Source organism: Primulina tabacum, chromosome 5 (assembly GCF_025594145.1).
Source record: "Primulina tabacum isolate GXHZ01 chromosome 5, ASM2559414v2, whole genome shotgun sequence".
Taxonomy (NCBI): Eukaryota; Viridiplantae; Streptophyta; class Magnoliopsida; order Lamiales; family Gesneriaceae; genus Primulina; species Primulina tabacum.
Genome location: NC_134554.1, coordinates 31,627,991 through 31,700,079, shown reverse-complemented (window position 1 = coordinate 31,700,079; position 72,089 = coordinate 31,627,991). Strand labels below are relative to the sequence as shown.

Here is a 72,089-nt window from a genome sequence, read left to right as displayed (position 1 = left end):
ACGTGCATAACTGAACTGGAAATCACTGTAAAAATATTTGCTCCTTGGAGCCTGTACTGAAATATCTGGTAAAATTTTCTGTTGAGATTATGTTTTACGCCTGTGGCCACTGCACTAAGCTGAACTGATCGGTAACTGGCTACCGGGGAGGCTGAAACTGAACTGAGCTGGCCGGTCACTGGCGACCGGGTGGTACCATACTGAACTGATCGGTCACTGGCGACCGTATAAAATAACACTCCCACATAGTGAATGAACCACAAGCCATATCGCATAAATCTCAAAAATAATCATTTTCTATTTAATGCACGTAAAATAATTAACTGGCATAATGAAAATTCCTGTAATTTTACCAACTGGATTGGATTGGATCGTTCCCAGGCTCGCTGCAACCTAACTGTGCCATGAAAAATATGCAATAGCTTACACATGACCAACTATGCAATTTACGTTCAAAAGATGCGACTATGACGCCTAATGACTTCGCATTTAATCATGACTCCGAGCCAACCTGAACCGACACTGAACCGACGTATAGTCATGATTAAAATACGCTGAAAAATCATAAAATAATGTTCCTAAAATGATAGGGTCGAAATCTAGGTGGAATGGAGGCCAAAACACGAAACACTCTTTCGAGAGTCAATTTGGCACATTGCACCGTAAATTCTCGTACGACCTCAAAAATGATCCGAATCACGAACGGTCAAAAACATGACCTTCCCAACTCAATGAGGCACTGTCCAGTCCAAGGCCATGGGCTAAAAGCCAACCAAGAACTCAAACGAGCCTTCTAAATGACACAGAAACTTGCTGTAATTTCCAGCAGCTGCGCAACTACAAGACTTGCGTTGGTTTCGAGACTATAGGCCATTAGGGGCGTGAACCACCGACCAGAGACTCTTACCAACATCCCAAGGAATGATTTGAATCATGGCTAAGGGCCCTAGGCCAGCCAAAATCCGCATCATACCTAAACTCAACCGAAGGGTCCAACCGAGAGCAACGTGCATGCGTGTGTAGTGTTTATGCTATGATCGATGTCTTGCGTCATTCCAGTGGCCATTTGATTGACCATGACACGATCTAGACATCTAGGAGCATGATATGAACCGTGGCTAAGGGCCATAGGCCAACCAAGATCCATACCAAGCAACAATAGAAACGAAACCATATGCTGAAAAATGGAAGGGGCCGAATGGGGAAAGGGGCTGTTTTGACGTTTTGATTAAAAACCGAGGGGCCATGGACCAAGCCACCAAAAGGGAAACTTAGTCACGTCTTAGACATGCTAGGGAAGTGATCCAACCATGGCTATAGGCCCTTGGGGCAGCCAAGATCAGATCCTTCCTCCATGACAACAAACTGAATTTTTCGAACAACATTTCTGCACCTATGGGGACTTGCTGTCATTCTGAATTTCCAGCAAGCATGGGGCTGGTTTGAATGGACCAACATGATCCTAATGCATCCTACTACATGTATACAAGCCGCCTTGGGAGCCTGGAGTCGATCCAATACCTGAAACTCACAAACCAAAAGAAATCGTGAAGCTTGCCAAGGAAATCGAAAATTCTGCATGTGTGGTTTCAAAATGTTTTGACATGGATCTCGATTTTTACTTGAATAAACATGATCATGTACTGAAAAATAAATGATAATATGACTTGATTGAGGTTTGAAAGAAATCTAGACATGCCTGGTTTCGTTTCGAAAGAAAACGAACGAAACGACGACGACGCGGCACGGAGGAGGTGGAGCGCTTCTCTTTTCTACCTTACCTTGCTCTCGATTTTTCTCTCTTCTTTTTGGCTAGGTACCTCACGATTTTTTCTACTGAAAATGAGTGTGAATTCACTCTGAATTTTCGAAAAGGAGAGGGGGGGGGAAAATGGTTATGAGGGGTGAGGAGAAGGGTGCACAATATAAGGAAGAATCAAGACCAAGTCCACTCCCCTTTGAATTTTAAATTTTGAATTGATATCAAATGAGTTGGTGGATGCTTCTAGGAGGTAGTGGCCAAAATTTCTCTTGATTATAGACTAGGATATGTCCATTTATTTAATTAAATTGTGCTCCCAAAAATCCTAGAATTATCCTACTAATTACATGCAAAGAATTGGTCAAAGTTGATGAGTTGGAAAATGAATCTTCTAGCACTAAGGGTGGCCGAAAAATGCATAATAAAATAAAGGGGAATGTTGATTATCTAGTCAACTAATAATCCTTGAAAGCCTTACTAATCCTTTAAATAATTTAGTGAGCTAACCCCTTAATTTAATAACTTAAATGAGTTCATTTCTTAATCACCTCAAATAATTAAATTAAATCCTCAAACCTCCCTTTCTAACTTAAATGAACTTGGTTGCTAGCTAAATTAACTTCTGGAAATATTTCTCGAATCTTAAATTCTATCTCAAAACTCCAACTCCGGTCCGGCCTCACTGAAATAACTGAAATACTAAAAATCAAACTACTGAACTGAAATAATAAAATAATTAACTTCAAATAAATGCATTTAAAATAATCATGCAATGAAGTCAATTAAATTTAAAAATCTAGAATTATGCATGGCTTATACGTCTACTGATTTACGGGTTCTACAATCCTTCCCCCCTTAAAATAAATTTCGTCCTCGAAATTTGAACTCACCGAATAACTCAGGGTATCGACTTCTCATCTCCGGCTCAGACTCCCACGTAGCTTCCTCCTCTGAATGGTTGAGCCATTTGACTTTGACTCGCTTAACCAACTTGTTCCGAAGTTTCTTCTCCTGTCTGTCTAGGATCTGCACGGGTCTCTCCTCATAAGATAAGTTCGGAGTAAGCTGCAACGGCTCGAAATTCAGCACATGCGAAGGATTTGCCATATACTTCCTCAGCATGGAGACGTGAAAGACATTGTGTACTCCGGCCAGATTTGGCGGAAGAGCCACACGATAAGCAAGCGTCCCAACTCTGTCAAGGATCTCAAACGGTCCAATGAATCTCGGACTGAGCTTCCCTTTCTTGCCAAATCTCATGACACCCTTCATAGGTGCCACTTTCACGAAGACATGATCGCCCACTGCAAACTCTAAGTCTCTCCTCCGCTGATCGGCATAACTCTTCTGTCGGCTCTGAGCAGTCCTCATTCTATCACGGATCTTGACTACTACATCTGCTGCCTACTGAACAATCTCTGGACCCAACTCTGCTCTTTCTTCTACTTCATCCCAATGAACAGGAGATCTACACTTGCGGCCATACAGCGCCTCATACGGAGCCATACCTATAGACGACTGGAAACTGTTGTTATAGGTGAACTCTACCAATGGTAAGTTCGACTCCCAACTCCCAGAGAAATCAATGACGCAAGCACGGAGAAGATCCTCTAAGATCTGAATAACTCGCTCCGACTGTCCATCTGTCTGCGGATGGAAAGCTGTGTTAAACAGCAACTTCGTACCCATAGTCGAATGCAAACTCTTCTAAAACGAGGAAGTGAATCTGGGATCTCTGTCGGATACGATAGTAACTGGAATACCATGGAGTCGGACTATCTCTCGGATATACAGCTCTGCATACTGAACCATGGTGAAAGTCGTCTTAATAGGCAAGAAGTGCGCTGATTTGGTAAGACGATCTACAATCACCCAGATAGCATTCGATCCTCTGGCTGACCTCGGCAATCCGGTCACAAAGTCCATGGTAATGTTCTCCCACTTCCACTCGGGAATAGGAAGAGGCTTGAGCAAACCTGCTGGTCTCTGATGCTCGGCCTTCACTAACTGGCAAGTCAGGCACTCGGATACAAAACGCCTGATGTCCTTCTTCATTCCTGGCCACCAATACAATAGCTGCAGATCTTTGTACATCTTCGTACTCCCAGGGTGAATGGAGTACGGGGACGTATGGGCCTCTGATAAGATGTCTGCTCGGATAGAATCACTGCTAGGAACCCATATCCTATCTCGGTATCTCACAATACCGTTGCTGACTGAATACAAAACACTGCCCTTGGCTTCATCTCTTTTCTTCCACTGTGCCAACTCCTCATCTGCTGCCTGACCGCTGCGAATACGGTCAATAAGAGAGGACTGGATAGTCAAGGTAGATAAACGAGGAACTCTACCTCGAGGATAAGTCTCAAGATCAAACCTCTGCATCTCAATCTGAAGAGGTTTCTGCATCGTCAAATGAGCCATCACTGCGACTTTCCTGCTCAAAGCATCCGCAACTACATTAGCTTTACCCGGGTGGTAGCTAATGTTACAATCGTAGTCTTTCACAAGCTCCAACCAACGCCTCTGACGCATGTTCAGCTCCTTCTGCGTAAAGAAATACTTGAGGCTCTTATGGTCGGTATAGATCTGGCACTTCTCTCCATACAGATAGTGCCTCCAAATCTTCAAAGCAAAAACTACGGCCGCTAACTCCAGATCATGGGTAGGGTAATTCTTCTCGTGGATTTTCAGCTGTCGAGAAGCATACGCTATCATTCTCCCATGCTGCATCAAAACTGCACCAAAACCAAGCTTCGAAGCATCGGTATAAAGGACAAACTCACCAGATCCTGACGGTACAGCCAAAACAGGTGCTGAGATAAGAGCTTGCTTCAAAGTATCGAAGCTCTTCTGACACTCCTCGCTCCACACAAACTTTACATTTTTCTTGTTCAGTGCTGTGAGTGGAACGACGATGGATGAGAATCCCTGAATGAACTTCCTGTAATATCCTGCTAGCCCAAGAAAACTGCGGATCTCTGATGCATTCTGAGGCACAACCTAATCTCTGACTGCTGCAACTTTCGCCGGGTCTACCTCAATGCCACTGCTAGAAACAATGTGGCCCAAGAACGCCACCTTCTCTAACCAGAATTCGCACTTACTGAACTTTGCGAATAGTTTATGTTTCTGCAATGTCTGCAACACTGTGGTCAGATGCCTGCTGTGCTCCTCCCGACTCTTGGAGTAGACGAGAATGTCATCTATGAACACTATCAAAAACTGGTCGAGGTACGGCTGAAATACGCGATTCATTAGATCCATGAAGATCGCTGGCGCATTCGTCAGACCAAACGGCATCACTAGGAACTCGTAGTGGCCATAACGAGTCCTGAAAGCTGTCTTCGAGACATCAGCATCTCTCACCCTCAACTAGTGATAACCGGAACGCAGATCTATCTTGGAGAAAATCGAAGCTCCCTGCAACTGGTCAAACAGATCCTCAATCCTCGGCAGTGGGTATTTATTCTTCACTGTAACCCTGTTCAACTCCCTGTAGTCAATGCAAAGCCTCATCGAGCCATCCTTCTTTTTCACGAATAAGACTGGCGCGCCCCATGGAGAAAAGCTCGGGCGAATGAACTCCTTGTCGAGAAGTTCCTGGATCTGCTTCTTAAGCTCTGCCATCTCTGTCGGTGCTAGTCGGTACGGCGCTTTGGATATCGGAGCCGTACCTGGCATAAGCTCAATGGAAAACTCCACCTCTCTCTCGGGTGGCATACCAGAGACGTCTTCGGGAAAAACGTCTAAGAAATCTCTGACAATCGGAACATCTGAGGCTGACTGGCTGGGTTCCTCGGGGACAGATAAAAAGGTCGCTAGAAATGCCCGACACCCTCTATGCATGAGTTTCCTAGCCTGAACATAAGGAATAATGCGCGGTAAAGGAAAGTACCTGTCCGGCTCAAATAAGAACTGCTCCATTCCAGGCGGTCGGACAAGAACAGATCTCCGCTGGAAGTCTATCAACACTCTGTTCCTCAATAGCCAGTCCATCCCTAGGATGATGTCAAATTCCGGCATCGGTAGCACAATCAGATCCGCATAAACAAGATTACCGTGCAACTCAAGGTCTATATTTCGGATAACATTGGTGGCTGCCATCTCCTCGCCTGACGGCAACGCTACTGAAAAGGCTGTATCTAGCCCAATGGTCTGGATCTTGAGAAAGTTTGCAAAGACCTCCGAAATAAATGAGTGAGTGGCCCCTGAATCTATCAAGGCCTTGGTAGCGGAACCAGATATAAAAATTCTCCCTGAAAGATCGGAACTCTAAGTTGAATCCCACTACAAGATCTAAACTTATAGACATGCAAAGGTCAAGGTTCCTCTAGCTTAATTTCCTCTGAAATAAATCTGAGTAGAGCATGCAATCCTATAACAGTTCTAAGTTCAAAATCTAAATCCCGATTCCCAAAACACGGAAATTCAAATAATAGCTTAAATTTTAAAGGTACCTGTCAACAACATAGTCTCCGGGTTGGTTTCCGCGGCATGGAGAGCAAAAACTCTGCCTTGGGTAGGCAGATTCCTCTGAGGGCACTGCAGCAACATGTGGTCTGTACTGCCACACTTAAAACACTTTCCTGAGCCAGCCATACATGCTCCAGGATGGCGACGTGAGCACCTGGGACAGACTGGGTGCTCCTGAGTCCTCGGGGCTGGGCGTCCTCGCTGCTGCTGCTGCTGCTGCTGGCCTCGGTTCCTGGGCGGTCCATGAAAAGGCCTCTTATTCTGCTGCTGATGCTGATGAGGAGGAGGGCGGTGCGGTGCCTGGACTGGGCGCTTGCCCTGGCGATCCCTCTCGATATCCCGCAGATCCTGCTCTGCGGCTAAGGCCTTGGAGACGGCAACCTCATAAGTAGCAGGGTCAGATACCCTAACATCCCGGCGCAAGATCGGCCGTAAGCCCACCAGGAAGTGCATCAGCTTGGCTCTGGCATCATTCGCTATCAGGGGCACAAATTGACAGCCCCTCTCGAACTTACGGATAAACTCCGTAACCGACATATCCCCCTGTCTCAGGCTCATGAACTCGGTGGTCAGCCTGGTGCGAACCTCCTCAGCAAAATACTTGGAGTAGAAAACCTCCGTAAAGCGGGTCCAAGAAAGTGTAGCCAATGTCAGGGCTACCGAAGCTCCTTCCCACCATAAGCGGGCGTCTCCAGTGAACAGGTAGGTGGCACACCGGATTCGGTCTGCGTCTCCTAGCTCCATGAACTCGAAGATAACCTCGAGGGATTTGATCCATCCCTCGGCAACCATGGGGTCAGATGCCCCAGAGAATTCCTTCGGGCGCATCTTCATGAATCGCTCATACACAGCCTCGGGCCCTGTCGGCCTGGCTGCGGCTGCGGCATTGCCCCCCGCAAACTGTGCGAAGAACTGTGCCATCCCAGCTAACATCTGGGCACTCATGTCCGGTGGGGGCGGTGGAGGAGGTGGTAGGTCTCCCTCCGGTCTACGTTCCTCCCTGTCCTCTCGGCGAGGCTCCTCCTCTCTGTTGCGCTCTAAAATGCGTCTAGGGGGCATACTGTTCCAACATAACCCATACGTAACTAACATGCATAATTCCATACTTTATTTTAAATGAACACTGAAGTACTGAAAATCTGGAAGCATGCTGACAAAATAATTCATGCTTTAACTGAAATACTGAACAAAATGCTGAACTGAAAAACTTACAGACCAAAGGCGTGGCTTCGTGAGCTTCTCGCAGTCAGTAGTAGTGAAACCCTATACAGAACCACCGCTCTGATACCAACTGTGAAGGGGCCTAAAACTCCTTTCTTGAAAATTTGCGGAAAATTAAAAATTTTCTTTTTAAAAGAACTTAAATGGCCTCATTCATAAAATCACTGGTGAATCAAGTTCAATATTTCAAAATATTGCAGCGGAAGAAAATTAAAGTTTTGCCAACAACAACGATTTAAAAATATCCAACGACTGATAAAATTGTTTGCGGAAAAAAAATAACAACTGCTGCTCTGAGGTCCTCGGATGCCACTACTGCCGACCCAAGCTGGCTCACTGGTCCCCGCCCTCGGCCCTGGCCTCATCAGTACCTACAACAATCAAGTCTAGTGAGCCTAAAGACTCAGCATGCATAAATCGCATCTAACGAGTAAAAATCTGAATTTAAAATATGCATGAGTTAACATATCCTGTCCTGAGGCATACTGAAAATAATCTGTACTGAGCAATTATAATACGTGCATAACTGAACTGGAAATCACTGTAAAAATATTTGCTCCTTGGAGCCTGTACTGAAATATCTGGTAAAATTTTCTGTTGAGATTATGTTTTACGCCTGTGGCAACTGCACTAAGCTGAACTGATCGGTAACTGGCTACCAAGGAGGCTGAAACTGAACTGAGCTGGCCGGTCACTGGCGACCGGGTGGTACCATACTGAACTGATCGGTCACTGGCGACCGTATAAAATAACACTCCCACATAGTGAATGAACCACAAGCCATATCGCATAAATCTAAAAAATAATCATTTTCTATTTAATGCACGTAAAATAATTAACTGGCATAATGAAAATTCCTGTAATTTTACCAACTGGATTGGATTGGATCGTTCCCAGGCTCGCTGCAACCTAACTGTGCCATGAAAAATATGCAATAGCTTACACATGACCAACTATGCAATTTACGTTCAAAAGATGCGACTATGACGCCTAATGACTTCGCATTTAATCATGACTCCGAGCCAACCTGAACCGACACTGAACCGACGTATAGTCATGATTAAAATACGCTGAAAAATCATAAAATAATGTTCCTAAAATGATAGGGTCGAAATCTAGGTGGAATGGAGGCCAAAACACGAAACGCTCTTTCGAGAGTCAATTTGGCACATTGCACCGTAAATTCTCGTACGACCTCAAAAATGATCCGAATCACGAACGGTCAAAAACATGACCTTTCCAACTCAATGAGGCACTGTCCAGTCCAAGGCCATGGGCTAAAAGCCAACCAAGAACTCAAACAAGCCTTCTAAACGACACAGAAGCTTGCTGTAATTTCCAGCAGCTGCGCAACTACAAGACTTGCGTTGGTTTCGAGACTATAGGCCATTAGGGGCGTGAACCACCGACCAGAGACTCTTACCAACATCCCAAGGAATGATTTGAACCATGGCTAAGGGCCCTAGTCTAGCCACAATCCGCATCATACAAAAACTCAACCGAAGGGTCCAACCGAGAGCAACGTGCATGCGTGTGTAGTGTTTATGCTATGATCGATGTCTTGCGTCATTCCAGTGGCCATTTGATTGACCATGACACGATCTAGACATCTAGGAGCATGATATGAACCATGGCTAAGGGCCATAGGCCAACCAAGATCCATACCAAGCAACAAAAGAAACGAAACCATATGCTGAAAAATGGAAGGGGCCGAATGGGGAAAGGGGCTGTTTTGACGTTTTGATTAAAAACCGAGGGGCCATGGACCAAGCCACCAAAAGGGCAACTTAGTCACGTCTTAGACATGCTAGGGAAGTGATCCAACCATGGCTATAGGCCCTTGGGGCAGCCAAGATCAGATCCTTCCTCCATGACATTAAACTGAATTTTTCGAACAACATTTCTGCACCTATGGGGACTTGCTGTCATTCTGAATTTCCAGCAAGCATGGGGCTGGTTTGAATGGACCAACATGGTCCTAATGCATCCTACTACATGTATACAAGCCGCCTTGGGAGCCTGGAGTCGATCCAATACCTGAAACTCACAAACCAAAAGAAATCGTGAAGCTTGCCAAGGAAATCGAAAATTCTGCATGTGTGGTTTCAAAATGTTTTGACATGGATCTCGATTTTTACTTGAATAAACATGATCATGTACTGAAAAATAAATGATAATATGACTTGATTGAGGTTTGAAAGAAATCTAGACATGCCTGGTTTCGTTTCGAAAGAAAACGAACGAAACGAGGACGACGCGGCACGGAGGAGGTGGAGCGCTTCTCTTTTCTACCTTACCTTGCTCTCGATTTTTCTCTCTTCTTTTTGGCTAGGTACCTCACGATTTTTTCTACTGAAAATGAGTGTGAATTCACTCTGAATTTTCGAAAAGGAGAGGGGGGAAAAATGGTTATGATGGGTGAGGAGAAGGGTGCACAATATAAGGAAGAATCAAGACCAAGTCCACTCCCCTTTGAATTTTAAATTTTGAATTGATATCAAATGAGTTGGTGGATGCTTCTAGGAGGTAGTGGCCGAAATTTCTCTTGATTCTAGACTAGGATATGTCCATTTATTTAATTAAATTGTGCTCCCAAAAATCCTAGAATTATCCTACTAATTACATGCAAAGAATTGGTCAAAGTTGATGAGTTGGAAAATGAATCTTCTAGCACTAAGGGTGGCCGAAAAATGCATAATAAAATAAAGGGGAATGTTGATTATCTAGTCAACTAATAATCCTTGAAAGCCTTACTAATCCTTTAAATAATTTAGTGAGCTAACCCCTTAATTTAATAACTTAAATGAGTTCATTTCTTAATCACCTCAAATAATTAAATTAAATCCTCAAACATCCCTTTCTAACTTAAATGAACTTGGTTGCTAGCTAAATTAACTTCTGGAAATATTTCTCGAATCTTAAATTCTATCTCAAAACTCCAACTCCGGTCCGGCCTCACTGAAATAACTGAAATGCTAAAAATCAAACTACTGAACTGAAATAATAAAATAATTAACTTCAAATAAATGCATTTAAAATAATCATGCAATGAAGTCAATTAAATTTAAAAATCTAAAATTATGCATGGCTTATACGTCTACTGATTTACGGGTTCTACAAAAACGATCTCTATAACTTAAAATTGAAAGATATTCCATTAAATGTTCATTCAAAGGCAGACACCATATGAGATATGGATGGGTAAGCCACCCAAATATTCTTGTCTTAGAATATGGGGGTGCTCTGCTTATGTGAAGCAGGTAGTGGGAGATAAATTGGATTGTCGATCCATTTTATGTTACTTTGTGGGATATCCAAGGAATTCAGTTGGATATCATTTCTATCATCCCCAAGGAACAAATGTTTTTGTTTCTAGGAATGCAACCTTTTTGGAAAAGGAATTTCTATTAGATAGAAAAGGCGAGATGATAGAACTCGAAGAGGTTCGAGAGACACCCACAGTTGTAGAACCCACACCCGAGGAGCCAAGAGAGGAGATACATGCTCCTAGAAGATCCGAGAGAGTCTCGAAACCACCTATGAGGTATGGTCTGCTTCTTGAAGAGGGCCATGATGAGCCTAACCTTGAATGTGATCCAAGGACCTTCAAGGAAGCCTTATCTGATGCCGATTCATCCAAGTGGCTTGAAGCGATGGAATCTGAGAAGAATTCCTTGCATTCGAACCAAGTGTGGAATCTCGTGGATCCACTTGAGGGAATTGTTCCTATTGGGTGTAAATGGATTTACAAGAGGAAACTTGGGGGCGGATGGGAAGGTATTGACCTTCAAGGCGCGATTGGTGGCAAAAAGATATACTCAAAGACAAGGAGTTGACTTTGAGGAAACCTTTTCTCCAGTTGCAATGTTCAAATCCATAAGGATATTGCTAGCCATAGCTGCATGGTATGACTATGAGATATGACAGATGGATGTCAAGACAGCCTTTCTTAATGGGGATATTAAGAAAGAGATTTACATGTCCCAACCTGAAGGGTTTACATCTGTCGGAAGTGAACATATGGTATGCAAACTTCAGAGATCTATTTATGGTCTAAAGCAGGCATCTAGGAGTTGGAACCTTAGATTCGATAGTACAATCAAAGAGTTTAGTTTTACTAAGAATCCTGAGGAACCATGTGTATATGAGAAGGTCAGTGGGAGTGTTGTGACATTCCTGGTGCTGTATGTTGATGACATTCTACTCATTGGGAATGATGTAGGAATGTTGCAATCAACTAAGATATGGTTAGCGAGTAAGTTCTCGATGCAGAACTTGGGTGAAGCATCTTTTGTATTGGGAATACAGATCTATAGAGATAGATCAAAAATTTGCTTGGTCTCACCCAGTCCACATACATTGATACCATCGTGAAGCGGTTCTCGATGGATGAGTCCAAGAAAGGACATCTACCAATGTGTCATGGCGTGTCCTATCCAAGTCTATGTCTTCCAAGACTGATGCAGAGATAGTGGCGATGGCAAGCATTCCTTATGCATCTGCGATTGGTAGCATCATGTGTGGGATGATATCTATACGTCCTGACGTGGCTTTCGCACTAAGTGTAGTGAGTAGATATCAATCGAACCCTGGTCTTCCACATTGAAAAGCTGTGAAAGACATCCTCAAGTATTTGAGAAGGACCAATAAGTTGTTCTTGGACCAGGGGGTGGAGAACTGAAATTGGAAGGCTATACCGACTCTAGCTTCCAAAGCGATATCGATGACTCGAAGTCAACCGTTGGGTTCGTATTCATGCTCAATGGTGCTGCTGTCTCTTGGAAGAGTTCCAAGTATGACAAAACTGCGGATTCAAGCACAGAGGCCGATTACATTGCTGCATCAGATGCAGCAAAAGAGGCTGTTTGGATAAGGAATTTCGTCCAAGAGTTGGACGTCATTCCTAATGGAGTTGCTCCTGTCCCGGTGTTGTGTGACAACACGGGAGCTATAGCTCAAGCAAAGGAGCCAAGGTCTCGTCAGAAATCCAAACACGTATTGAGAAAGTACCACATCCTCTAAGAGTTTGTGGAAAGAGGAGAAGTGTCGATTGACAAAGTCGGCTCCGCGGATTATGTTGTTGATCCACTAGCTAAGCCTTTGCCTAGACCATTATTCGAGATGCATCGCGAATCAATGGGTTTGAAGCATTTGGGTAGTTGGCTCTAGTGCAAGTGGGAGATTGTTAGAGTAAGTGTTTTTCGAGCCAAGTGTTGGCCGAGTGTTCACAATGAAACTCTATGTATAAGCAATCTTTATTTTAATAATATTTGAAATTATTATTTTGGCACATCTTTATCTGTATACCCATGCTAGTTGCATAGAAAAAGCCCTTGAATATACAAATAGTAGAAAGAATATGAGATGCTCATATGATGAGTATCATGAAACTCATATTTGGAATACTGTATATTCTAAACAGTTTCTAGTCGATTCAGCCGCCGCTAAGAAGGATATAGGCCGCTCGAGTTCGAGACTAGTATCTGCGATGTGAGTTCCATGTTTCATTGGTAGGGGACATTGTGATGTCCGAGCATGCAGATAGGTGCTCCTTGTAGACTGCACTGAACAACCCTCCATAAAGGACTTTCCAAGTGGTTCTCACTTATCGAGTGGAAACGTCCTAGTTTATGGTTGTACACCATTAGTCCTTATGACCCGGGACAACATTGAGACTCTATGTACTAGAATTACACTTTGACTTGTTTGCCGACTCTCATGAGGTCATCAGGTGGCAAGGTTGGGTGTTCTGTCGAAGCATATAGGAGTCGATGCATTGTAGTCGGGGATTCACCGCTTCCCTTCGGGTATGGATATCCTATGTGTTCTCATGTGTATGTAAGTTGAAATCTCTTATCAGAGTATGGTGGTAATTATGAAAGGGGTTTCATAGATTACATCATTGATGCAACTACGACATGACACATAGTATCGATTTATTGACAACTCTCGATAAACCAGTGGTTGTCGAATCGATCGGGATATATGAGTTGAAGGGACCGTACTGTACGCTAACCATAATTGAATGGTTCTTGCAGGCACTATCATTTGATACATAGGGAATCATGTAAGCGATGCTGCTAGGCGTTTAACATGATTGGTTGGGTATTATCAAACTTGAGTTCTGACATTCTTGTTATCAAGGAGTTGATAAGTAAGACTGGAGCAATTGGGGTATGCTCGTATAAGGACATGTTTAGTCCGAATCATATGGAGATGTGAACCCACGGCTAGTTGTATCAATGAACCATTGAGGGCCACACAAGTGCTAGCTTTCTAGATCCCGTTAAGAAGTAAAATAGTTCAATGTATTGAACGGCTTATAAAGGAGTTTGTAAGCGTAAATAAAATAGAAGTATGACTTCTATAAGGAGAATGTAACTTTTATTTGAGGAAATGTTCCTAAATTAAAAGTTGGCCAAACGAGTAATGTATTTGAAAATTGTGATTTTCATAAACATTATTATGGACTAAATTAAATTAATTCAAGTGTTGAATTAATTAAACATTATTAGACCTAGTAGAGTCCAAATAATTAAATTAAGTGTTGGATTAATTAAATAACATTGGGCCTTGTAGAGCCCAATTAGAAATAATTATTAAACTAGTGGACTTGAGTAATATCAAGTAATGTTTAATGAACTCAAATGTGTTTGAGACATTTAAATAAAAGTTCATGGGCCTTGTAATTGTTACAAGCCCAAATAGAATGTGCATGGGGAGGTGAAGAGTTTGGAGACAACTTTTTTCATGTCCAAAGCATGACATGCTTTTGGCACACACATCACTTTTTCACAAACCAAGAAAAACTCTCCCTTCTCTCCCCAAGCATGAGATGGCCAAAATTTTGCACCTATATTCTCCCAAAATTTTTGTTCTTCAATGGTTGAGGAAACAATACACTTCTCAAAGAAAAATGCTCTAATTTTTCTAGTGCAAAATTAGAGTGGTTCTAGCTAGTTGGTGGTGGGCTTAATATTTGAGCAAGGTGGGCTCAAAGGGAAGCTTGAAGATTGTCTTGCCATTCAAGAGCTAAGGTGTTTACACCTTAGTTGGAGCCATCATCAATCTTTTAAGATTGATAGGTACAATTCTATAAACACCCTATGTATGACATTTTGGTGTTTTTGTATTTGCTACACATTATAGAGATGGGGTGCTCGATTTTCTTGATGAAAATAAAATTTTTAAACTTCCGTTGCGCATTCGGGCACCCTAAAATCGATCCCTTTCATATAAATCAACAGATATCAATTCCTGTAACTCATACTTGATAACAATACAAATCTGATATCAAATCTCAATCAAATCGACTCCGAAAATCATAACAAACACATACACAGTCCGTTCTTCGATCTGACTTCAAATATACGATGTCCACTGTATCAGAAACACCATATATGATTCCTATTCAATTCTGACAATATCATAATTTCAAATCATATCTAAACGTAACAACACTTACGTGCAGTTGTAGTTGTTGTCGCTAGGAACCCAGTACTAAAGTCGGATTCAAAATCTGACAGATGGATTGAAATAAAAAGGCGTAAGGATTTCAGAAGCTTTCCCAATTTCCTTTTCTTCGTTTCTTCTGAATTGTGAAACGAATTCATGATATATACATATATATACATCTTCGCGCATTCCAAGACCAAGTGGCTTATTTTCCTTCTGCATGTTCCGCACATATGCGCGCGATGCCCCGCGCATATGCGCCGGAAGCTCTATCCGAAAATCAGCTACTGGACTGCTCGCGCATATGCGCGCGCATAAGTCGCGCATATGCGCGAGACCTACTGTCTCGTGCATTCTACCACTCGCGCATATGCGCGCCTTCCGCCGGCGCATATGCGCGAGGTCCTCTGGACAATCACTTTGGTTACTGGACACCTCGCGCATATGCGCGCCCTCCGCCGCACATATGCGCGGGGTCTTCTGCCCGAATCGCGCATGTGTGCGCACTAGGTCGCGCATATGCGCGAATAGCACCTCCCTCGCACATATTTTCGCGTCTTTCCCGGCCTAATCCATTCCGTCTATATTTACCTTAATTAATCCATGAATCATTTCAGATTAATCTCAGATTACACTAAATATAATCCCGGGCATTACATTTGATGTCAGTACTCTAGGAATTTATTGCTCCATGTTATTTTGGGTAAAAGAATTCAGTATTATTTCTGTTATGGTCTCAGTACGATCAAACTATAGTCATTTACATCTGAATGTTGAAATCCTTTTATAAAAGGCTCTCTCAATATTCAGAAAATACTCTATGCTTTATCTTTATGTAATATTTTTAGGTAAATTCAAGCTCTGTTTATATTTACAAACACACACATAAGTCTCTATCTGATCTATTTTGAGGATCGTATTTGTTGACTTTTCACTCAGAAGTGTATTAAATATCTATTGTATCCACTATTATTTTTGTAACTGATAGAAATAATCTTTAAGTTCATATTTATTTAAGTTGTGTAAAAGTTGATACTAAGAATTTTATTTAGGCAGTGATAAATCCTGCTGAAATGGGTAGTCGCAATTTTTATAACTATCAAAGTTTTTTAGTAGAATCCTTTTGAAAACATAAGAAGGGGAGACATAGAAGAAATATGTCCCTCGAACTTCAATAAACAATATCTTATGTAATTTATTTTCAGTTGAATTTTCATTTCATATTTTTTCACTGAATTCAAACTACTGAGTTTTGCTGAACCCAATGGATTGAGATTTGATAGCTTTATGGTCCCTTTTCCTCTGATTGCAAGGACTTCGACAACATCATAAATACAGCCGTAGCATATATACAACAGCACCATCTTATCAAATTTTAGCAGCACTATCTTGTAAAAAAAAGGCAATAACAAAGCAGAGCACTAGTAAAAAAAATCCCAATCACATACCAACCCATAAAAACATTACAAATGTATTTCAATTATCGAAGCACATTCCCGTTGTCCACATGTTGAACTTTCAAATATGTAGACAATTATTAATGAAATATTAGCAATGAGACTAAATCATTCAACATAAAATAATTTACGTATAAAACATCATCTATGGATCAAAAATATTTTTCATCTGAGTTTTCATCGTTTTCATTCTTACTAATATTAATGAAATTATTTAGTTTTAAAATAATTTATCAACACATACCCGTCTTGCAAATTTGGACAATTGCACTTGTCATGTAACACACCTCGACGCCCACATCCACGACATTGTCAGCCCTTTGAGGTTTACTTTTTCTTTGATTATTTTAATCTCTTCTCACACCATTTTGTTCTTATTTAAGAAGGATCAATGATACCAACAGCTCCATCTATGGTTCTCCTACTTTGACTTCTACTATTTATTGTTCTACTAATATTCATTTCCTTCATTTTTCTATTAATATGATCAAATTGTTCAACCAAGAAGTTTGTCCTCTCATAAGTAAAAGATGCAACATCAATTAAAGCGGAAGCTTTATACGATAACATCAAATGACTTGACATCATACACCTTTTTGGATCGTCGAATACATTTTGCTCAGCCATATGATATAGTGCTCTAATATTTTTATCTTTTTGCCATCGTTTTAGTATATATTTATCAGGCAAGTGGAACACTTGATTGACACAAAAAAAAAAAAAAAACTAACTTATGTATGTATGGAATGCCCTCAAATTGAAATTTCATACAGTTACATGATATGTCGTCTCTCTGTATGTCATGTGTAAGAAACCATGGTTTTCAAGAAGAAGAACCTTGAAAATTCATCACATTATAAACTCCAAACTTAATGCCTGTAGATGCTTGTTGCAAATAATAATCATAATTCAAACCAATTTTATTTTGAAACTCCAACCATTTGTTTTCGCGTACACATTCAATATTGGCAATTCCATTGGGTCGCTCGTTCATATCATTATGATTTGCGACTAACTCATGGATTGCCATATTGAAATGGGTCATAAAATCCATCAATGAGTTCTTGCTAGAGATATACCTCTTAAAAAAGGCATGTGAACTTTCACAACTCTGACTGCTTGACCTTCCTGCAGAAAATAAATAGTTGAAATAAGTTGACGCCCACTTATGTCGCAACTCATACATTAATGACAACCAATCATTTTGTACAAAGTTAGAACAATTCATAGCCACTTCCCAAGATCTCTCAAATTCAATAATGTTCTAGAACGTACACTGAAACGTCCACTACTCGTTTTTTTTTAAATATACTAGAAATTTTTCTTTCTTTCTAATAAACATTTAAAATACAAATATTTTGTACCATTTAAAAATAAACCAACAAACCTAATATTTAAAAATTCAAAATAAAGTAATTTAAAGCATAAAATCGTAAACTTCAACCAACCTAAACTAACATCATTTCAAAAATAACTTAACTCTAATATCCTCTCAAAAACCTCTCAAAAGTATTATAAGTCATAAAAATCTTTGAGTAATCATAAATCATAAAATTATTTTATTTGCGAAATACTAGCGACGGGTACTCGGGTTGTGTGCACCTTCCGTCCAGCAAGATCAACCATCAATGAAGAGCCCAAATTCAGTACACGTAAAACAAATACATTTATTTAAATTGTTAAATTATTTAATTAAGTTTAAAATGATTTTAGAGATGCATGATTTATTCAAATGCATTATTTTAAATTAATTATGGTTTTCTAATGCATGTTAAAATGTTTTCTTGAGTTTCATGTTTCAGGCGATTATTCGATGCGTGATCGAGGAAAATAGACCGACAACGATTTTGGCGATTTTAAAATGTGGTATTTTATTTTAAATTAGGATTGAGGTATTTTAAATGTTTTATTTTATTTAGCATTTTTTATGCCTAATTTGTTTATTAGGTGATTTTAAAGTTTCAAAATTTTAAAAGCTTATCAATTGGGTGTGTTACTTTTAATTAGGAAAAATTTTGTAAAAGTAATTAATGAGTTAATGTAATATCCAAGCTTGGTGAACGGTACGGTTTAAGATTTCTTATGTTTATGGACTATTTGGTTAAGTTTAAGTATAGTTAGATGTTAAGAATTTGGATTTATGATTTATAGTATTGTGGTATATAGATGGTGTGTAGTCATAGTGTAGCGTCATTACGATTTAATTCGTGATAATTTGTATGTTGAGCCAATTGGTATGAGGTTAATTGGAGTAGTTAGATAAGACACAGAGGTGCAACTTTCATGTTGAGAGTGTTGCCGAATTATGAGGAGAAGTGACGTTGCGATTCGATTTTAGTTGCAAAGAGTATATTGTTGGCTACAGAGTAGAGTGCACCCACGGTCCATTATGCAGTGCACCCGCGGTGTTTGGGCAGAACCTCCAGTGCACCCGCGGTCCATTTTGCAGTGCACCTGCGGTGTTTGTGCAGCGCACCAGCGGTCGATAAATAGTAAAGTCGTGTTTTTGTGTTTTAAGTGTTATAAGACAAGGATTTACTCATTTTTCCCTCATTCTTTCCTCACTCCTATCGGTTCTTCAGCTTAAGGAGACCTAGGGTTCTCAATTCCTTTCTTTTATTTCCTTTGATTTAAGCATCTTGTTGGGTATTTGTAGTGAGAACAAGATCATTGTGGGTTCAAGGAGCTAAGGTAAGCTTGTGGTTTAGTTATTCTTGGATTATGGTGTTGGAGAAATTATGGGATTCATTATTGTGTTGGTTTTATGGGTTTTATGGTATGATTGTTTGATTATTAAGCTGTTGATGGTGCAATACATGGTTTATTGTTTTAGGTTTTGTACCAAGAGATTAGATTCAAGCTTTCTATTGGTTGTAAGTGGAATTCATTCCTTGTGCTCACATGATGTATAATTATGCTATTCCCTTCCATTTGATTCATGTTATGTATTGATACACTTTGTTGTATATTAGAGGCATTTTTATGTCTCAATTATGTAAAAGGGAATACAAAAGAAAAGAGTATTCAAAGTGTTTGATTTAATATCAAAGAGAGAGTTCTAATTGATTTATTGGATTGATAAAGAGATAGTCAGAGATTGCATGCAATTAGTTGATCAACGACCATAGGCTTATATCCCAACAGAGTAATCGATTTATATCGATGGGATATAGGTACAGAGACAGAGATACTATTGAAATATCAATCCATCAGAGAAAAGAGTAATAACATCGTTATGTTCATGTTCTAATATATTATTCATGTTTAAAGAGTTAGATGGTATTTAATGATTTCAAAGCCATGTTTTACAGAGTATGATATGTACAGATTGTTATGTAAGAGTTCCACTTGCTGAGTTTTATACACATTTCAGTTATTTCATGTGATGCAGATAAGAGTGACGGGCCAGGACGTTGATTGGAGCCGATGTCATATGCATAGAAGATGGAAGGAAGAAGGCTATTTTGCTAGCATTTTGACATGATCAAAAATGATATTTTGTATTTTGAGGCAACACTTATTTGATCATGTATATACTTTTGATTGTATATAATGAAAATGTGTTTATGTCAAGAAAATTTTAAATCTTTCCTCCCTCCAAGTAAATTTTTATTATTCCGCTCTTATTTTATGAAATCGGTCAGAGGTATTACATTTAGTGGTATCAGAGCAACCTTCTTCGGACCAATCCATATGACTTCATCTACTTTCAATAGTTCGGGTATGGTCTTCTTCTACATCCATTTATTGTTATCAGTTAATATGTATTATGTGAGCATATTGTAGGAGTTAATGCCTCCTAAGAGAAAGGCTTCAGAGGGTGAGAATAGCTCCTCATCGAGAGTTGTCGACGAGTTCGGCAAATTATTGAAAGAGCAAGCCAAGGTTCACAGTGAACAGATTCAACAGTTGCTCCGTTTGCAAGGTTCAGGTCAAGGTAGAGGCCAAGTGGTTCAAGCAGTTGGAACTGATGGGATCTTTACTGCTTTTAAGAGGATGGATCCGCCTGAGTTTTCAGGAAGCACTGATCCATTGGTGGCTGTAGAGTGGATTAAAGCATTTGAGGCGATATTTGATCATCTCAAGTATGAAGAAAAGGACAGAGTTGGTTTCATGCTAGTTAAAGCTGCACGTATTTGGTGGAAAGCTACCAAGGTAAGTGTTGATGTTTCGGCATTGAAGTGGCAAGATTTTACGGATCTTTTCTACGACAAGTGTTTTCCGGATGCACTTCGAGCTCGGAAGGTGACTGAGTTTTTAGAGCTTCGTCAAGGAAGTACGAATGTTGACGAGTACATTCTGAAGTTTGAGGAGGGCTGTCTGTTTGCCCCATATATTGCCTCCAATGACAAAGACAAGGGTGCTCATTTCATTAGAGGACTTCGAGCAGAAATCAGGAGGGACATCAATATGTCTAAGGCGATGACATTTAAAGAGATTGTGGCTAAGTCTTTGCTAGCCGAGCAAGATGAGAAAGATATCGCTAGAGAGAGACAGGCGAGGCAACAGGCTATTGCTCAAAGAAGTCAAGGTTCGAGCCAAAGAGGGAAAGGCAATTTCAAGGGGAAAGGCAAGATAGAGCCGAGTTCTAAAGCATCGACAGTTCCAATTGATCCTGAGAAGCCGTTGAGTCCCAAGTGCAGTAGGCAACATAGGGGAGAGTGCAGATTTGGTACTCACACTTGCTACCGATGTGGCACTGCAGGCCATATCGCCAAGGACTGTCCGAGAGGATCGAGTAAAGAGAGAAGGTGCAGGGTCGCATCTTCACCATGACGAAGGAAGGTATAAACCATGATTCTTCTGTGATCTCTAGCACTATTTTAATTTCAGGCAGAGTAGCTATGAGCGAGTGGTTTATGCCGATTTGATTTCTGGGGATGTGTTATGCCCGACGTCTATTATGTATGCGTGTTCTGTTCAAATTGATGAGCGAGTGGTTTATGCCGATTTGATTGTTATTCCGATGGTTGCGTTTGTTATTATACTTGGCATGGATTGGCTATCAACTTAGCGTGCAGTGATTGATTGCGTTGCCAAGACTGTGAAATTTTCAGATGATGGAAATAAGGAAGGTATGCTCGCCAGTGCAGGTACTTCGCTGGTCCTACCTTTTATTTAATGTCTTGAGGCTAAGAAGTTGTTGTGTAGAGCTTGTGATGGGTTTTTGGCTTTGATTGTGGATATGGATAGAATTGTGAAGTTGAATATTGATGATATTGATGTTGTGAGAGAGTTCCCTGATGTATTTGAGGATGATGTGCCGAGTTTACCGCCGAACAGAGATGTAGAGTTTTTGATTGATTTAGTCCCCGGTACGGTTCCTATTTCTAAGGCTCCGTACAGAATGGCCCCGACAGAGATGAAAGAATTGAAGACGCAGTTGCAGGATCTATTGGATAAAGGTTTCATTCGGCCGAGTTCTTCACCTTGGGGAGCTCCAGTTCTTTTCGTCAAGAAGAAAGATGGGTCTTTGCGGCTGTGCATTGACTACAGAGAAATCAACAAAGTGACGATTAAAAATAGATATCCATTGCCATGAATAGACGACCTTTTTGATCAACTGCAGGAGGCTACAGTGTTTTCAAAAATTGATCTGCGATCTGTCTATTACCAGTTGAAAGTTAGAGGGTCTGATATCCCTAAGACGGCGTTCCGGACCAGGTATGTTAATTACGAATTTCTTATTATGTCGTTCGGTCTGACTAATGCTCCTTCAGTCTTCATGGATCTTATGAACCGGGTGTTAAAACCGTATTTGGATAGTTTTGTCATTGTTTTCATCGACGATATATTGATTTATTCCAAGACCAGAGAGTTTCATGCAGAGCATCTCAGAGTTGTTCTTCATTTGTTGAGGGAAAAGAGGTTGTATGCTAAGTTGAAGAAATGTGAGTTCTGGTTGGAGCAGATTTCTTTCTTAAGTCATGTTGTCTTGAAGGATTGTTTAGCTGTTGATCCAGCAAAAATCGAGGCGATACAGAAGTGGCCTATCCCTACCACTGTATTAGAGGTACGCAGTTTTCTTGGTTTGGCAGGTTATTATTGTGGGGACCCGGGCTCTAACTCAATTCTTTTCGGGATTAATCGGATCTTTACTCAAAATGTGGGTCAAATTTTTGCTTTTTAACATTAATTCAAATGTATATAAATAAGCATAATATCTTTCTTTATTTAATTCAACAAACATAATATACATGTCTTGTTCTAGTATTTTCATACAAACTAATGTTTACTACAAACTACAAACCAGAAGTAGTACAAGTCTATTAAAAATCACTAGTCATCTTCTGCGCCCGAAGTCACCACGCTATCTCGATCTCATCTCTGTCGTGACTCAAATCTTGTCCCACCTGTTGTTATGCATACATACAGACATAACAACAGTCGAAAACTCCGGTGAGAACAAATCCCAGTATAAAACATGTATGCAAGCTAATACATAATCATAACCATGCAGGAAAGCAATAACACTGGGTTCCATAGTCTATGAAACCAATCTATATGAGCATGCAATTCAAATCAAATCATGTCTTGACTCGACTCGACTCTACTCTAGGGATCCTGATGTGAATAAGACGTCACTGTCTGTCACCTACCCTCCCAATCGGGGTAATTGTACGTCTTATTCCTAAACTTCGGCCCTGTCTGTATCGAATGTCTACAATCGGATTGAATCTAGTCCGAAGCGTCGATACCACCGAACGTCTAGTTTGGCAAGTCTGCCAATGACTCTCCTATCTCAAATGCTTGAATATTTATCTATAAACAAGGCATCATCATATCAAGAGGTTTGACTATAAATCTATAAACAAATCACAATCATATCAAAAGATAAACAATAATTCTAGTATGTGATTTTGTTGGGAAACTCAAACTGAATCTCATTTGAGTTGTGTCTTCCCCAAACAAAACATGCATTATACCTTTCGTCGCACAATGTCTGTCGATGTCGAAGTCTCGATGACGAATCTGTCACTATAAAATCTGAAATGAAAATGTTGATACATATTCTATCAATCTCTAATCTCAATCAACACATATCCAATTCAATACTTGACCTCGGTACCATTTGACGGCATAACAACGTAATTTCTCAATACCGATCGATTCAAATCTCAACACAAATCTATATCAATTCTCAACAATGAATAATCACCATCATATATACATCATACTCTCAAAATCTGCATATTCTCAATCAAGATATGCTAAAATTCATAACAAATGCATACGGTACTATTTCTTCGATCCGGTTGCGAATATACAACATCTATAATCTCAAGAATCTCTAATAGCAACCATATCATAATTTCTCCAACACATAAAATCTGAATCATGTTGGAATTGAACAATAATTACCTCTTCTTGTAGCCTTGGTTGAGAAGATCACAAATCTGAACTCTAATTAAAATTCTGATGAAGATATCTAATACAATCAATTTCTAAAAGAAATAGAGCATGAAGGAATTCTTGAAGTCTCTCTCTCGTTCCATCTGCTAAAAATGAGGAAGAAATGAATGACAACACACTTATATGTGCATGGCCAAGACAAATGGCTTATTCTTTGGAGTACACGTCTCGCGCATATGCGCGACATTACCCGCGCATATGCGCGAGACCTACTGGTCTCGGCCAAGGAAAATTCAACACCTCGCGCATATGCGCGCTTCATCTCGCGCATATGCGCCAAAGGTTCTGGAGGTGTCGCGCATATGCGCCGATGCTTCTGTAATTTTCGCGCATGTGCGCCGGTCTAGTGGCGCATATGCGCCGAGTTCATCTCATATCTATAATTTGAATCTACTTTCTCGTCCCTTCCGGTCCGATACAAGGCGTCTACAATTACCTTAATTATCAACAAAACAAATCTGATTATGATCATCAAATTCTTGGGCCTTACATTTCTCCCCCTCTAAGAAATAATTTCGTCCTCGAAATCGCAGACAATCAATTAAATCAAGTAAAAGAGGCAATGGAATCGAAAATGGAATGAACACTCACATCATAGAAATAACTCGGGATATCTCTGTCTCATCTCTGACTCTGTCTCCCAAGTCGCTTCTTCAGTGCCATGACGACTCCACTGGACTTTCACTAGTGGAATAGTCTTCATTCTGAGCTGTTTTTCTTTTCGATCAAGAATCTGTATTGGTTGTTCAATATAACTCAACGTCTGATCCAGCTCAGCTTCGTCAGGCCGAACGACATGAGAATCATCAGGCATATATTTTCGCAACATTGATACATGAAAAACGTCATGTATCTCGGATAGAGAAGGATGAAGAGCCAATCGATATGCTCGATCGCCAATCTTTTCAAGAATCTCATATGGACCGATGTATCTAGGAGACAACTTCCCGCATTTTCCAAATCTGACAACGCCTCGGAAAGGTGAAATCTTCAAGAATACTCTGTCTCCCTGTTCAAATACTAACGGTCTACGTCTGATATTGGCATACTTGGCCTGTCTATCCTGTGCCGTCTTCATTCTTTTCTGGATTATCTTCACTTTCTCAGTCATATCACGAATCATATCAGGCCCAAGTTCTGGTGCCTCAGAGATATCATCCCAATATAGAGGAGATCTGCACTTCTTGCCATACAAAGCTTCAAACGGTGCCATCTCTATGCTCGTTTGATAGCTGTTGTTGTATGAAAATTCACACAACGGTAATGAATCATGCCAACTAGAGCCAAAGTCTAGCACTACAGCTCTCAACATGTCCTCTAAAATCTGGATAGTCCGCTCTGACTGTCCATCTGTCTGGGGATGATAAGCAGTGCTCAGGTGCAATGTCGTGCCTAAAGCCTGCTGCAGACTGTGCCAAAAGTGAGAAGTGAATCGTGGATCACGATCTGATACGATAGACTTCGGCACACCATGCAATCTAACTACCTCTCTGACATATATCTTAGCCATCTGATCGTGTCGGTATGTCATTCTGTATGGAATAAAACACGTTGATTTGGTTAATCTGTCAATAATGACCCAAATCGCGTCACAGCCTCGGGATGATCGAGGTAACTTCGTCACAAAATCCATGGAAATGTGATCCCATTTCATTCTGGAATAGACAAACTCTGAAGTAAACTTCCGGGCTTCTTTCTCTCAGCCTTCACCTGTTGGCAATTTAAACACTTAGACACAAATTCGACAATGTCTGACTTCATCTGTTTCCACCAGAACTGTGTCTTTAGATCATTGTACATCTTCCTGCCACCAGGATGAATACTGAACCGACTACAGTGCGCTTCTGACAAAATCTGTTGTTTTAATTCTGGAACATCTGGCACTACAATACGGTTATTCACATACAGAACAAAATCATGTACCTGATACTAAGACTGATGTCCTGATCTGACCATCTGAATCGACTTCTGAATATTCTGATCAGTTCTCTGCGCTTCTTTGATTCGCATAATCAAATCTGGTTCAACTTGAATCGAAGCAAGTCGTAGAGGTCTACTAGCTGTATCAAATGTTAAACCCGACGAGCAACAATCTTCAATCATATTTGAAACACCTATCGTCGATAATGATAAGGAACATATCTTTCGACTCAAGGCGTCCGCTGCTGCATTTGACTTTCCAGGATAGTATTTGATCTCGCAATCAAAGTCTTTCAACAAATCGAGCCATCTGCGCTGTCTCATATTCAATTCTGACTGAGAAAACAAGTACTTTAGGCTTTTATGATCAGAATAGATCTCAAATTTCTCGCCATAAAGATAATGACGCCAAATCTTCAGTGCAAATATGATAGCCGCTAATTCAAGATCATGAAAGGGGTATCGAATCTCGTGTGGCTTCAGCTGTCTAGAGGCATATGCGATTACATGACCCCGCTGCATAAGAACACATCCTAGCCCTCTGTGGGATGCATCACAATATACAACGAAATCGCCAGTACCTGAAGGAATCATCAAAACAGGTGCACTGGTAAGCCTCTTCTTCAACTCTAGGAAGCTAGACTCACAATCCTCAGATCACACAAATGGTGCATTCTTCTGTGTCAACTGGGTAATCGGCTTCGCAATACTGGAGAAATCTTTGATGAATCATCTATAGTACCCTGCTAGACCCATGAAACTGCAGTATCTCAGGCACCGTAGTCGGTCTCGGCCAACTGATCACAGCTTCAACTTTACTCGGATCCACAGAAATACCATCTCCAGATATGATATGACCCAAGAAGACAACATGTCTCAACCAGAATTCACACTTGGACAGTTTGGCATACATTCTCTCTTTCCTCAATGTCTGCAATACAATCCTCAAATGATCGGCATGCTCAGTCATATTCTTAGAATACACCAGAATGTCATCAATAAAAATAATCACAAACTCATCTAAATATCTCTGAAAGACGCGGTTCATCAGTCCCATAAACACCGCTGGAGCATTCGTTAAACCAAAAGGCATGACAATAAATTCGTAATGTCCATACCTGGTTCGAAATGCTGTCTTTGGTATATCAATATCTCGTACTCGCAGCTGGTGATATCCAGATCTCAAATCGATCTTGGAATAAACAGAAGATCCCTGCAACTGATCAAATAAATCATCAATGCGAGGCAATGGGTACTTGTTCTTTACCGTCGCCTTGTTCAGTTGCCGGTAGTCAATACATAATCGCATAGAACCGTCTTTCTTACGCACGAATAGCACTGGAGCGCCCCAAGGAGACACACTCGGTCTAATGTATCCCTTGGTTAGAAGATCTTCTAACTGTGCTTTCAATTCTTTCAACTCTATAGATGCCATTCTATACGGAGTTCTCGAAATAGGAACGGTACCTGGAATAAGATCAATGCTAAAATCTACCTCTCGAGCTGGAGGTAACCCTGGGATCTCGTCAGGAAATACATCTGCAAACTCCCGTACTACTGGCAAATCTGCCAATGCCGGGCTCGATTTCTGTAGGTCTACAGAATAAATAAGGAACCCCCCTGCTCTTTTCTGCAACAGTCTACTCATAGTCAGGGCAGACACTAAGGGAATCCGAGATCTGGAACCCTTACCGTAGAATTTCCACTCTTCTGTCATTTCGGGTCTGAATCTGACAATCTTTTGAAAACAGTCTACGGTGGCTCTGTACTTAGTCAACATGACAATCCCGACAATACAATCAAAATCAGATAAGCCAAGTACAATACAGTCTAAATCAATCTCATGCCCTTCAAACTGTAGTATGCAATGTCTAACTGAAGTCACAGATATCAGACCACTTCCCAACGGAGAAGAAATAGACACTACAGTGGACAATGACTCGACAGGCAATGCATGTGTCAATGCAAAACGTTCTGATATGAATGTATGTGATGCACCTGTATCTATCAATATATATACAGGATAACCGCAAAGAAAACAGTTACTTGCAATCACATCGTCTGGTGCCTCTTGTGCTTGCTCTTCCGTCAATGCAAACACCTGAGCCTGTTGTCTGGAAGGTTGGCTCACTGTCTGGCCACCTCTGGCTCTGGGCTGGGACTGTGTAGGTGTGGGCTGGAAGGAATGGACAGACGACGCTGCCTCTCAGGCTGAGTCACTGATGCTGATGACCCTACACCTTGAAATCTTGGTGCACCTCTCTGGGGACAGACTCTGGCGAAATGTCCCGGTTGCCTACATATGTTACATCTGTCCATCACTCCCTGACACTGCTCTGTGGCATGTCGGCCTCCACAAGTAGTGCAATACACGCCTGTCACATCTGTACTCTGGCCAGGACCTCTCTGTCGTGGCCCGCTGGAGCTCGATGAACTGCTCCCTGCTCTCTTGAACTGTTTACCCTTAGCTTTCAAAGAATCCTTCTTGCCAGTACTACTGCTTCCACCATCAAATCGAGGAGGAGGTGGTGGAAACTGGACGGCGGCCTGTGGCGGTCTCTGACTCTGAGCACTATAGGAAGCTCCTCGCTGCCTAATCAAGCCAGCCTCTGCTCCTTTTGCTCCGTTCAGTGCATCAGAAAAGGTGTTGGGTCGTCCCGTGTTCACCAAAGTAAAAATATCCGGGTTCAAACCATTGATGAACTGGTCCGCGACCGCTTCGTCATTTCCTGCCACGTGTGGCGCAAATCGGAGCAAAGAAGAAAACTTGGCAACATACTCTTCTATGTTCCACTGCCCCTGTCTCAAATTGGCAAATTCGGCCCCTTTGTCTTTTCGATACGACACTGGAAAGAAACGTTGATAAAATTAATCTTTAAATACTTTCCAAGTAGTATCGATACCTCTATGCTCCAGGGCTCGTTTCGTTGTAAGCCACCAACTTTTTGCCACTTCTTGTAATTGATGCCCAATCAACTTCACTCTCCGTTCGTCGGTATAAGCAAGAGATTCAAACAACATCTCTATATCGTCTAGCCAGCTCTCACAATCCACTGCATTCTCCGTGCCCTTCAAGGTAGGTGGATGGAATGATTGAAACCTCTTCAACAAAGTCTCCATCGGTGTCGCTGTAACGTCCATCTGAGTACCTGACGTACTACCCTGTTCCGGCACTTGACCTGCAGCTGGTTGTGGTATTCTTCTAGGCGGCATATCTGATTATCAAATAGATTAGTACACAATATATATACAATCTGTCTCAGCCCTCCTCTGATCCAGAATCGGTTCTGATTCAGTCTTTACAAGTACATGCTGTAAATCAATTCAGATAGCAATACATGTAATAGAGAAAGCAATAAATCATGCTAGCACATCAAAGCAAGGAAGAAGACTCGATCTACCCCGCTCATTCTATTCTAGTTCAGTCTACAGAACCTACTGGTTTGATACCACCTGTTGTGGGGACCCGGGCTCTAACTCAATTCTTTGCGGGATTAATCGGATCTTTACTCAAAATGTGGGTTAAATTTTTGCTTTTTAACATTAATTAAAATGTATATAAATAAGCACAATATCTTTCTTTATTTAATTCAACAAACATAATATACATGTCTTTTTCTAGTATTTTCATACAAACTAGTGTTTACTACAAACTACAAACCACAAGTAGTACAAGTCTATTAAAAATCACTAGTCATCTTCTGCGCCCGAAGTCACCACGCTATCTCGATCTCATCTCTGTCGTGACCCAGATCCTGCCCCACCTGTTGTTATGCACACATACAGACATAACAACAGCCGAAAACTCCGGTGAGAACAAATCCCAGTATAAAACATGTATGCATGCTAATACATAATCATAACCATGCAGGAAAGCAATAACACTGGGTTCCATAGTCTATGAAACCAATCTATATGAGCATGCAATTCAAATCAAATCATGTCTTGACTCGACTCGACTCGACTCTACTCTAGGGATCCCGATGTGAATAAGACGTCACTGTCTGTCACTTACCCTCCCAATCGGGGTAACTGTACGTCTTATTCCTAGACTTCGGCCTTGTCTGTATCGAATGTCTACAATCTGATTGAATCTAGTCTGAAGCGTCGATACCACCAAACGTCTAGTTTGGCAAGTCTGCCAATGACTCTCCTATCTCAAATGCTTGAATATAAATCTATAAACAAGGCATCATCATATCAAGAGGTTTGAATATTAATCTATAAACAAATCACAATCATATCAAAAGATAAACAATAATTCTAGTATGTGATTTTGTTGGGAAACTCAAACTGAATCTCATTTGAGTTGTGTCTTCCCCAAACAAAACATGCATTATACCTTTCGTCACAAAATGTCTGTCGATGTCGAAGTCTCGATGACGAATCTGTCACTATCAAATCTGAAATGGAAATGTTGATACATATTCTATCAATCTCTAATCTCAATCAACACATATCCAATTCAATACTTGACCTCGGTACCATTTGACGGCATAACAACGTAATTTCTCAATACCGATCCATTCAAATCTCAACACAAATCTATATCAATTCTCAACAATGAATAATCACCATCATATATACATCATAATCTCAAAATCTGCATATTCTTAATCAAGATATGCTAAAATTCATAACAAATGCATACGGTACTATTTCTTCGATCCGGTTGCGAATATACAACATCTATAATCTCAAGAATCTCTAATAGCAACCATATCATAATTTCTCCAACACATAAAATCTGAATCATGTTGGAATTGAACAATATTTACCTCTTCTTGTAGCCTTGGTTGAGAAGATCACAAATCTGAACTCTAATTAAAATTCTGATGAAGATATCTTATACAATCAATTTCTAAAAGAAATAGAGCATGAAGGAATTCTTGAAGTCTCTCTCTCGTTCCATCTGCTAAAAATGAGGAAGAAATTAATGACAACACACTTGTATGTGCATGGCCAAGACAAATGGCTTATTCTTTGGAGTACACGTCTCGCGCATATGCGCGACATTACCCGCGCATATGCGCGAGACCTACTGGTCTCGGCCAAGGCAAATTCAACACCTCCCGCATATGCGCGCTTCATCTCGCGCATATGCGCCAAAGGTTCTGGAGGTGTCGCGCATATGCGCCGATGCTTCTGTAATTTTCGCGCATGTGCGCCGGTCTAATGGCGCATATGCGCCGAGTTCATCTCATATCTATAATTTGAATCTACTTTCTCGTCCCTTCCGGTCCGATACAAGGCGTCTACAATTACCTTAATTATCAACAAAACAAATCTGATTATGATAATCAAATTCTCGGGCCTTACAATTATCGTCATTTTATTTCAGACTTTTCCGAAATTGCCCTGCCGTTAACCAATCTGACGAGGAAGAGTGTGAAGTTTGAGTGGTCCAATGAATGCCAAAGTGGATTTCAAGAGTTGAAAGATAGGTTGACGACAGCTCCGGTACTTGCATTGCCTAGTGGTACAGAGGATTTTGTTGTTTATACTGATGCGTCGAAGAAGGGCCTCGGTGCAGTGCTGATACAACGTGGAAAGTGTAACGACCCATTACAGGCCTAGTGGACCGCCCATACGGCCCACTGCCCCGATCGACCCAAGGCTATCCCGATCTTGGGCTCCCTCAAAGGGGCCTTTTCCCTCACGGGCTTTCCATAGACGTCGTACGGGTTACTCATAGGATCTCCCCCTCCCTACCAAGGGGTTTCTTTTGCCTCCCCAGGACTCGATCTCATGACCTATAGGATAAGTACATTGATATCAAGAGTCCTGGTACCAATTGAAGAGGGGGAGATCCTATGAGTAACCCGTACGACGCCTATGGAAAGCCCGTGAGGGAAAAGACCCCTTTGAGGGAGCCCTAGATCGGGATACCCTTGGGTCGATCGGGGCAGTGGGCCGTATGGGAGGTCCACTGGGCCTGTAATGGGTCGTTACAAAAAAAGGCGCCTTGTATTGTAACGACCATGGGCTATCCCGATCTTGGGCTCCCTTGGGGGCCTTGTCGCGTCTTGGGTTCCTCTGGGGCTTTTTCCCTCACGGGCTTTCCACGTGTCATTACTTATAGGACTCTCCACACCAGGTTGGTGGAGTGGTACCTCCCCGAGTCTCGAACCCATGAACTCCTGACATAAGTACATAGTTCAAAGAGACTTGATACCAGTTGGGCTACTAGCTCAATTGGTACCGGGACTCTTGATATCAATGTACTTATCCTATAGGTCATGGGATCGAGTCCTGGGGAGGCGAAAGAAACCCCTTGGTAGGGAGAGGGAGATCCTATGAGTAACCCGTACGACGTCTATGGAAAGCCCGTGAGGGAAAAGGCCCCTTTGAGGGAGCCCAAGATCGGGATAGCCTTGGGTCAATCGGGGCAGTGGGCCGTATGGGCGGTCCACTGGGCCTGTAATGGGTCGTTACAGAAAGGTTATAGCTTATGATTCTCGTCAGTTGAAGGACTACGAGAAAAATTATCCTACGCATGATCTAGAGCTGGCAGCTGTAGTTTTCGCCCTGAAAATCTGGAGACACAATTTATATGGCGAGAAGTGTGAAATTTTCACGGACCACAAGAGTTTTAGGTATTTGTTTTCCCAGAAAGAACTCAATATGAGACAAGAGACGGTGGTTAGAGCTTGGCAAAGATTATGATGTGACGATTAGTTACCACCCAGGGAAGACGAATGTTGTAGCGGATGCATTGAGCCGTAAGTCGAGTTCATCTTTGAGTTCTATGATCCAGAGACCGTTGTTGTTAGACTTGCAACGAGAAGAGATAGTTTTGGTAATACCGAGAACCATTGCTCGCTTTTCAGCGTTGATCAATCGGGCTACATTGACGGATAGAATCCGTAGAGAGCATGTCAATGATGTGCAGTTGACAGAGATGAGAGCCAGAGCAGAGGAGAGAGGTAATTCAGAGTTTGGGATGAATAAAGATGATTTGATGACATTCAGAGGCCGTATATGCATTCATAATGGTGATGATATTCGGCGAGAACGTCTTGACAGAGGCACATACCGCGCCATACTCGATACATCCAGGTAGTACCAAGATGTATCAGGATCTTCGAAGACTCTATTGTTGGCCAGGTATGAAGATGGATATTGCCATGTTTATTTCTCAGTGCCTAACTTGTCAGCAGGTGAAAATCGAACACCAGAAACCTGCTGGGACATTGTAGTCATTGTCGATTCCTCAATGGAAATGGGAGCACATTACAATGGACTTCGTGGTTGGTCTTCCCAAAACGCAGAAAGGTTATAACTCTATTTGGGTTATCGTTGATCGATTGACCAAGTCAGCGTATTTTCTTCCAGTCAAGACAACGTATTCCATGAACCAGTATGCCGAAGAGTACATAGCAGAGATTGTCAGACTTCATGGTGTTCCTGTGTCGATCGTGACCCAAGATTTACTTCAGAGTTTTGGAAGAGTTTGCATAGAGCCTTGGGTACACGGTTAGCATTCAGTACAGCATATCACCCTCAGAGCGACGGTCAATCAGATAGAGTTATTCAGATTTTAGAGGATATGCTCAGAGCTTGTACTATCGACTATCCTGGTAGCTGGGATTCCAAATTGCCTCTGGTTGAGTTCACGTACAATAATAGCTACCAGACGACGATTGGCATGGCACCGTATGAAGCACTTTATGGCACAAAATGTAGATCTCCCTTATATTGGGATGAGATTGGTGAGAGAAAGATGTTGGGTCCAGAGTTGGTCCAACAGACAGCTGATGTTGTTGTTGTTATTCGAGAGAGGATGAAGACAGCACAGTCAAGACAGAAGAGTTATGCTGATGTACGGGCGAAGGCCTTTGCAAGTTTTAGGTTGGTGATCACGTGTTCTTGAAGAGAGCACCTCTTAAAGGTGTGATGCGATTTGGCAAAAAAGGAAATTTGAGTCCAAGGTTTATTGGTCCATTTGAGATATTGGACAGAGTTGTTGATCGAGCTTACAGGTTAGCCTTACCACCAGATCTTGATAGAGTTCACAATGTTTTTCATGTCGACATGCTCAGGAAGTATATTGCGAATCCTTCCCATGTTCTTCGTCACGAGCCATTGGATTTGACGTCGAATTTGACGTACCAAGAGATTCCTGTCCAGATTCTGGATCGCAAAGTTAAAGTATTAAGAAACAAAGAGATCGGCATTGTTAAAGTTCATTGGAGAAATCAATTGATTGAAGAAGCCACGTGGGAACCAGAGGATGAGATGCAAGTAAAATATCCTGAGTTGTTTGCGTAGTGATGTCAATTTCGGGGACGAAATTCCTTTAAGGAGGGGAGATTGTAATATCCAAGCTTGGTGAACGGTACGGTTTAAGATTTTTTATGTTTATGGACTATTTGGTTAAGTTTAAGTATAGTTAGATGTTAAGAATTTGGATTTATGATTTATAGTATTGTGGTATATAGATGGTGTGTAGTCATAGTGTAGCGTCGTTACGATTTAATTCGTGATAATTTGTATGTTGAGACAATTGGTATGACGCCAATTGGAGTAGTTAGATAAGACATAGAGGTGCAACTTTCATGTTGAAAGTGTTGCCGAATTATGCGGAAGAGACGTTGCGATTCGATTTTAGTTGCAAAGAGTATATTGTTGGCTACAAAGGAGAGTGCACCCGCGGTCCATTATGCAGTGCACCCGCGGTGTTTGGGCAGAACCTCCAGTGCACTCGCGGTCCATTTTGCAGTGCACTCGCGGTGTTTGGGCAGAGCAGCCACCGCACCCGCGGTAAGAAGGGTAGCGCACCCGCGGTCGATGAATAATAAAGTCGTGTTTTTGTGTTTTAAGTGTTATAAGACGAGGATTTACTCATTTTTCCCTCATTCTTTCCTCACTCCTATCGGCTTCTTCAGCTCAAGGAGACCTAGGGTTCTCAATTCCTTTCTTTTAGTTTCCTTTGATTCAAGCATCTTGTTGGGTATTTGTAGTGAGAACAATGATCATTGTGGGTTCAAGGAGCTAAGGTAAGCTTGTGGTTTAGTTATTCTTGGATTATGGTGTTGGAGAAATTATGGGATTCATTATTGTGTTGGTTTTGTGGGTTTTATGGTATGGTTGTTTGATTATTAAGCTGTTGATGGTGCAATACATGGTTTATTGTTTTAGGTTTCGTACCAAGAGATTAGATTCAAGATTTCTATTGGTTGTAAGTGGAATTCATTCCTTGTGCTCACATGATGTATAACTATGCTATTCCCTTCCATTTGATTCAAGTTATGTATTGATATACTTTGTTGTATATTAGAGACATTTTTATGTCTCAATTATGTAAAAGGGAATACAAAAGAATAGAGTATTCAAAGTGTTTGATTTAATGCCAAAGAGAGAGTTCAAATTGATTTATTGGATTGATAAAGAGATAGTCAGAGATTGCATGCAATTAGTTGATCAACGATCATAGGCTTATATCCCAACAGAGTAATCGATTTATATCGATGGGATATAGGTACAGAGATAGAGATACTATTGAAATATCAATCCATCAGAGAAAAGAGTAATACCATCGATATGTTCATGTTCTACTATATTATTCATGTTTAAAGAGTTAGATGGTATTTAATGATTTCAAAGCCATGTTTTACAGAGTATGATATGTACAGAATGTTATGTAAGAGTTCCACTTGCTGATTTTTATACTCATTTCAGTTATTTCATGTGATGCAGATAAGAGTGACGGGCCAGGACGTTGATTGGAGCCGAGGTCATATGCATAGAAGATGGAAGGAAGAAGGCTATTTTGCTAGCATTTTGACATGATCAAAAATGATATTTTGTATTTTGAGGCAACACTTATTTGATCATGTATATACTTTTGATTGTATATAATGAAATGTGTTTATGTCAAGAAAATTTTAAATCCTTCCTCCCCCCAAGTAAATTTTTATTATTCCGCTGTTATTTTATGAAATCGGTCAGAGGTGTTACAGTTAACATTTTATTACCATTTTAATTAGCATTCTAATTATTTAATTAAGCACATTATTTCTCAGGATAGCAGGAGAAGAGACCATTTCAGGGACCACCGAAAGGCAAGGGTCCTATTCCTCAACAGAAGGCTTCGCAGAGACTCGGTGAGTACCAAGTGTGTCCGAAGTACAACCGCCAGCATCCGGGACAGTGTTTATTTTGATTGGGCAAATGCTTCAAATGCGGAGCTAGCGATCATATGCTAAAAGAATGCTCACGATGGAGGCAGCCGACTCAGGGGAGAGTGTTCGCCATGCAGGAAGAGGAGGCGAACCCAGACACGGCCTTGTTGACTGGTAACTTCTTTATTTCAGCTTAGTATTAAATTTTTGCCTTGCATGTTTTGAATTTTATTTGGGATTTTTAATGTGCTAGTTAGTAATTTTTGTGACTGGGTGTAGAGATTTCTACTATGCTTGAGATTAACATTAGAATTTTTGGGATATAAGTTTTTGTGTCGTACCAATGTCTCTCAAGAAATATTTTCATAAAGAGAGTAGCCACGAAGGCCTTGATAGATTCAGGAGCCACTCACTCTTTTATTTTGGAGACGTTCGCTAATCATCTGGACGTCAATTCTATCGGACTTGACGTGAGCTATTCTGTGATAGTCCCATCAGATGAAGAATTATCAGCTACTAGCATGGTCAGAGACATCGATCTCGAGCTACAAGGCCACCTAGTGTATGCCGATCTAATCGTTATGCCGATGCCAGAATTTGATATTATCTTGGGAATGGACTGGCTGACGAATAACAGAGTTCTTATCGATTTCCAGAAAAGGTCAGTGTTGGTAAGACCTTTGGGCATGGAGCAGTTTCTCTTTGAGCCAGATAGATGGAGAAGTTTCCCTCGCATGATCTCTTGCATGCAGGCAAAGAGACTTATTCACAAGGGGTGTCAGGTTTTCTTGGACAGTATTATTTTTGCACCTGACGTATCCACTCCGTCGATATCTGATGTACCAGCAGTCAGAGATTTTCCTGACGCCTTTCCAGATGACGTCACAAGCCTTCCACCAGAGAGAGATGTGGAGTTTTCCATTGACCTTGTGCTAGGCACCGTGCCACTCTCAAAGGCACTGTACTGGTTAGCTCCAAGTGAGATGTTAGAAATCAAGCAGCAGATTCAGGAGCTCTTGGATAAAGAATTCATCTGCCCTAGTTTCTCATCATGGGGCGCACCAGTACTCTTCGCAAAGAAGAAAAATGGGAGCATGAGGCTGTGTATCGATTACCGAGAACTGAACAAGGTATTGATCAAGAATAAATACCCACTTCCAAGGATCGAGAACTTGTTTGATCAGTTGCAGGGAGCTACAGTGTTCTAAAATAAAACTTCGATCGGGGTATCATCAGCTGAAGGTAAAAGATGTAGATGTTCATAAGACAGCCTTCAGAACTAGATATGGGCATTACGAGTTTTTAGTGATGTCATTAGGACTGACTAATGCTCCAGCTATATTTATGGACCTCATGAACCGAGTATTCCAGACCTACCTAGTTCAGTTAGTCATAGTGTTCATTGACGACATTCTCATATACTCGAAGAGTCGTGAGAAGCACCGTCAGAATTTGGGTACAGTTTTGCCAGTCTTGTAGAGTCGCAAGCTGTTTGCAAAATTCAATAAGTGTGAATTTTGGTTGGAGAAGGTAGCGTTTTTTGGTCATATAATATCTAGCAGTGGTATCGAGGTGGATCCAACTAAGGTAGCAGCGGTTAAGGAATGGGTTGAGCCGAAGAATACTTAAAAGATCCTCAGTTTCCTAGGCCTAGCAGGCTACTATAGGAAATTTATTCAGGGATTTTCTTCGATAATAGTGCCGCTCACTTCATTGACTAAAAAGAATTTTAAATTTGTATGGAGTGATGAGTGCCAGAAGAGCTTTGATGCTTTGAAGCAAGTTTTATCACAGCACGAGTGTTAGCCATGCCAGCATGTCAAAGAAATTTTGTGTTGTTCGCCGATGCTTCTAAGCTCGGGTTAGGCGCAGTTTTGATGCAGCATGGTCGGGTTATAGCTTATGCTTCCAGACAGTTGAAAGTGCATGAAAAGAATTATCCGACTCATTATCTTATCCGACTCATGATCTTGAGTTAGCTGCCGTTGTCTTTGCGTTGAAGATAGGGAGACATTATTTGTACGGCGAGAAATGCCAGATATTTACTGATCACAAGAGTCTCAAGTATTTCTTCACGCACAAAGAGCTGAATATGAGACAAAGACGGTGGTTAGAGTTAGTGAAAGATTACGATTGTGAAATTAGCTACCATCCAGGGAAAGCTAATGTTGTGGCAGAGACGCCTTGAGCCGAAAAGTTGCAGTCGTAGCACAGCTGTCAGTACAGAGATCTCTTCAGTCAAAGATTCAGATATTTGGGTTAGAGGTTTATCCTAAGGGCAGAGCTCCTAAGGTGTCTAATCTGACAGGTCCAATCTTCTTTGTTTGACCAATTCCGTAGAAGTCAGTCTTCAGATGAGCAGTTACAGAAATGGAGACTGAAGGATCAAGCCAATGGCAATGTACTCTACACAGTGTCCGATAGTATTGTGAGGTACAGAGGAAGGAAGTGGGTGCCTAGTGTTTATTCGATCGGAAAGGATATTCTGACATAGGCACATGCATCTCCGTATTCTATTCATCCAGGAGGTACCAAGATGTACAAGGATTTGCAGATTCTGTATTGGTGGCCAGGTATGAAGAGAGACATCCGTCGATTTGTGTCTGAATGTGAAACATCTATTCGATTAAAAAGTGCGCAAATATTTTTTTTTAAAGCTCACATTTTCGAAATAACATTTAAAATAATCGTAATTATCTTACCGTAAAAATAGTACAGTTTAAATTAACGAAACTCATCCAAAATCATACGTAAACATAAACGAGTAAAAATCTTAAATTCATCAACGTATGAAAATATTCATCTCCTCTCAATCTCATAAATCGTAATGCGGAAAATATGTGGTCCACGGGTCGTGTCACCCCAACAATTCTGCCTACTCAGAGTTCGGCACCTCCAGTCTCCTCAGCATTTAGCTCAGCTGCATCACACACGTCTAGTGAGTCTAAAGACTCAACACGCCTGTACCAGGAATAACAAGTACATATACATAGCACACAGCAGTGAAAAATATCATAATCAACATATCTTTCATTAACTTAAAAGCATAACGTAAACGTGTTGTGTAAAATCATATTGTATTAAAGCATGTCATGTCATCATATACGTAAACGTGTCGTGTAAAATCAAATCGTGTCAAAGCATGTCATCTCACGTCATCATATACGTAAACGTGTCGTGTAAAATCATAATGCCAACATACCTTTCATGAACTTTAAAACATGAACATAAACGTGTCACATAAAATCATGTCGTGTCAAATCATGTCATCATATACGTATACATTTTCTTTTAATTGAATTCAGTTTATTAGTTGTGACGTTCGTATCAGCTCTGTCGATGGATCCATCTATGTATAACCACAGTACTGGGTGGCGGGGACACCAGCGACACTCTCACCCGTCAACTGGGCGTATCAGCTCTGTCGATGGATCCATCTATGTATAACCACAGTACTGGGTGGCGGGGACATCAGCGACACTCTCACCCGTCAACTGGGCCTTGGCCTATCATATCATCATATCATGTCAATGGAAATACGTTCATCGGGCTTCCTCTGGGGCCTTCTCCCGTAAACGGACTCCCTCTAGGGCCTTTTCTCTCACGATATCTACAATCATATCATCGTATCATCGTATTAGTCACAACCAATTCCCATCATTCAAAAACATTATCATATTCACCACTTAATAAAACACGCATATACGTAACGTTTTCTTTTAAACCAAGCATGCACCGTATTTATCATAATTTCATAAAAATTCATAAACATGATGCGTAAATATTTTAAACATGATAAAATGTGCACAGGGCGCTGCCTTGACCAAAATCTCACCCCGGGTGAAAAATGACTATTTTGCCCATGGAAACCCAAAAATTATTGTTTTGCCTCTAGACGTAAAATTTCAAGTTTTTGACATTTTCTTAATTTCATTGACTCTAACATGTCCCAAATAATTTTTTAAGCCTAAATGAATTTTCTCATATTTTTATTTGGCTTAAATCGATGACTTTTAAATTAATCTTTAAATATAACATATTAATGCGCTTTAATCCCGAATTAACCCAAACCTTAGCATAAAATTCTCAATTAAAAACTTAGACTTCTAATAATTATTTGAGCTTAAATATAATTTTCCATAATTTTTTTAAGCTTAAATCTAGGCGTTTCAATTAATTCTTTAATTAACGTTTCGTGCGGCGAATAAATCTTGAATAAATCCAAAACTCATTATTTTGACCCGAAACTTACAAAACTCCTTAAAATGTCCCAAAACATACGTAAAAGTATTCTTAGACGTAAACTCGAGCCCAATACAGAACTTAACCAACTCATTTTAAAACTTGGAACGAGGTCCGTTTTCAACCCGAATCGAAACGAAACTCAACCAAACTTCTCCCAACTTTTCTCCACACTTAATAAACATCTAAAATGCCTTAAAGTCATCAAGATTAGACACCTAGAACTCTCGGCCAAAACCAGCAAGCTGCTGTAACAAACTTTTCTTCTTGCCTTCACTCACCAAGCTCCTACGTGCAACCCCTCCCATAAATAGCTCCTAGCCTACCACCTACGGAATCAGCTACTGAACTACCAACCTTGGACCACCCTAGGACCCCCTCTGAACCCCTTGAACCCACGCACTCGGCCCCATGCTCGAAGCCCCGCTCACTTGATCGAGGATCACCCTTAACGCAACCATAATCCATCGGCCACGGGCTCGTTCCAGAAATGGTCTGGCCTTACTAGGCCGTGGCTCAAACCCACCAGGGTCTGATCCATATCTTGGTTCGGCCTTAGCACAGCCGGTTCGAGTAAAGCCGCCGATCTCCTCACCAACGATCCAAAGTATCAAGGACTTCGCTCTTCTCCCTCCCAACGCAACAAGGTCACAACTCTAGCTTAAAACCTTTTCTTTTTCGGAGCTAACAGCCCCTCATCACACATTAAAGCAGTCCCCTTGCAACATTTCAGAGAAAACATGAGTAGTGAACAAAATATGCATGTATTTGAACAAAAACCGAGGGATCTCCATGATATGCTTTGGATCGTGAATTTCACAAACAAATAAACATAATACAGCATGTATATATCGTGTATGATGCAACAATAAAAGTACATGGTGTGCCTGCTAATTAATTCGCAAGAAAACCGAAGAACAAGCGTCGGGAATCAAGCCGGGGAATTTTTCTTGAAGGGGAAATGAGCTTGGCCGATGGATGGATGCTATGGAGGTGATGAAACCGAGGGGAAATGATAATGGAGGGGAAGGTACTGTCGGTTGATTCAATTAAATAGGTGTAGGCTAGCAAATAGTAAAACAATTAAATAATTAACAATTAATATAATGAGACTTAATTATTAATTAAAAATTTTAAAAGTGTTTTGAGTCCAATAAACTTAAAAGTAGACCCATTAAATCCAACCATACTCCCGAAAAATATTTTGTATTGAAAAGTTTTTGAAAATATTAGCCAAACCATCAAAAAGTTCCCCATTTTGATAAAATTCGCGTACCGTTAGAAATACAAATCATGCGGGTAAAAATACCCAATAAAGCTTATTTTTGCAAGACACGCTTAAAAACACCTTAATTTAATTAATAAAAATTAATCACGTAATAAAAATAATTTTCCTGAAAATTCTCCGGTGTCCGTTCCTCGTTCAGACGCGAAATGCAGCTTAAAAATCTTTAATGCATGAACCTTTAAAATTTCATTAAATAAATTCTACCATGCAATATTTATGCATAAAATGCATAAAAATAATTAAACACAATTTAATGAAATAAACAAGCATTTAATGATTTAAAACAATTTAATAAAATACCAAAGAAATTTAATAACTTGCATGCATGTGGTTCACGTGGACTTTACGATTTTCGGGACGTTACAATCTCCCCCCCTTAAATTGAATTTCGTCCCCGAAATTCGCTTATCCTTGATAATCACAAAGTTTAGACTTAGTTCTAGTATTCCAATGGTCCACGCTTCCGCGGCGCTACTCTGATAAAATAATAAATCTTAAGATGTCCTTATGTATCCCCGATCCTAATTATTTTGCCTGTCAAAATCCTCATTTGTAATCGCAACTTAAGACGATCTATAGTGACTTAGTTTTATTCTACTATGTCCTCGAATTTTGACTTTTCTCGCAATTCCCAATATTAGAAATGGTAGTCCAAACTTATCGCATCTTACTTTCCTTATAATATACCCAAGATATTCATTGACCTATTATATTTTAATATTAAAATCTTAACAACATCCTTTCTTAAAATTATTGAACTCAAGATATTTTAAAGCTTCAAATCCAAGTATTGGCATTCATGCAGTTCGACTTAGGAGATCTTAGCACCAAAATTTTCTAATCGACTTATATCCTGGTAAAACATTTAAAAGTTAAACCTTATCTCAACCCCATAATAATACTAGCCTAAGATCCTTGAATCGAATCTCTATCTTACCATACCAAACTTACATAACTTAACTATGTAGAAGTACATCCCAATATAACGTTGTTGCAAATCTTAAATTCGAGTAGTATTAATCCATAAAATCCAAAATATATGATACCGATCTTCTACCAAAATAATAAAATCAAGCACCAATTACATGCTTAAACTATTATCTTCCCAATTGCAAGAAAGTTGAGGCCTAAGACCCTTGGACTTTTCTCATTGGAACAAATGTCGCATTCTTACGTATCCTTAATGCTTAATTAGTACTAGCGTATAAAACTTAATATGTTATTCCATGTTAGCCTTAGACTAACTCTAATAATTCAACTTCACTTATAACCCATAGAGTTATAGAATCGCCATATCAAGCTTTTATATTTCTTACTCGGTAAAAATCTTAGTATTCGTTCCTTAGCAACCTATGTTGAACACCACTAATTCTCTTTTATTTTGTTTTTTTTTTTGTCACCCAAAATTTTTGTATAACCACCTATTTCATAAACTTAAAATTCAAGCTTACTTAATCCAAATAGTATTAGGTAACACAATTTCAACGCACGTATCCACTTAAATCTCAAGTTTCTTTATGACTTTCAAAAAATTCCGTATGACGTTGTGTCTAACTCACTTCTTACATGCGTCTGTCGAGTAACCTAACTAACAATCTTACACATTTTCCTAGAAAAATTTAACCTTAACAAAAGAATAATTTTAACTCTTAAGATCATGATTAAAACTTATGTTACATCAAACCTTAAGCCACCAAAATAAGTTAACTTACTGTCTAATATTATAACTTAACTAATTGATCAAATTTATCTTAAATTGTCATCACTCTAAATTTTTAAATTTTTCACAGCATTAATTCACTAGCGTTTAAACTTTCAAACCAAATGTTAATCTATCTTACGAAGCCATTGATTAGCTTTTCTTATAACATTACAACTCAGATGTTTCAAAGTTTTAAATATCCCTTCAAGCCTAAATCATCAAAAAAATTCATATACTTTAAACAATTCGATTCTCACTTACTGCTAAACAAGTCCCAAAATATCTTAAAAATTACAAAAATAATTCTTACCTTCCTCGATATCCAATTTGTCCTTAATCTCGAGAATTCCACCATTACCCATAAGTTCTTGGCGTTCATATTTCCATTTTATTGGTTTTTCGTAACATAAAGTTCATGATTTTAAGCTTATTAAACCCAAAATCAATCCTCATAACCTCGAAAAAAATTTACTCACATGTTCCTCAAAAGTTCGAATTTAATCCTCAAAATTTTCGAAATTTGCGATTTGGTCCTTAAAATTCTCGAAGATTACAATTTTAGCCCTAAAACTCTTCGAAATTTGCATTTTTGTCCCCACAAAATTTCGACTTAGCCTCATAAAACCCTTAAAATTTTCGAAACTCAAAATTTAATCCCAAAGTTTGGTAAATTCGAAAATAGTCTCTTAGAATTTTATTTTTGTACTTAGGTCCTCAAATTATTGGTTATTATAATTAGGTCCTTAAAATTCTCAATTTATACAATTCAATCCTTAAATCCAACTAGGTAGAGCATGCATCCTAAATAAATTCTACGTTTTTATACTTCCAAAGATCGTCGTAATCTTCAAATCATCAATCCTTACATGGAATCCTCAAAAATTAATTCAACTAGCAACCACGAACCATCAGTAATTTCTTAGAAATTCTACAATTCCCAAAAGCATTCATAATTTTCAAGATTAATTTATGATCCATAAGGAGGACATCAAAACTACTGACCTAAAAATCAATATAGTTAAATCATTATCAACCTCTCCTAAAGCCCAATATTCGAATTCTTAGACACGTCCAATTCCAAACGTAACTAACATGCAATTTAATCTGGATTTTTTTTAATAGTAAATCCTTAAATCATAAAAGCAGTTAAACATATACCGTAGATCGTCATAAAGCGTAAATCATGTTAACATGTAGGTGATAAGAGTAAATCATATAAAACATTTAAATCATAAAAGCTTACAGACTTGAGGCTTGAAGACTGAGCGACAGAAGCTGGCGGTGGCACAACCCTATACAGGAACCTTGCTCTGATACCAACTGAAATGTCTACTCGATTTAAAAGTGCGGAAATATTTTTTTTTAAAAGCTCACATTTTCGAAATAACATTTAAAATAATCGTAATTATCTTACCGTAAAAATAGTACATTTTAAATTAACCAAACTCATCCAAAATCATACGTAAACATAAACGAGTAAAAAGCTTAAATTCATCAACGTATGAAAATATTCATCTCCTCTCAATCTCATAAATCGTAATGCGGAAAACATGTGGTCCTCGGGTCGTGTCACTCCACCAAGTCTGCCTACTCAGAGTTCGGCACCTCCAATCTCCTCAGCATTTAGCTCACCTGTATCTCACACGCCTAGTGAGTCTAAAGACTAAACACGCCTGTACCAGGAATAACAAGTACATATACATAGCACACAGCAGTGAAAAATATCATAATCAACATATCTTTCATTACTTAAAAGCATAACGTAAATGTGTTGTGTAAAATCATATCGTATTAAAGCATGTCATGTCATCATATACGTAAACGTGTCGTGTAAAATCAAATCATGTCAAAGCATGTCATCTCACGTCATCATATACGTAAACGTGTCGTGTAAAATCATAATGCCAACATACCTTTCATGAACATAAACGTGTCGTATAAAATCATGTCGTGTCAAATCATGTCATCTCATATCATGTCATCATATACGTATACATTTTTTTTAATTGAATTCAGTTCATTAGTTGTGACTTTCGTATCAGCTCTATCGATGGAACCATATATGTATAACCACAGTACTGGGCGACGGGGACACCAGCAACACTCTCACCCGTCAACTGGGCCTTGGCCTATCATATCATCATATCATGTCAATGAAAATACGATCATCGGGCTCCCTCTGGGCATTTTCTCTCACGATATCTCCAATCATATCATCGTATCATCGTATTAGTCACAACCAATTCCCATCATTCAAAAACATCATCATATTCACCACTTAATAAAATATGCATATACGTAACTTTTTCTTTTAAACCAAGCATGCACCGTATTTATTATAATTTCATAAAAATTCATAAACATGATGCGTAAACATTTTAAACATGATAAAATGTGCTCAGGGCTCTGTCTTGACCAAAATCTCACCCCGCGTGCAAAATGACAATTTTTCCCGTGATAACCCAAAAAATATTGTTTTGCCTCTAGACGTAAATTTTCACGTTTTGACATTTTCTTAATTCCATTGACTCTAACATGTCCCAAATAATTATTTAAGCCTAAATGAATTTTTCAATATTTTTATTTGGCTTAAATCGATGACTTTTAAATTAATCTTTAAATATAACATATTAATGCGCTTTAATCCCGAACCAAGCCTTAGCATGAAATTCCCAATTAAAAACTTAGACTTCTAATAATTATTTGAGCTTAAATATAATTTCTCATAATTTTATTAAGCTTAAATCTAATAAATCCCAAATAAATCCAAAACTCATTATTTTGACCCGAATCTTACAAAACTCTTTAAAATGTCCCAAAACATACGTAAAAGCATTCTTAGACGTAAACTCGAGCCCAATACAGAACTTAATCAATTCATTTTAAAACTTGGACCGAGGTCCTGGTTTTAACCCGAATCGAAACGAAACTCAAGCAAACTTCTCTCGACCTTTCTCCACACTTAATAAACATCTAACATGCCTTAAAGTCATCAAGATTAGACACCTAGAACTCTCGGCCAAAACCAGCAAGCTACTGTAACAAACTTTTCTTCTTGCCTTCCCTCACCAAGCTCCTACGTGCAACCCCTCCCATAAATAGCTCCTAGCCTACCACCAACGGAATCAGCTACTGAACTACCAACCTTGGACCACCCTAGGACCCCCTCCGAACCCTTTGAACCCACGCACTCGGCCCCATGCTCCGATGCCCCGCTCACTTGATCGAGGATCACCCTTAACGCAACCATGCTTCATCGGCCACAGGGCTCGTTCCATGAATGGTCTGGCCTTACTAGGCCGTGGCTCAGACCCACCAGGGTCTGATCCATGGCTTGGTTCGGCCTTAGCACAGCGATTCGAGTAAAGCCTCCGATCTCCTCACCAACGATCCAAAAGTATCAAGGACTTCTCTCTTCTCCCGCCCAACGCAACAAGGTCACAACTCCAGCTTAAAACCTTTTGTTTTTCGGTGCTAACAGCCCCTCATCACACATTACAGCAGTCCCCTTGCAACATTTCAGAGAAAACATGAGTAGTGAACAAAATATGCATGTATTTGAACAAACACCGAGGGATCTCCATGATATGCTTTGGATCGTGAATTCCACAAACAAATAAACATAATACAGCATGTATATATCGTGTATGATGCAGCAATAAACGTACATGGCGTGCCTGGTAATTAATTCCCAAGAAAACCGAAGAACGAGCGTCGGGAAATTTTTCTTGAAGGAGAAATGAGCTTCGCCGATGGATGGATGCTATGGAGGTGATGAAACCGAGAGGAAATGATAATGGAGGGGAAGGTACTGTCGGTTGATTCAATTAAATAGGTGTAGGGTAGCAAATAGTAAAACAATTAAATAGTTAATAATTAATATAATGACCCTTAATTATTAATTAAAAATTTTAAAAGAGTTTTGAGTCCATTAATCTTAAAAGTACGTCCATTAAATCCAAACATATTCCCGAAAAATATTTCGTGTTGGAAAGTTGATGTGAATCTTTGTACGAACGAATAGCAAACACGATTAAAAGAAGAATCGCGCCCTCAATTTAATAACGAACGAAGAATTCGTGTTGTCCCGATCTTTTGAATCAAGTATGTGTATTTGATTTTCACCTCTAAACTATGAAAAGTTTAGCAACAAATAATCACGAAATAAACAACCGAAATTATGACGAACCTTCAAAGAACTCGTCTTTGACAATCCGCGTAAGAACGATCGACAAACGCCACAAAGCTAAAAACTTTGATAAGTTTGATTTTTGATTTACAAAGCAAAGCCTTGAAAAAGTTGAGAGAAAAACTCAAAACCTTGATAAATATCAATGATAAAATCTGAATTGTGTTCAAATTTTCGTGCATATGTTGTTTACATAATCAAAGATATGATATCTAATTACCAAAATAATCAAAACTCTAAACTAGGAATATGAAGATTTTCTCGCAACTGGCTCTCCTCATCTCCTCCCATATCATACTCCTCATCTTCTACTCTACTCACATCTTTAGGCTTAGATTTACTCCCACTAGTACTAACCTCAAGCTTATCCAACCTCTCATGTAAGGCTCCAATTCATTCCTCATCATCCTACTAAAATGCCCAAACAACGCCTCCATTTGAACCTTAGATAATCCTTGGTTCGAACTATCTCCTACCTCCCTCTCCATTTAATTTCAAATTTGTACCTGCAAGACAATGTTAGTAGAAAACAAAATGTTCCTCACCCAAAGGCTCACGGTCACTCCAAAGAAATTCACTCGTCTCGCCTCTTTTATTTTTTTTTGCTCACAACAAATACTCACCGTTCACTCCAAAGAAAATGCACTTGCACTCAAGTAATGTCACTCAAATTCGAGAGTTCTCTCAAGGGGCTCAAGCTTTGTATTTGAGTTTATCAAATAATCAAGTTTCAACTCGTGAACAAATGTGATCGACTCACTTGGACTGTGTAGACAGGAAATTTGAAGATAAATATTTTTTTTTACTAGTGAGAGGCAATTGAATATGACTCTCTAAAGAAAATAGAACAAGATACTCAAAAGAACAATGATGAATTTTCGGAATTTTTGTACTCTTTTTTTTTTGGCTGAGTACTACTCGAAAATCCCAAAAAAAAACACCAAAATTTCGAGAATCACAGACTCTCGAAAAATACGAAGAACGATAGAGCAGAAAGCAGATCTGAAAACTAACGAAGAAATAACACAGATCTGAAAATTTAAGAAAGAAATATACTTAATCGAATTCAATGAACCTAAGCTCTGATACCAAATGATGTGAATCTTTGTACGAACGAATAGCAAACACGATTAAAAGAAGATTCGCGCCCTCAATTCAATAACGAACGAAGAATTCGTGTTGTCCCGATCTTTTGAATCAAGTATGTGTATGAGATTTTCACCTCTAAACTATGAAAAGATTAGCAACAAATAATCACGAAATAAACAACCGAAATTATGACGAACCTTCAAAGAACTCGTCTTTGACAATCCGCGTAAGAACGATCGACAAACGCCACAAAAATCAAACTTATCAAACTTTTTAGCTTTGTGGCATTTGTCGATCGTTCTTACGCGGATTGTCAAAGACGAGTTCTTTGAAGGTTCGTCATAATTTTGGTTGTTTATTTCGTGATTATTTGTTACTAAACTTTTCATAGTTTAGAGGTGAAAATCACATACACATACTTGATTCAAAAGATCGGGACAACACGAATTCTTCGTTCGTTATTGAATTGAGGGCACGATTCTTCTTTTAATCGTGTTTTCTATTCGTTCGTACAAAGATTCACATCAAAATTTTTTGAAAATATTAGCCGAACCCTCAAAAAGTCTCCCGATTTGATAAAATTCACGTACCGTTAAAAATACAAATCATGCGGGTAAAAATACCCAATAAAGCCTATTTTTGCAAAACACGCTTAAAAAACCTTAATTTAATTAATAAAAATTAATCATGTAATAAAACTAATTTTCCTGAAAATTATCCGGTCTCCGTTCCTCGTTCGAGCGCGAAATGCAGCTTAAAAATCTTTAATGCATGAACCTTTAAAATTTCATTAAATAAATTCTATTATGCAATATTTATGCATAAAATGCATAAAAATAATTAAACACATTTTAATGAAATAAACAAGCATTTAATGATTTAAAACAATTTAATAAAATACCAAAGAAATTTAATAACTTGCATGCATGTGGTTCACGTGGACTTTCCGATTTTCGGGACGTTAAAGAATGTCTCACTTGTCAGCAGGTGAAGGCAGAGCATCAAAGGCCAGCAGGAATGCTTAAGCCACGTCCTATCCCCGAGTGGAAGTGGGAGAACATCACCATGGACTTCGTTGTTGGTTTTCCGAGGTCGGTCAGAGGATCCAATGCCATTTGGGTTGTAGTGGATCGACTCACTGAGTCAGCACACTTCTTGCAAGTGAAGACGACTTTGTCCATGACGCAGTATGCGGTTCGATTGCACGGAATCCCAGTTTCTATTGTGTCCGACAGGGACCCGAGTTTCACATTATCTTTTTTGGAAGAGTTTGAACGCAGCCATGGGGACAAAGTTGCTATTCAGTACAGCTTTCCACCCTCAGACAAATGGCCAGTCTGAGCTAGTGATTCAGATTTTGGAGGATTTGTTGCGAGCCTGTGTGATCGATTTCCATGGGAATTGGGAATCTAGGCTACCTCTAGTGGAGTTTACCTACAACAACAGTTTTCAATCATCTATAGGTATGGCTCCTTACGAGGCACTATACGGTGGGAAGTGCAGATCACCGATTCATTGGGATGAAGTCGTTGAGATATCAGAACTTGGTCCAGAGATTGTTCAGTAGACTGCAGACGTGGTGGTCAATATCCGAGATAGGATGAAGATCGTCCAGAGTTGTCAAAAGAGTTATGCTGGCAAAAAGAGAAGGGATCTTGAATTTGTCATAGGTGATCACGTTTTTGTAAAGATAACACCTATGAAGGGTGTTATGAGTTTTGGGAAGAGAGACAAGCTTAGTCCGAGATTTATTGGACCGTTTGAAATTATTGACAGAGTTGGGACACTAGGTTATTGTGTTGCCCTACCCCCGAATCTGACCGGTGTACACAATGTGTTCTACGTCTCGATGCTGAGGAAGTACCTAGCGAATCCTTCACATGTTTTGAGCTATGAGCCGTTGCAGCTTGCTCCAGATCTGTCGTATGAGGAAAGATCTGTCCAAATCGTAGACAGACACGAGCGGAGACTTTGGAACAAGGTGACCAAGCTGGTCAAACTCCGGTGGCTGAATCAATCAGTTGGATAGGCCACTTGGAGACTAAGGCAGATATGAGAAATCGCTACCCGGAGTTGTTTGGTAAGATGTAATTTCTAGGACGAAATTTATTGAAGTGGGGGAGGAACTGTAGAGCCCAAATTCAGTACACGTAAAACCCATACATTTATTTAAATTGTTAAATTATTTAATTAAGTTTAAAATGATTTTAGAGATGCATGATTTATTCAAATGCATTATTTTAAATTAATTATGGTTTTGTGATGCACGTTAAAATGTTTTCTTGAGTTTCATGTTTCAGGCGATTATTCGATGCGGGATCGAGAAAAATAGACCGGCAACGATTTTGGAGATTTTAAAATGTGGTATTTTATTTTAAATTAAGATTGGGGCATTTTAATGTTTTATTTATTTTAGCATTTTTTTATGCCTAATTTGTTTATCTAGGTGATTTTAAAGTTTCAAAATTTTAAAAGCTTATCAATTGGGTGTGTTACTTTTAATTAGGAAAAATTTTATAAAAGTAATTAATGAGTTAACATTCTATTAGCATTTTAATTAGCACTCTATTTGTTTAATTAAGCATATTATTTCTCTAATTTATACCTAAACTCACACACACACGCACTAACACACACACAGATTCACGCATACACACACAAAATTTATTCCTTCCCATTTCATTTATATTCTCTTAAAAGAATATAGCTAGGGTTCTTTGTTCTTCCTCTAGCAACCGCCCCTTCTTCTGAAATTTTCTAGCAATTCATCGTGCTTTTCTTCAAGAAAATCGTGCCACGTTCGTCCCGGATCAACCCTCGCATCTTTCCCGCTTCGGTGTCGTCGTTTCGGTAACAGTTAAATATCAAAAGGCATGTATATTCTTTCATTCTTGCATCGATCTTGTCATATTATTCGTGTTGTTGTTTATTATGCGTGAAAATTCATGTATGTTGTGCAATGTTTGAGCAGAAATGTGTGGGATCGATTTTGAAACATTTTTTGATCTCAAAACTCAAAATTTGCTGTCATTTTTAATATTGTGATTTTTCGGTCGATTTTCTAGAATAACTTTCAACATATAAATTGTAGAACTTTTTGATACCTTCGTTTTAACAGTAAATTTGAAATATTTGGGTAAGAAATGAGTGAGTTATTATTGTTTTCGTGGGACTGCTCAAACTGCATTTTTTTAAAAATGCGTTCTTGAAGTTTTTGAGTTGCAGGCTTCATTGGGCACCGACAGGCTAGTGCTACTGCATTTAGATATGTTATGGGATGTATTTAGGTGTTATTTGGTGGTTCGTTTGGGTCGGGAATGGCTTGGGATGTAATGGAAATAGTAAGAAGCGAAATGATGTCGAATTACGTGTTATTGTTGTATTGAAGTTGCTATGCTTGGGGACGTTTGGGGTGTTTGTACGGGTTTGAATCAATGTAATAGCATCCAAGGATGAGTCTCGAGGTGTTGGTTCATGGTCATTGGGCTTGGATTGGAAGAATGAATCAATAAGTTGGTGAATTTTCGCGAGTTTGCAAGTTCAGAGGCTACCCGGACCCCTTCCCGTACTCGGACACGTAGTCCGTGTCCTTTTAAAAAAAATTTAAAAAATTTAAAATTTTAATTTTAGGGATTGTTTTGGGGTTGATGTTATGATTTAGTACGATGATTAAACGAGGTCAAGTCCCGAGAAATTTAGAACGTTTTGTCATTTTTGGGTGTGAGCATGACTATACGTCTAAGTTATGCAAGATAGGTATTCGAACTCATGTTAGTATGTGCAGCAGTGGCCCCAGGTGAGATCCAACGAATCCCTCAACGCCAAGTAAGTTTGTTCGACGTGCAAAAGAAAATACTTTTAAGTTTTTGAGGTATGCTAAATGTCTTGTGACCAAATTATGAACGGGTTTGGAAGCCGGTGAACGTGGCCGAGGACCTCTCCACCCCGGTAAAGCATGATCGGGTTTAGATCAGGTTTGGAAAGCGGTAAAGCATGACCAGGGACCAATCCACCCGGTAAAGTATGACCGGGGATCTCATGTATGTGGCAGTGGATTTTTCCTCTCAGCCCAGTTTTGTGGTTTAGTCTGATCAGGCACATTTATGTATGGGTCACTTGCTTTGAAACATATCTCTACGCAAAATGATGAAGTTTATGTATGTCCAAGTATGTATGAAGCAAGCATGTTTATGAAAAGTTTTATGATGATGGCACGTCTACGTTTATGCTACTACGATCAAGTTTCAAGTATGTTTATGTTATTACGTTCAAGTTTCAAGTATGTAAGCCCTACTTTAAAGATGCATGTGGTTTTATTATGTAGTACTTGCTATCTCCAGTTTATACATGTTGAGTCTTTAGACTCACTAGACTTGATCAATGTAGGTGAAGATGACTTTGAGAAGACGAGAGGTGGGGGCCAATGAGCCGGCTTGGACTGGGCAGGGGGCTAAACCCGAGGACCGCCCATGTTTTATGATTTTATGCTTGACGATTTTTAATACTCTGATTTCATGATGTGGTTTATGATATTTAAACTATTATTACTTTTGACAAACTTCGTTTTGGTTGTTTTTATTTCAAATGTTTTTTTTAGACGAGCAAGTTATTTTAATGCAAATTTGAATGTTTATTCTGTATTTAAGAAAAATTTTATTTTTCCGCAAATTTTAAATAGTTTAAAAGTACGGTACGTTACAACCAAGACCTCAATTAACATCAATCTCGTGCTCACTTGTATCGATCACACCTAGTGAATCTATTGACTTAGCAAACCTTAACAATGATAGCAAGTAATAAATATACATTGACAAGCAACAGTGAAAATACTTTTAATAAAATAGTTTTTTTATGAACATAACTTTTAACATTTTTTTTTCAGCATATAATATCATTTTTTCTTTCATTATATACGTATACTTTTCCTTTTTTATTGAATTCAGATCCTCAATTGTGACTTTCGTATAAGTTGAAGGTCGATGGATCCATCTACGTATTACCAGGGTACCGGACGACGGGGACATCAGCGACACTCTCACCCGTCAACTGAGCCTTGGCCTTACATATCATTGTATCATCGTATTAGTCACAATCAATTCACCTCCTTCAACTTTTCATATTTGCATCACTTATAAAAATTCATGCACATATAAATCATTTTTCTTTTAAACCAAGCATGCAACATATCTCTTTTAGCATTAAATTTTCATCATAAAATTCCAAAAACATTTGACATAAACATTTTAACATTATTTACAGCATTCAGGGTACTTTCAGGACGCCTAAAATTTTTAGGCGTGAAATAACCGTTTTGCCCCTGAAACCCTAACTTTTCCAATTTATCCTTAGACCATAAAACGACGACCCAAATCCATCAAAACTTAACATATGACATTAAATACACCCATAAATATTTCTTAAACATAAACTTAATCTTCTCGACTAATTACCCAATTCGTTTTTTAAACTTAGACGTACATCCTGGTTTTAATTCATATGGACTCGAAACTTAACCAAACTTGAACCAAAGCTTATTAACACCTAACCATACCATGTACAAACCAAATCAAGTCCATTTCACCCTTGGACCAGCCTAAGATACCTACTGAGTTGTTGTCCCTATCTTTTCGAAAATCCTAGATTACATACCATGAGTTTCTTCAAGCCTAAGCCCTAACCATCCTGTCCATCCCCTAACCATCGACCTTAGGACACTACTCAAGCCCTTGACAACCTATTGGACAAGGCCTAGCAACCCAACCATGCCCAGCCCTTCAAGCCGTGCCCTAGGAGCCATGAGCGACGTCAAGACTGCATACCATCCCCTAGCCTTCGCACCAGCCATCGTACAGCCACCCTAGGACCCTACTAGACCCCTATGGACCCTAATGGACCAATCTTGAGAAGCCTTGTAACGTCCCGAAAATTTAAAGGTCCACGCGAACCATATGCATATAAATTATTAAATTCCTTGTATTTTGATTAAAATGTTTTAATTGCATTAATTAATTATGTGGTGCATATTTGTGTGTTTAAAATATATTTTTCTATATGGTTGCATTAAAATGTATTTTTTAAAAGGTTATTCGAGTTGCGATCGAGGAACGGAGACCGAGGGCTGAAAAATTAGAAAATGTTTTTATTAAATAATTATTTTTAATTATTTAAAATATGGTTATTGCTTTTTAGTATTTTTGAAAATAAGGGGTTTTGAGGTGATTTTATACATCGGGACGTAAATTTTATCGGTGTTGGTTTTTTAACAAAAAATACGAACTTCTTGGCAACCCGACTATTAAATTCACAAACTTATTTTACCAAAATTATTTTTAATATACTAATTAAGCACTAATGGGCCTAATTATATGCTTAATGGGCCTAAGCCTAATTAGTAAATAATTAGCTATAAAATATATTAAAAACCCTCCCCAAACCTAATACTTTGCACGCCCCACTTCCCTAAAATTTACAAATTCTTTCTCCCGAGAAAAACATCACACGGCACACACAAAATAATTTGGAGAAATTCAAAAGCTTCAAGGGAGTTCAAGCCATGATCGTTCGTCGCCGTTCTTCGATTCGTCAACATATATTCGTGCGTAAATTACGCAAAGGCACGCCATACATCTCCTTTTCTCGTCCATCACATCATATTATTGTTTAAATTATATTTGAATGAAAAGCATGAGGTTTTTATGAATATTTTCGAAATATTGCATGTACATGAGGTAAACTTGTGAATTGTTGTTCCAAAAACATGAATATTATGTTGATTAGGGCCTGCCATGATTAGGATAGGTTGAGGGATGTTTTTACATGTTATATTGAGTCCTTAATCACCCTAAAACGCTGCAAATATGAGAAGAATAAAGCTGGAACCGTGGGCAAAGATTTTACGAGAGGGCCGTGAGGTTGTGTGTTGGGTACTAGATGTATGTGGCTTGGTTCCTATGCATGGGGTCACGGGGCTTGGCCAGGGCTGGCTGGGGCTCGAGGTGGGTAAGTTTTGAGGGCTGGTAGAGTCCTAGCATGGCTAGGACTCAAGGGGCATGCAAGCTAGGAAGAGTCCGATGGCACAAGGACTCTTCCAAAACACGCAGGGGAAGAAGGATGCTGGGGGGCGGCTCACGGCTGGCTTGGGTGAGCCAGGCTGGTCCTTAGGGTCTAGAGAGGATGGTCCAGGGTTGGTTCAGTGGCTGATGTAGTTTGGTTCAAGGAGGGCACGAGCGAAACCTGTAACGTGGAGAAGCATGGAGTCGCGGCGCTGCTGTCTTCTGATTCAGTGGCTCGTGCGCAGGGTACAGGGGCTGGGCTTTGGCTGGGCGTGGTCCAGGGGTGGTCAGGGTCGGCTAGGCTCGGGGGTGGCTCGGCTGGAGGTGACCTAAGAGGAGTAGGAGTCTTCTAGCGTGAGTTCAAGGGGAGTGCAGAATTGGGTCAAGTTCAGTAGGCTTTTTAAATGGGTTAGGGTCATGATTTTGGGCTGGGCTTGGTCAGTAGGGTCCGTAGGTGGGTTGGCTAGGTTTTGGCTCAAGGTGGCTCGGGCGTGGCTTGAGTAAAATTGGAGATGGCTCGGGTGGTTCGATAAGGTGTCTAAAACGAAAATTTAAGAAGTAAAATTGAATCCAAAGGTCCACGGGGGTGGCTCATGACTTGGAAGGGTATAATAAATCTTTAAAATGTTATGTGTAAAATTTGGGATCAAAATAACGAGTTTTGAATTTATTCGGGATTTAACCGCCGCACGAAACGCTAATTAACGAGTTAATTGAAACGCCTAGTTTTAAGCCTTATAAAATTATGAAAAATTTGTATTAAGCTTAAATAATTGTTAGAAGTCTAAGTTTTTAATTTGGGAATTTTATATTAAGGTTTGGTTTAATTCGGAATTAAAACGCGTTAATACGTCTTATTTAAAGATTAAATTAAAAGTCCTCGATTTAAGCTAAATAAAAATATGGAAAAATTCAGGTAGGCTTAAATAATTATTTGGGACATGTTAGAGTCATGAAATCAAGAAAACGTCAAGAAACGTAAAATGTCAAGTTCAGGGGTAAAACGTTCTTTTTATACCTAGAAATTAGTTAAGGTCATGGCAGTGCCCTAAATGCTATTTTTATGATATTATGATTGTTTTGAAATTTTTATGAAATGTTCATGATTAAATTATGATTTTTGAATGCCTAAGGGATTTTTATGATTTAAGGTTGACATTTAAAAGACGTGTTGCATGCTTGATTTCAAAAATTAAAAATGTAATGTTATTCATGATTTTTCTAAGTGATGTGAATGAAAAATGTTGAAGGATGTGAAGTGATTGTGACTAATTCGTTAATGGTGGCGACGTCGTGAGGGTTATGGTCCCAATGGGAGCCCGACGATCGTGTTTCCATCATTGCGAATATGTGGTAACGGTTTTGTGGTAACGGTAAGAATGAGAATATCGTGAGGGAAAAAGGCCCTAGAGGGAACCCATTTATGGGAAAAGGCCCTCGAGGGAACCCCGACGATCGTATTTCTATTCGATCATGATAGGCCAAGGCTCAGTTGACCGGTGAGAGTGTCGCTGATGTCCCCGCCGCCCAGTACTGTGGTTATATGTAGATGGATCCATCGATTTTCATTTCATGTTGAGGAAAGTCACAATTAACGATCTGAATTCAACAAAGGAAAAGGAAAAAGGAAAAGGAAAATGTTTATGATCATGTTAAAATGCTTTTATGTCATGATAAGGAAAAAGATTAAGGTTATTTATGCATATCATGAAATGTTATTTTTACCTAAAAGTATTTTCACTGTTGCATGTGGTTTTATATATATTATTTGCTATAAAGATGATGGTGTGTTGAGTCTTTAGACTCACTAGGTGTGATGGATGCAGGTGAGTTTGATGGAGGTCTTGATGGATGATCCTACATGACTGTCGGTGCACACAACCCGAGGACCAGCGCTTCTATTATTCCACATTTACGACTTTTGATTCATGATTTATGTTAAAGATTTTTAAGACCATTTATTTATGCTTTTTGAGAGGTTTAGTATGGGCTATACTTTTCAAACTTATTGCTTTGTAGGTTGGGCAAAACAGTTGACGATTTCATTTATGACTATTGCACTTGATTTTTAAAATACTAGTTGGTTGGTATTTTATTTTAAAGGGGGAAAATATTTTATTCATGTGTTATATGTCATGGCCGAAAATCGAGTGTTTAAAAAAAATTTTCTAGTACTTTTAAAGCAATAAAAAGGGCAGACGTTTCAGTTGGTATCAGAGCAAAGGTTCCTGTAAAGGGTTGTGCCACCATTAGCGCTGGAAAGATCAGTCGTCAAGCCTAAAATTTGTAAGTTTTACATGCTTTATATGATTTAGTATGATGTTACCTGCATGACGATATGAAATAAGAAATTATTTGATTTTAATGCATGTTGGTTTTGTGGTGCAATTGGACTATGTTGACTTTTTGGGTTTTAGCATTGACGTTCTATTTTTGGGCTATAAGTTAATCGTGAATATTACGAATGCTTTGGGACACGTAGATTTTCTAAGAAAATGTTATGATCTATGGTCACTAGTTGAATTAATTTTTGGGAATTAGACGTAAGGAATAATGATTTAAGGATTTGCAACGACTTTGGGAGTAAGAAAATGTATAAATTGGGATTTTAAGTTTTGATAAAATGTAATATTGGTTATAGGAATTGATTTTTGGGTAAATAAGTTTAAATTTATCGAAATTATGTTATGGGAAACCCGTAGAAGGAAATTAAGAATGATAAAAACTTATGGGTTAATCGTATGATTTTCGAAATTAAGGACCAATTAAGATAATTTTTGAGGAACTTAAGAATTTATTTTTGCAATTGCTAAGGAATTTGGGAACTATTTAGCAATAAGAACAAATTGAATGGGTTAAATAGTAAGAATTTTTATGATTTAGATTTTTAAGAATATTCAGAACCTTGGGATATCTTGGTTTTAGTATTATAAGAAATTTTAATCAAGGATTTTTAAGATTGAATCGATATTAGGCTTGAAAAATCTAAGCGTTAGCAGATGCGTTTGAGATTTTATAATTTAAATATGATAAGTCGACGAACAATTTTGGGTATAATATAGGGAAAGTAACATACGATAAGTGTGATCATCTATTTCGAATATTGAGAATTTTAAGAAAAGTTGAAATTTGGGGTTATAATAGTATAGCACGAAGTTATTATGGGTTTTCTTAAGTTGCAAATTGCAAATAAGGATTTAGAAGACAAAATTAATTGGGATCAAAGAGACGTAAGGACATTCTAGAACTTAAGTTTGATCAGAGTAGCGCAGCGGAAACGTGGATTTTTGGGATACTAGAGCTAAGTATAAACTTTGGGTTAGTAATGATAAGCGAATTTCGAGGACGAAATTCAATTTAAGGGGGGAAGATTAAAACGCCCCGAAAATTTAAAGGTCCACGCGAACCACATGCATATAAATTATTAAATTCCTTGTATTTTGATTAAAATGTTTTAATTGCATTAATTAATTATGTGGTGCATATTTTGTTTAAAATATATTTTTCTACATGGTTGCATTAAAATGTATTTTTTAAAGGTTATTCGAGTTGCGATCGAGGAACGGAGACCGAGGGCTGAAAAATTAAAAAATGTTTTTATTAAATAATTATTTTTAATTATTTAAAATATGGTTGTTGCTTTTTAGTATTTTTGAAAATAAGGGGTTTTGAGGTGATTTTATACATCGGGACGTAAATTTTATCGGTGTTTGTTTTTCAACAAAAAATACGAACTTCTTGGCAACCCGACTATTAAATTCACAAACTTATTTTACCAAAATTATTTTTAATATACTAATTAAGCACTAATGGGCCTAATTATATGCTTAATGGGCCTAAGCCTAATTAGTAAATAATTAGCTATAAATATATTAGAAAGCCCTCCCCAAACCTAATACTTTGCACGCCCCACTTCCCTAAAATTTACAAATTCTTTCTCCCGAGCAAAACATCACACGGCACACACAAAATAATTTGGAGAAATTCAAAAGCTTCAAGGGAGTTCAAGCCATGATCGTTCGTCGCCGTTCTTCGATTCGTCAACATATATTCGTGCGTAAATTACGCAAAAGCACGCCATACATCTCCTTTTCTCGTCCATCACATCATATTACTGTTTAAATTATATTTGAATGAAAAGCATGAGGTTTTTATGAATATTTTCGAAATATTGCATGTACATGAGGTAAACTTGTGAATTTTTGTTCTAAAAACATGAATATTATGTTGATTAGGAGCTGCCATGATTAGGATAGGTTGAGGGATGTTTTTACATGTTATATTGAGTCCTTAATCACCCTAAAACGCTTCAAATATGAGAAGAATAAAGCTGGAACCGTGGGCAAAGATTTTACGAGAGGGCCGTGAGGTTTTGTGTTGGGTACTAGATGTATGTGGTTTGATTCCTATGCATGGGGTCACGGGGCTTGGCCAGGGCTAGCTGGGGCTCGAGGTGGGTCAGTTTTTAGGGCTGGTAGAGTCCTAGCATGGCTAGGACTCAAGGGGCAGCAAGCTAGGAAGAGTCCGATGGTACAAGGACTCTTCCAAAACACGTAGGGGAAGAAGGATGCTGGGGGGCGGCTCACGGCTGGCTTGGGTGAGCCAGGCTGGTCCTTAGGGTCTAGAGAGGATGGTCCAAGGTTGGGTCAGTGGCTGATGTAGTTTGGTTCAAGGAGGGCATGAGCGAAACCTGTAACGTGGAGAAGCATGGAGTCGCGGCGCTGCTATCTTCTGATTCAGTGGCTCGTACGCAGGGTACAGGGCTGGGCTTGGGCTGGGCGTGGTCCAGGGGTGGTCAGGGTTGGCTAGGCTCGGGGGTGGCTCGGCTGGAGGTGACCTAAGAGGAGTAGGAGTCTTTCTAGCGTGAGTTCAAGGGGAGTGCAGAACTGGGTCAAATTCAGTAGGCTTTTTGAACGGGTTAGGTTCATGATTTTGGGCTAGGCTTGGTCAGTAGGGTCCCTAGGTGGGTTGGCTAGGTTTTGGCTCAAGGTGGCTCGGGCGTGGCTCGAGTAAAATTGGAGATGGCTCGGGTGATTCCATAAGGTGTCTAAAACGAAAATTTAAGAAGTAAAATTGAATCCAAGGGTCCACGGGGGTGGCTCATGACTTGGAAGGGTAGAATAAATCTTAAAAATATTATGTGCAAAATTTGGGATCAAAATATCGAGTTTTGAATTTATTCGGGATTTAACCGCCGCACGAAACGCTAATTAACGAGGTAATTGAAACGCCTAGTTTTAAGCCTTATAAAATTATGAAAAATTTGTGTTAAGCTTAAATAATTGTTAGAAGTCTAAGTTTTTAATTTGGGAATTTTTTATTAAGGTTTGGTTTAATTCGGAATTAAAACGCGTTAATACGTCTTATTTAAAGATTAAATTAAAAGTCCTCGATTTAAGCTAAATAAAAATATGGAAAAATTCAGGTAGGCTTAAATAATTATTTGGGACATGTTAGAGTCATGAAATCAAGAAAACGTCAAGAAACGTAAAATGTCAAGTACAGGGGTAAAACGGTCTTTTTACACCTAGAAATTAGTCAAGGTCATGGCAGTGCCCTAAATGCTATTTTTATGATATTATGATTATTTTGAAATTTTTATGAAATGTACATGATTAAATTATGATTTTTAAATGCCTAAGAGATTTTTATGATTTAAGGTTGACATTTAAAAGACGTGTTGCATGCTTGATTTCAAAAATTAAAAATGTAATGTTATTCATGATTTTTCTAAGTGATGTGAATGAAAAATGTTGAAGGATGTTAAGTGATTGTGACTAATTCGTTAATGGTGGCGACGTCGTGAGGGTTATGGTCCCAGTGGGAGCCCGACGATCGTGTTTCCATCATTGCGAATATGTGGTAACGGTTTTGTGGTGGTAAGAATGGGAATATCGTGAGGGAAAAAGGCCCTAGAGAGAACCCATTTATGGGAAAAGGCCCTCGAGGGAACCCCGACGATCGTATTTCTATTCGATCATGATAGGCCAAGGCTCAGTTGACCGGTGAGAGTGTCGCTGATGTCCCCGCCGCCCAGTACTGTGGTTATATGTAGATGGATCCATCGATTTTCATGTCATGTTGAGGAAAGTCACAATTAACGATCTGAATTCAACAAAGGAAAAGGAAAAGGAAAAGGAAAATGTTTATGATCATTTTAAAATGCTTTTATGTCATGATAAGGAAAAAGATTAAGGTTATTTATGCATATCATGAAATGTTATTTTTACCTAAAAGTATTTTCACTGTTGCATGTGGTTTTATATATATTATTTGCTATAAAGATGATGGTGTGTTGAGTCTTTAGACTCACTAGGTGTGATGGATGCAGGTGAGTTTGATGGAGGTCTTGATGGATGATCCTACTGGACTGTCGGTGCACACAACCCGAGGACCAGCGCTTCTATTATTCCGCATTTACGACTTTTGACTCATGATTTATGTTAAAGATTTTTAAGACCATTTATTTATGCTTTTTGAGAGGTTTAGTATGGGCTATACTTTTCAAACTTATTGCTTTTTAGGTTGGGCAAAACAGTTGACAATTTTATTTATGACTATTGCACTTTATTTTTAAAATACTAGTTGGTTGGTATTTTATTTTAAAGGGGGAAAATATTTTATTCATGTGTTATATGTCATGGCCGAAAATCGAGTGTTTAAAAAAAAATTTTCTAGTACTTTTAAAGCAATAAAAAGGGCAGACGTTTCAAGCCTAAAGCCCACAGGCCCTCAAACCCGTCCCAAACGTGCGCGACTCCCCCTTGCATTATGCGATCACCCTAGCCCTTCGAACCAAATCTTGTGCTGCCACCCTAGGACCATCATGCAGCCCTCTTAGGTCTTCTAGTCATGCCCTAACGGTAGCTACAGCCGTGGCTCTCAAGGGTGCCCTAGCCGATACCCTATTACTCAAAAACATACAATTTTCGTTCAACCTAATAACCCTCCATGTCCAGCCCTTGTGCAACCTTGTCTAGGCCATTAAACCCTCTAAATTTTATCCCTTTTGGTGTCCCTAACAAGGCGGCCCCTTCATGCATCAATAGCAAGAATTTTAAATCATAAAAACTTGAGTTCTTGGAATAGCATGGCATAAAAACGAAAATAATTACAAGGCAACATATTTTTCATGTAATTATACATCAAACACATAATATGATGTGATAGATGAGAAAAACAATATTAACGCATGCTTTTGCGTTTATTACGCACGAAAACGAATTCGGATGCGAAGAACGTCGATGTAGGGAGGACCTTGCTGAATTCCCTTCAACATCACGTGATTTTCCCTTGAAAAAGTGTGGTGTGTGCCGTGTTGTGTGGCTGATAGAGAGTACTTGTGTTTAGAGGGGTTGGGGCGTGAGTTTTAGTGTTTAGGTTTAGGGTTTTAGGGCTTAATATTTGATATATAACACACGGTGCAAGTTTGGGCCCATTAACCTAGTGTAATAAGCTTATTAAGCCAATTATTAAATATTTAAAATATTTTGTTTAGGAAAGCTTGTGAAAATATTATCCGAGTTCTCAAAAAGTCCATATTTTCATTGAAAATTGAATACCGGTTTAAAATACGACTCAGCGTCTAAAAACACCTCATTTTAAAAATTCCATTTAAAATACACCACACATTAAACAATTAAAAATAATTATTTAATAAAAATATTTTCCCTTATATGGTCTCCGGTCTCCGTTCATCGATCGCGTCTCGGATAACGTTTAAAACATAGCTTACAAAAAAGTAAACTCCAACTCATTATGCCACATCAAATAATAAATAATATCAAAATAAACAAAAGAAAAACCATTTACACATCTAACGTATATTCTTAAAGCAAAAAGACAATGCTGAATCAATAAAGTACTAACTCAATATAATAATAAAGTAATAAAACTAGAAAAAAGACTTTACCCTTAGAGATAATGGACTACTAAAGGATTCTGTGTGTTGTATATTGTTGTAATTTGAACCAAGGTTTTGGTTTGGTTGATTGCAAATCTTTGATTCTAACATTGCAATGTGTTGGTCTTGTTTTCTAATTTGTTCATCCATTTTTTCTAACTTTGTCTTTTGCTCCATCACTATTCGATTGCATGTACTACGGCTTGGAACTTCTCTCCATAAATCAGATGGGTTAACACCATCACAAAGCATATGCACTCGGCCTGGTCTATCTGGTCCAATGATTTGAGCAAATACGTCATTTTGACTAATCTGATCATCCTCATCTTCAGGAAGTTGATTTTCTAATTCTTTCATTGCAGCCTTCACCAAAAAATCAAAACCCATAATTTATTCATAGTGATTATGAAAACAAATATCTTTGAAAGTAATCTAGTTGAAGTTTATAAAACAACTTACCAATTTTTCTGCCACAATGTTGCCTGAGGGACTTCTATTAGCATGAGTGATACATGCATGAAATAATTCAACTCGTGATGGAGGTCGCCCTATTTCTTTTTTCTAATATGTAATTGGTTAAAAGTTTGTAGATTCTAATCCATGTAGAATTATAAGATTAATAAGATAAATTACCAATTTTTGTTGCACTTTGATGAAAGATCTTCTTCCAGATGTCTGATTCATTATCTTTTGGTTCCGAGCAATCTTATTTTTTCACTTCTCTCCTGATACATTAAATTCAACTTGGTACACAAGACAAAATTCTACATGAACATTTTTCTAAACATATAAAATATTGTATACCTTTAATTTTTTTGAGTTCCACTGAGCAACTAGTTTCACATATTGTTCTACAAAAGCTCTTTTATCTCTTTCTTGCAGAAGAACTTGCATTGGCAACTCAAGATTATAATAATTCTTTTTTAGTTGTGACTTCCAGTTTCTCCATTTTTTTGCTTTTGAACGTAGCGTCCAACTTTCTGTTCCAGGAGGAAGGTCGTACTTTTCTTACAAATGCATTTAGACAATTACCCTCATAGTAAAAAATTAATTAATAATAAAATTATTAAATGACATTTCAATTACCTTTATAACATCTAGCATTTTTTTCTTACTATCCAGGGGCATTTTATGCCAATCTTCCACGTCAATCGAACAAAATTTACCATTTCTTGCCAAAGTACACAAAAAATCAGTAAATTTATTTCTTCTTGATCCAATAGGACGTCCCATATCATCACATCGAATCTTAATACGTGGCAGCGTGCTAGGTCTACCCCAAATTTCTTTCATAAATGTAGGGCCTCTAGTTTTCTTCTCAGCGTGAAGAGATTCACTTTCGCTATCTACATCTAGATGCAAAAAGGAGAAATAAATGATTGAATAAATAAAGTAAAATGAGTTATTACATTTTTTGTATAGGTTACCTTGATCAAATTCTTCGTCCATAAAATCATTTTCAACATGTGGGTTATTGTTGAATGTGATCCTAGAAGTCAAACCTGTATGTTTTTATATGGATAAATAAAGTATGAAGTAAGTATTATAACAAGTTATATTCTAAATGTAATCATCGGAACTAAGAGACTATAATTTCATGTCTTTTATATCTTAATTTTTAGGATGTTACCTTGTAATTCAATGTCTTTTTGATTTGAAACTTCATCTATTTGGTTTCTTGATGCACCTTGTATGCTTTGACAATCTGCACAAGCATTATTTCAACAAAATATATGCAAATTGAGTTTATAATTATAATAAAAAAAATTCTGATCTTTTCCACTAGTTACCACGTTCTCAAGTTCTCTTGTATGATAGACTTGAATAAAATATACATGTAAAAGAAAAAGGTCAAATAAGAGTTATACACAAGACACGACATATTTTTTATGTATAAATAAGATGTTACCTCTTTCTTTTGAATTTCGAGTTGTGTGATTGTCAATCAAAATCAGTGGTTGAGTATTTGTCTCATCTTGAATTTAAAATTAGTTATTCCAACATTTTTTTAAAAAAAGTCATTCATATCAAAAGCAAGTTATATAAGATAAATGAAACATTAATAAGCGTTATACCGAATTATACCAAAATTTAATCTTTTGAAATAAAAAAATTCTTAAGTTTCATATATTTTTATAATTAATACCTTGTACATCATTTTGTTGCTGCTTTGAAACTTTATTCATTTCGTTATTTAGCATATCTTGTATGTTTTGACATTCTGCACAAGTATTGACTCCACCAAAATATAAGCAAGATATGTTTTTGAAACGTCTACTCATTTAAAAGTGCGAAAATATATTTTTTTTAAAGCTCACATGTTCGAAAAATACTTAAATGTTTTGCATGCATGCACTCTATAGAAAAATATAACATTTAAAAATGATCTTAAACATTTGATAGTAAAAATAGTGAAGCTTAAAATAATCAAACTCATCCCGAAATTATACGTAAACAAAATGAATAAAAATCCGAAAATCATCAACGTATAAAAATGTCCATATTCTCTCAAATCTCATAAATCATAATGTGGAAAACATGCGGTTCTCGGGTCGTGTCACCGCACCAGGTCTGACTACTCAGAGTTCGGCACCTCCAGTCCCCTCATCATCAAGCTCACCTGCATCGCACACGTCTAGTGAGTCTAAAGATCAACACACCTATACCAGGAATAACAAGCACATATACATGGCACACAGCAGTGAAAAATACCATAATCAACATATACTTCGTGAACTTAAAAGCATGAACATAAACGTGTCGTATGAGCTCAAACGTGTCAAAGCATGTCTCATCATGTCATCATATACGTATACATTTTCTTTTTAATTGAATTCATTTCATTAGTTGTGACTTTCGTATCAGCTCTATTCGATGGATCCATCTACGTATAACCACGATATCGGGCAGCGGGGACATCAGCGACAACATTACCCGTCCACTGAGCCTTTGGCCTCAGCTCATCATATCTCATGTCATCATATACATATACATCGTCAGTCACAACCAATTCTCATCCTTCAACAAAACATCATCATATTCACCACTTAATAAAAACATGCATATACGTAATTTTTTTCCTGAAACCAAGCATGCATCATATTTTTCGTAATTACATAAAAATCATAAACGTGATGCATAAACATTTAAATCATGACAAAATGTGCTCAGGGCGCTGCCAGGACTAAAATCTCACCCCCGGAGGAAAAATGAACATTTTGCCCCTGGAAATCCAAAATTACCATTTTACCCCTGGACTTCTAAATTTCGATACGAAGCTTACCAAACTCCTTAAAACATCCCAAAACATAATTAAAATTATTTCTTAGACGTAAACTCGAGCTCGTTACAAAACTTAATCGATTCGTTTTAAAACTTGGGCCGGAGTCCCGGTTTTAACCCGAATCGAACCGAAACTTAACCAAATTTTTCCTAACTCAAACCATGACTCAAACCTCCATGACCAGCCTCTAATCCACTTATTTCAGACCACTTAGGACCTAGAAACAAGCCCAAAGGTTGCTGGAAATCTCCAACGTATGCGCACAAATTTTTCTCAGCTTGAGCAATTTTACGATAAAAATCATATCTCCCTCGTTTCTTATCAGAAAATTACGAATTTGCTATAGAAGCGAAGATAATAGAGAGTACTACAAATAGTATGTTGAAAACATTTTCAAAAAACCAACCAATAGGTCGTAGAGTTTGAAATAACATAAGGTGACGGGTTTTGAGATACAGAAATTCCATAGCTTGAGCGACGTTACGAAATCATTTGTTGAAAATATTTCCAGAAAACAAACCAATTAATCGCAGAATTTGACATAACAGAAGGTGACGGGTTTTGAGACACAGAAATTCCACAGTTTGAGTGACTTTACGATAAAAATCATAACTCCCTCGTTTCTAATCAGAAAATTACAAATTTTCTTTCGAATCGAAGATAACAGAGAGTGCTACAAATCATATGCAGAACACATTTCCAGAAAACCAACCAATAAGTCGTAGAATTTGAAATAACAGAAGGTGACGGGTTTTGAGACACATAAATTCCACCCGAAGACTCAAGATATCGATCGGCCCTCTCCTAAAACTCACAAAGCCTGGACTCCAGCCTTATGACACTATCATTTTCAACGTGAACAACCCCTTGACAACAAAACTCGGTAGCCCCCTTACACCAAATCAAGAAACGTGAGCAACAAGCAAAGAAACCGAAATTCATGGCAAACTCTTCTCAAAATACAAGCATGAAGCAGATCATAGAATTCTCATACAAATATATTAAATTCAGCATAATTATGGCATGTATGAAGAGAAAATGAAAATACAAGCGTGCCTTGATGTATTTTACGCAAGAACGTCGAAGAACGAGTGTCGGGGAAGTGCCGGAGGAATTTCTTTTGCAAGAAAATGGGATGGCCGATGCTTCCTTGGGGTTTGCTGCTGGAAAACCGAGAAGAATGAAGAGGGGAGGGGGAGGTGTCGGCTGATGAAGAGTAAAATAGGTTTAGTGGAGTTTAGGGGAATAATTAAATAATATAATAAATTCTAATGGGTCAATAATTATGGATTAAGGAGTTTACAAAGAGTTTTGGGCCCAAAAAGTTAAAAATAGGCCCAACGAGCCCAAACACATTCTCGAAAAATATTTCATGTTAGTAAGTTTTTGAAAATATTACTCGAACCCTCAAAAAGTCCTTCGTGTCGATAAAATTTGCGTACAACTGAAAAATATGCTCTTGCGGGTAAAAATATCCAAAAAAGCTCATTTCATGAAAAATACATTTAAAACACCTTATATTAATTATTTAAAAATTAATCATGTATAAAAATAATTTTCCTGATAATTCACCGGTCTCCATTCCTCGTTCGAGCGTGATATGCAACTTAAAAATCCTAATGAATAGACTTTAATAAACCAAGAATTAAAACCACATATTTATGTTAAAATCATGAATTTAATGCATACAAATAAATTAATTAAAATATATAAAGAATTGGTAACTTGCATGCATCTGGCTTACGCTGACCTTCAAATTTTTGGGACGTTACAGTTTTAATTATAAGCAACAAATTTCTAACATTTTTCGATAGCTACCATGTTACCAAGTTCTGTAGCAAGACTGACTTGAAAAAAACATACAACATTCTTCATACAAATGCAAAAGGTCAAATAAGAGTTATATACAAGCAACAAACAGATTGTTTTTGTGTAAAATGTGATGATACCTCTTTCTTTTGAATTTTGAGTTACATGATTGGCAAATATAATATGTGGTTGTGTATCTTCCTCATCTCGAAGTTGAAAATGAGATTTTCCAAAAAATTTACTCTTACGAGTCATTCCTAACAAAAGAAAAGTTTAAAAATTACAAATGCTTTTATATAGAATAAATAATACATGAAATAAGCATTATATATCCAAACTTAATCGTTTCAAATAAAATACTATAATTTTCATATCCTTTATATTTAATACCTGTAAATCATTGTGTTGGTGCTTTGAAACTCCATCCATTTGGTTATTCAACATACCTTGTATGTTTGAAAATTCTGCACAAGTTTTGATACCACCAAAATATAAGTAAGTTGAGTTTTTAATTATAAACAAGAAAATTCTAACCTTTTCCGCTAGCTGTCATGCTACCGAAATCTCTTGCAAGACCAACTTGAACAAAGTACATAAAATTCAGACAAAATCAAAAGGCCCATAAGAGTAATACAAAAGCAGCAAACAGATCCTTGGTATATAAAGTTACATTCTAACTCTTTTTGAACTTCGAGCTGCGTGATTGGCAATCATAATTCGAGATTGTGTGTTTTCCTTATCTTGATGTTGAAAATGAGTTTTTCCAACAGTTTTACCCTCACTAGCCATTCTTATCAAGAGCAAAAGCCACAACTTGCAGATAAAAAAAGTTAGTTATATCCTTTGATATGATAAATAAAAGATCCATTGTAATGCCCGAGATTTTATATCGTGCTAAATTACGATTATTGATTTTTAATCGAGATAATTATGAAAGGGCTAACCGAGACACGAAATGAGATCGCGTGTGAAAATTGATGTGCGAGGACAGTAGCATTGGCGCACATGCGCGACCGGATGCGCGCACATGCGCCAAACAGGCAGAAGACCTCGCGCATATGCGCGGAAGATGTCGCGCATATGCGCGAGCCTATGCAAGTGAGGTCCAGAAGACATCGCGCATATGCGCGAGCTGCCAAGGGCCGAGACCAGTAGGTCTCGCGCATATGCGCCAGTGGATGTCGCGCATATGCGCGAGACATGCATATTGAAGATTTGCCACGTTGCCTTGACATGCGAATTGATATATATATATACAGAATTCAGTCTTCGAAGGAAACAAAAAGAAAAAGAAAACCGAAGCCAACCTTTTTGGTTTTGATTTTAGAATAGATCTTGCGAGAAATCCGTCCGTCCAAATTTGAATCCGAGTACGGCAAACAGGACGTAAGTTTTGTTACGTTTTGTTAAGATTTGAAATTATGATATGTCCAGAATCAGATACGATTCATATATAGTGTTCTTGACATAGTAGACATCATAGAATCGAAGTCAGATTAAGAAACGGACTGAATAGGGAATTGTTATGAATTTCAAAATGAGATTGACTAGAATTGATATTAGTTTTGTACAGTAGTTGATTGTAAATGATTGGAATTAGTATAGACTGATATACTATTATCAGTATCGCAAGATTGTACTGTTGTACTGTCAGAATTTGATAAAACAGAGATATCGTGATTTGATTAGAATATTGATACAGTATATTGATATTGTCATTGCCAGATTGAACAGTGATAACTTTGAGTCGAGACTTCGATTGTATCAGAGCGACAGAACGAAAGGTATAAATAAATGTTGATTCGGGATTGCACAACTCGAGTTAGGTTTGACTTGAGTTTCCCAAAATCACATACTTTATGTTATTGCATTGATATTTGTAGATTATCAGATTGATCTGTTTAGTCTATTGAATTATAGCAGAGCCAGAGTTTGAGTCTAGGGCAGATCAGCCTAGCTAGGACAGAACCGCCGAGTCTCTGTCAGAACCGCGTAGACTCTAGACTTACGGTGTATCGATGAGCTTAGATGTAGATCGACGTCTATTGTAGACATTCGATACAACATACCAAAGTCTAAATTAGATCGGGATCCCTAGGTTAGAAATAAGTGGAGATAAGATAATAAGTCATTGACTTAAATACAGATTCGTATTGATTCATGTAGTCAGATTAGATACATGTTTTAATGATTGTTTATGCTGTTATATATATTTTATATGATTGCATTGATACATTGTTTATACTGGGATATTTATATCTCACCGGAGTTATCCGGCTGTTGTCTTGTCTGTATGTGTGCATGGCAACAGGTGGGACAGGTTCAGGGTCACAGAGGTGAAGAAAGATCGAGTTAGAGTGGAGACTACGGACTTGGACTAGAATTAGGGTTTAAACACTTGTTATATAGTTGTTAAACCTTAGTTGAGACTGATTGTATATAGTGCAAGATTTGTACTTTTAATACTGACGTATATGTTAAGATGTATGCCATTACGTTCCGCATTTTAAAAAAAAAATTTAGACCCTGTTTATTATAATTAATTAAATTAGTCCCAATGACGATTAATAAGATGATTAGCGTCCGGGTCCCCACAACAGGTGGTATCAGAGCGATAGATCCTTTAGATTGAGATAGAAGAGACTAGTGAGCGGGGTAGATTGAGGATTTCTTTCCTGCTTTTGAATGCTAGCATGTCTTACTGCTTTAATACATGTTACTTGCTTATCTGATTTGATATAGTAATATGTTTTATTGAGAATGGATCAGCACCGATTCTAGATCAGCAGTAAGATGATCAGAGAAGGACTGAAGTTGGTTGTTGTATTTGAGTTACTAATTTTGTTGATAACCAGATATGCCTTCCAGACGAATTCCAGAACAGGGTAGTACATCAAATCCTCCAATGGATGTAACACCGACTCCAATGGAAACGTTACTGAAAAGATTTCAGTCATTTAACCCGCCAACTTTGAAAGGAACAGAGAACGCTGTGGAGTGCGAGAGTTGGCTTGACGATATTGAAATGCTGTTTGACTCATTGGAGTATACAGATGAGAGGCGAGTTCGATTAATTGGACACCAGTTACACGATGTTGCTAAGGACTGGTGGATTACTAGAAAGAGAGCCATGGAGCATAGAGGTACGACTATTACCTGGAATATATTTAGAACTGAATTTTACCAACGATTCTTTCCAGTGTCGTACCGGAAGGACAAAGGGGCAGAGTTTGCTAATCTAAGGCAGGGACAGATGAACATAGAAGCATACGTGTCCAAGTTCTCCACCTTGTTGAAATTTGCTCCACATGTGGCTGACAGCGAGGAAGCTACTGCTGATCAGTTCATCAATGGCTTGAACCCAGATATTTTCACATTGGTGAACACAGGGCGACCGAATAACTTTACTGACGCCCTGAACAGAGCTAAGGGAGCAGAAGCCGGTCTGATGAGACAGAAAGGGGCTTCATTTGTGCCTCCAGCACCGAGACCACAGCAACCACCTCCTAGATTTGAGGGTGGCAGCAGCAGTGGAGGGAAGAAAGAATTTTTGAAAGCCAGAGGAAAGCAATTTAAGAAATCTGGCAGCAGTTAACAGCCGGGACACTTTGCTAAAGTGTGTCCACAGAGAGGGTCCCAAAGATCTCAGGGAGCCGAGTCATCGGGACCAGCAGCACAGACTGAGAGACGATCAGCTGCTGTTC

The 72,089-nt window shown here is 38.7% G+C and overlaps 1 protein-coding gene and 1 long non-coding RNA gene across 3 annotated transcripts; both read right to left on the bottom strand.

Moving 5' to 3' along the window:
• Positions 1-38,819: 38,819 nt before the first annotated feature.
• LOC142547420 (uncharacterized) lies at positions 38,820-46,845 on the bottom strand. Its single transcript, XR_012820669.1, has 3 exons — positions 46,729-46,845; positions 44,304-44,692; positions 38,820-39,438 (listed from the first exon to the last, which is right to left on the bottom strand). It is a non-coding gene; the product is annotated as an uncharacterized LOC142547420 (long non-coding RNA).
• Positions 46,846-63,926: 17,081 nt separating this feature from the next.
• LOC142544967 (uncharacterized) lies at positions 63,927-69,218 on the bottom strand. Of its 2 annotated transcripts, XM_075651962.1 has the most exons (10): positions 69,065-69,218; positions 68,920-68,966; positions 68,777-68,849; positions 68,526-68,644; positions 65,440-65,514; positions 64,924-64,998; positions 64,721-64,795; positions 64,380-64,645; positions 64,098-64,300; positions 63,927-64,018 (listed from the first exon to the last, which is right to left on the bottom strand). In XM_075651962.1, the coding sequence occupies exons 1-9, from the start codon at positions 69,172-69,174 to the stop codon at positions 64,217-64,219; spliced, it is 924 nt and encodes a 307-aa protein (XP_075508077.1). In that variant the 5' UTR covers positions 69,175-69,218; the 3' UTR covers positions 63,927-64,018; positions 64,098-64,216. The 2 variants fall into 2 exon arrangements, with proteins under 2 accessions (XP_075508077.1, XP_075508078.1); XM_075651963.1 differs by lacking the exon at positions 65,440-65,514 and having other exon boundaries at positions 69,065-69,217.
• Positions 69,219-72,089: the final 2,871 nt, after the last annotated feature.

Coding starts and splice junctions, on each gene's coding strand:
- LOC142544967 (XM_075651962.1), bottom strand. CDS start 69,174: ATGGCTAGTGAGGGTAAAACTGTTGGAAAAACTCATTTTCAACATCAA. Junction 65,515..68,525: donor TCAAAATTCAAAAGAAAGAG/GTATCATCACAT, acceptor ATACTTGTGCAG/AATGTCAAAACATACAAGAT. Junction 64,999..65,439: donor GCAACAAAATGATGTACAAG/GTATTAATTATA, acceptor ATGCTTGTGCAG/ATTGTCAAAGCATACAAGGT.